Here is a 58093-nt window from a genome sequence, read left to right as displayed (position 1 = left end):
CTATGGGCGCGAGCTCCCAAAGGGCGCACGGCCGAGAGGACATTTTTTTTTTATATCTAAAAATAAAAGTAAATAGTTTATAAAAAAAACTCTGGCTAATAAATCATTCTGATTCTTAAGTTCATAGGAAAAAATAATTGTTAGAGAATTTAAACTATTTTTCAGAATTATGCATCAATTTCATTACAACATTGGTAACGAACATTGGTTATACGGGTAGGATGTAGGGTTGACGAGTGCCCGAGCGGTACCACAGAAAACATACTTCTGTGACGGTACGCATCGTATTGCTACTGCACTGCCACTATGCTGGCTCGGCGCTACTGATCGGAGTGATTAGGGGCGCATGCATGCTAGACACTGTTACCACCCTCACCTCACAAAAAAATTGACTAATCTTTTGATTAGTTAACATCAATCTGCAGTATCAAGTTAAAATATGTAATACGATGTGTTGAATATTTAAAAAAAAACCATGAATGTATCTTTAAAATCAACGAAAAAATATTAATCTCAGTTTGCAATAGGTTTTAGGAAAAATCAATACCCTCCAAAGCACCATTAATGCTGTCATCTTATCCTCAGACCTAAGGATCGATATGGTTGGCCGGAGTATTGCTCTGTTTTGCTTTGGAAATATAACCTAGATGCAGTACGACCATGGATTAAATATAACTTAAGTCGACTTCTCATAACATTGTTAATTCAAAATTTTTCCATGTGTAGTTCATGTTGGTGACACTGGACGTTAGTTTTGACGTAATTTTGTTTCTATTATTTTAGGGTTAGTTCTATGATGTGTGTTGATGACAAATCTACTAAAGGAGTACGTATGTTTAATCTATGGTGTCACGTACTGTATGGAGTTCATGTTTTTGGGCCTGAAATAATTGAAATCAATGGCCATGTTTTTTTTGCAGGAATGCTAGGTGGGTTCAGTTGTTTTGTTTCAGTTCCACCCCCACGGCCACAAACATGAGCAATAATTATTTAAAAAAGCATAAAATTGCTAAAAGTGTTTAAGACGGTATTTTGTTAAGGCGAAACAAGTCAATTCTAAAAAAAAAAACTTGTAATGATTCCAACGAGGAGTGGTATTCAAGCAATTAACTTAGGCCTATGGGCATGATATTGATATAGTTTTTAATAAAGGTTTGAAGGAAAGTAACTGTGACCAGACTAGGGGGCAGAAAATTATTTGGGCCTAGGGGCGCAAAAATGCTAAATCCGGACCTGACTCCCAGTGGTGTGCGCCAGAACCGAAAACCTATGGTATCTGCAGCACAGCTGACGGTCTTTATTTAATTCTTTTTTGTCTATAGTTGTATCCAATTGTTGAACTCATTAAGCCCTTCAGGTTTGTCACCTCATAGGCTATAAACTCATGCTAAAAAATAACTCTTTTATCATGTTGATCAGAAATATAAATGTTATACAGTAAGCAGGGTTTTGGTAATAACGTAGATTGATTGTAGCTCACTTGGACAACCAAACTACTAGGTGGCGTTCGCAGAGGCATCCACAAAATTGAGCGGAGTCATCAAGGGTTCATATTATATTGATTTTTTCATACCGCAGTAAAAAAAGTCGTTTTTAATGCATGCGTTGCGGGTCTAAAGTAGCATTTTTACTCTTTAGGGAGGAAAAATCGTTTTTACCCTCTATGGAGTAAAAATCAGCTGTTGCCAACTCAGTTTTAAATTTATATTGTAAACGATTGCATGTATCGAAATATGTATCGATTCGTGCTTCGTTATCATTTTAACCTACAGTCAACAGTCTCTTCCCATAGCATTTTAGTATTGCAGATACATTAATCCATTCCCACACTCCTCACTGCTCACCTTTACTACTTCCTACACCAACCCCTACGTGGACCTGTTTCCCTCTCTTCCCATAGCATTTTAGGATTGCAGATACATTAATGTAATTGCCAAAGACACTTCCCGTTCCCCCACTCTGCACTGCCAGCCTTTGCTACTTCCTTCACCACTTCCTACGTCATGGGGCCTGTTTCCTTCCCTTCTCATAGCATTTTAGGATTGAAGATACATTAATCTAAATGCCACAGACGGTTCTCACACTATGCTCATACTTTACTACTTCCTAAGCCGCTTCCTACATCGTGGACCTGTTTTCATCACTTTCCATAGCATTTTAGTATTTTAGATACGTTAAACTAATTGCCACAAACATTGCCCGCACTCCGCACTGCTAGCCTTTACTACTTCTTTCACCATTTTCTATGTCGTGGGCATGCTTCCATCCCTTCTCATAGCATCTCAGCATTGCAGACATTAATCTAACTCCTAATCTAACTCCTCCGGTTGTGGCTGACCTTGCTGCCCCCTCCCGTTCAAACATCATTTAAATCGAACATAATATACGACGCAGCGATTCGCATCTACAATAATGAGAGGTAAAAATACCATCGGCATTGTTCTGATAAAGGGAGGGGGCAGCAAGGTCAGCCACAACCCAAGTCATGACAAAACGTTTGCCCGTGCCGCGTCGTGTGGGAACTGGTTCCAGTTTTTTTATGTTAAATATATTCGTATCGTATCCGTCAATGTCTTGTAACTTTTATTTATTTAAATGTCAGTGTTTTGTGTGTTTATAAAACTCGACGACCTCGCAAGAGTGACAAGAAGCCTGATGATGAAGTTATAACCTCGAAACCGGTAGCTCATACTACAAATTAGGATCACAGACAGAAACAGGTAATCTTATACCATTTTAATTATTCATTTAGTCAGATAAGATCAAACTGGACCAAGACTGGAAATAAAAATTTTAAGGAAGGTGAGGTATAAGTAACGGTACAGTATTATTGTTTAAGAAGAAGTACAGATAGGCCATAAAACGCAGAAAAACACATAAAATACTTCTGTGAGTTTTAATGTCCTACTTTGTCCAACTTTGTTTGAGCCTTCCCTTGAATAAAATAAACTTGGTACATCTCGTAAACAGGTCAAATAAAATCAAACCATAATTAGTTACAGATAGTTTACTTAACAAATAATTTTCAGGAAAGAATATATATCTACAAATAAATGCTGAAAGAATGTTTACGAAGACGTTTTTTTATGTTAAATATATTCGTATCGTATCCGTCAATGTCTTGTAACTTTTATTTATTTAAATGTCAGTGTTTTGTGTGTTTATAAAACTCGACGACCTCGCAAGAGTGACAAGAAGCCTGATGATGAGGTTATAACCTCGAAACCGGTAGCTCATACTACAAATTAGGATCACAGACAGAAACAGGTAATCTTATACCATTTTAATTATTCATTTAGTCAGATAAGATCAAACTGGACCAAGACTGGAAATAAAAATTTTAAGGAAGGTGAGGTATAAGTAACGGTACAGTATTATTGTTTAAGAAGAAGTACAGATAGGCCATAAAACGCAGAAAAACACATAAAATACTTCTGTGAGTTTTAATGTCCTACTTTGTCCAACTTTGTTTGAGCCTTCCCTTGAATAAAATAAACTTGGTACATCTCGTAAACAGGTCAAATAAAATCAAACCATAATTAGTTACAGATAGTTTACTTAACAAATAATTTTCAGGAAAGAATATATATCTACAAATAAATGCTGAAAGAATGTTTACGAAGACGTGCGAGGCTTCAACTCATCATAACAGGACCGTAGAAATATGTAGTTCTTCTTTGTAGGGTTGTAAAACTCATGTCCCTGTGTCAGAAAAGTCAAATTAGTAACAAGTTAGATGGTACGCATCAAGCAAAACCTCTCATATAATGCCCATGACGGGACCGGGCTATGGTTGGAACGGCCAAAAGGTCGAATATCGGGAGGAGCATAACCTGCAGTCTTCACGACTTTGGTAATCGTCTCCCGCAACTGCGGCAACACCCGTGAGCAAAGCTTGCAGTCTCCGCAACTTTGGTAATCGTCTCCCGCGACGGCGGCAAAACCCGTTATTACAGTGGTGATCGTCTGCCACACTACGGCAACATCCACGATCGGCCTTTGGGTTAAGTGATCTCGTTTTATGTTATCAACCCAGACAGGAAACAAGTAGACGGTCGGAAACTAGGTCGGATATCCCGAGGAGTTGGTTATTCCAAGGGCAGATATGAGTGGTTCTACTGTAGTTAGGTTTGTACTTTTTAAATTTTTTTTTTTATTAAAAGAGTTGAAAAGGTTTGGACAAAATGAGGTAGGCCTATCTAAAGCCTGCATTTATCAACATATCAATATCAATAAACCAAGACGGTGGTTTAATGATATATATTTATGGAACGCTATTTAGAATGTAATTTTTATTTAAAATGGTTTACGATACTTGAATATAGTAATCCTTTGTTGGCTGTTACTATATGCAGGTATCGTAAACCATTTGGAGTATAATACAGTAATCTAGAGGCTAAACAACTCTTTGGACATCATCTTTAATGCTACAATTATTTTACAAATTAAAAATTTAAAAATTACATTTTCAAACTGTAAAGCACACTTAAGAAGGAAGTGGTCCACTTTTCCCCTTCTTAATCTGTTTCCTTTTATATCCTTATTACAGAGAATAAGACAGGAATAGGAATATACTATAGTCGTAAGAAAAAAAACACGACACGGAGCAAACAAATTGCACTAAATAAATAGCTGTAATCGCGTTTCATTTTCGGTGTTTAGCATTATCAACTTGTAGTTTTAGTACAGCGAACATAAAATTACTTTATACTTCGGTATTTTTATTAAATTTCTAGTTGTACAATTATTTTACCAACCACAACCGGAAATGGCTTGTATGGTTTTCCTGATCACTCAAAATCAATGTTTTCTTTCAATAGATGAATAGATTGCCAATTGACATTGTACAATAAGTATTAATTTACACTAAGTATAAACAATAAGTATTGAGCGCCATCACTAAAAATTACATAAGTCTTCCATCTTCTCAAGTTTAAGCAAGCAACAGACTGCACAACTAACTCAAGCTACCTATTCAGTTAACAATTACTAACCTTAGCCCAGTCGTAGCTAACTGCATATGCGAATATCTGCCCATTGTGATTAAAAGCGCATTTGGTAATGGCTTGTTCCATTGTTTCCGACGGCTTCAGCTTAGTTCTGGCATCTTTGTCCCAGAAGCTGAAGGTTCCATCAGAGCCTACAGTGGCCAGTGTCCCGTGTACAGGGTGGAACGCAATATCATTCACCTGTAAAACATAAACAAACTTACAGTCTCAAGTATAAATAATGAAAATTGTCAACACATAGAGAAAAAAAAAACTATAAGGATGACTTGAAACAGGTCTGTTTTTATATAGTTGATTTAGGTTATTAATTTTAAATAGGTAACAAATTGTGACACAAGTGGTTTACTATTGATTCCCAAAATACAAATAAAGTAAGCCTAATGGAATAATAATTTTAAAAAAACATTTCCAGTTTTTATTTAGTACTGTAAGCTATTTTAACACTTCAAGACCTTTGCCCTTTTTTAAATTACTCAGTAAAATATTTGTTTATTGTTGTGTCCTTTTAGGTCATTTTTAAGTAGGCTACCTTAAAACGGAATGGGCACACGGGAGGGACTAAGGCTAAAGGTGTAGTGACGTCATATCTCTGTCTTCTCATGAGGCGACACGATTACCGTAACGAAACGATAATTTTTCAGCGGCATTCGTGACCTAGTTGGTAGCGTTTCGGATTTGTGTACAGGAGGTCCCGGGTTCGAATCCCACTGGCAGCACTAATTTTTTGTCAACAAATTTTTCATATCAGCAAGTTTGGTTGGTTAGGTTAGGTTATGACAGTTTAATTTTATAATACTAAATTTAAAAATTAATTTTATAATTAATTAAAAATTATAAGTAATTATTAATTAGATTTTTATCTTATATAGTTTTTATATTGTCAGCAAGTCTGGTTGGTTAGGTTATGTTATGACGGTTTAATTTTAAAAATTAAAAATTAATTTTATAATTTTAAAACAATATTTTATAAATAAAAAGTTAATTTTATAACTAAAAATAAAAAATAAATAATTTAAAATGTTTCAACATAGCAGTTCTAGCGGCGAACGCTGACACTACAAGATATGATAGCCTTAGTCCCTCCCGTGTGCCCCACCGCCTTAAAACCTGTCCTTTTAGTATTTATTTAACAAAAATAAAACAAACAAAAAATTTGTGTCCTCCTTCTCTATACTAATGTACAAAGAAGCAAAACAGGTGTTGTTTGAATTCCTTATTACCTTCACCACCTGAGCCGTCAACTTCACCACCCACATCGTTTATTTAAGGTGGTGCCTCCCACCAGCTAAGCCACACATTAGTAAGCTTAATATGGATTGTACATATGTACGTGATTTGAACCTGCACATGTATCTCAATGCTACACCTTTCAGTCATCAGTGCAACACTTTTGCCAACTGAGGTACCATGCCACAGTGCTATAAATACACTAGCCCTCGTAGGTGAGATTCAACAAACTTATGTCCCTATACTCGAGCTTAGGTTTTAAAAGTGTTAAATACATGTTTAACGAATAAAAGTTTGAAATGGTACTACACAATCACATACAATATCGAATATCATGTGTTTTAAGTTCTTCAAAGTTTGATTAGCTACAGTTCTTTAGGTTTGCAATAAATGTGTTTATCCTAAGAGGAGCGAGATACACAAGTTTGATTAATACAGTAGAACCCCTCATATCCGGCCACCACGGGACCAAGTCCCTGACCGGATAACGATTTGGCCAGATTTACCAACCTACAATGAAAATGACAATTCATATCTAATAATAATAGGTAATCAATATGCATTCAAAAGTAGGTATAATTTAATTCTGTTCTGGGATAATTTTTAGAAAAATAAACATGTTTGTAAAAAGGAAAAAAAAATATTTGTAGGTTAAAGTCATTAAGTAATGAATGTACAAATATTACGATTCCAGGTAACAAAACCTATTAAATGGAGGTAAAAATGACAATAAATTGTACTTAAAGATCATTAGGACTTAAATGGTACATGCATTTTTACTCAACATTCTTAACCATTTCGTGAAATACAAAAATTAATGTACTCATACTGTACTGTACTGTACTAACCCCACTTTGGAAATAATCAACCAACTGATAAGAGGTTAGGCCTCCTAGCTCAACTGAGTATAGTGACTCAGAAAAAAAAATGTATAAACAAACAGATAAATAATGAGAACAATTTATTTTATGACTTTATCAGCCACAAAGACTAGTGCTTGCATCTAAACATCTGTAAGCTGTGAGAAAAAAATTTTGGTATTGGCTTCCTGGAAGGGGCCGGATAAACAGAGGACCGGTAAAACCAAGGCCGGATATGAGGGGTTCTACTGTAATGAAACTAAAAGGTATAAAACTCAAATTTTGAGTAAAATCTGACTTACAGCGTAGATATCCTGGTAGCCACTTTGGGCGCCATTGGACCGGTGACACTTGAATGTGAAGTTGTCCTTAGGATTTGTTGGACTGACATATTGTATGGCCACCCTCCCCTCAACACTGCCCAATGCATAGCCTAAAAACAACCCACTCTTTAGGTTAGGCTTTATATAACAAAATAACAGTAATACAATTTTTACAGTAGTAAAGTTTTAGGCATAACCAACTTGCACACATACTTGACTAAACTTAAATCATAAACAACCTAAGTACATGGTTAGTTATAATAACACACTACCTTAAGTTTCCTCAAGATACCTCCAAGCTCTGATTAAATCATTTACCCGCATCTACTAGACCTAACATTATGCTAGGTGGGTAGGTCCACCATCTGGATATAGTTTTATCACTTTCCATTTCATTATTTGAGACAAGCAGGATTTGAACAGGCCTCCAGGATATAAGTATCGCTATTACACTGTTCAATGGAAAGATTTTTAATAGATATCAGCATGTTTATACCAAAACAAATAAGTATGACTTTCAAACTTAAGTTCACTTAGTTAGGTAAAGAATATAGGCCTAAGTCTTAAAATCTTTTGCAAAGAGGCAAATAGGAATATGTTTAAGTAATCAAAAATCACCTACCTGTAGGAGATTTCTTCTTATCTTTGAAGATAGCGACACATCGATGCTGATATTTGAGTGGAGAGTCAACGCGTTTGTACTCGCGAGGGGTTCCATCCAGCTGGTACACAATCAGTCCTCGACCAGCTGTCCCGACCACAGCCATAGGGAAGTCCTAAACACACAGAATAATAACAACAAAACAGTACACAACACAATATGATAACAAGAGGATCCGTTCGCAAACTGTGCGTTTCAGTAGGGTTCAAAAAGTAAAATACCATTTTACCTCTCAATGATTATGTTCATTTCAGACAGTTATTACGACAATAAAACTACTAATTTGTAATCATTTAAATTTCCCGATTGTAGATCTTTACTATAAAGCGTGTTTTACCTACCTCAATCAGGTTACAAAGACACCTAAATATTAAAAATTGGCTTTTTAAATAGCTTTAAAAGGGTTGTTACAGGGAATCCCCAAAGTAAATACTTTAATACTTTTTTATGAAATGGCGACCATACATAGTAGGTATTTTAAGCCAAGTATGAATGGAGATAGTGTAGGATGAGTGGCGCGATCTTGTAGTCTTGTTAGTTTAACTATCTTATTAGTTAAAGATAGATGTATAGGAACACATGTAGAAATTCCCAGTTAAAAAAAAAAAAACAAGTAGTTTTTGTTAATAGTACAGTATGAATAATTTAACTAAACTTAGTTAAGGAGTTTGAAAATAGCAATTACAGTACAAGTTCAGTAAATCACTGATATTTTTTTTCAAAGTTCACAGTTTCGGTAGCTTATTTTGCTATAATGTGCAAAGTCAAGAAATTGTCTTCTGGCCTATACAGATTTCCATTAGCGTCTGCAGGCTTACAGTGATATTTTTCCTGCCAGATATAATAATTTTTTTGCATAAAAACTTTCTGAGTATAGAAACATTAAAAGGACGCGTTGCAGAAAGTCAACAGTCCCGGAAGGTCAAATAATTTATACCTGTGCCGCTAGGTCAAAAACCACAATGTTTGCAGTGTCTGTAGATCAAAAATCTCAGTAAGTCAAATAGTACAGTCCGAGCTAAAAACGTGGTCTATGTTAAAGCAATTGACTTATTGGGAATTTGACCTAATGCAACAGCAGTTTTAATATAACGAAATAAGATAAAATATAAGTTCAGTTTCGCTGAGTCAACAGTGCCGGAAGGTCAAAAGTATAATCTGTTAAAAACAACGATAGTCCTCTCGACACATGACTTCAATAATTTCGTGTTTTGGTGTACTTAAAGTTGTGCTAAAATTTTGAAAATTGGCAGAGAGCTTCTTGGTTAGTCCTACTCGATGACTATTGTGTTGGAACTTTAAACTATTTACCGATCTAATTAATAAAAATTGATATGTATGGTGAAATAGTTTTAAATCGTGATTTCTAACATGAAAAAGTTAGCATGCGAGATTTTTGTTTGTTTTTGGGTTAGAGAGGTTTCGTCTGTGGCAAAGTTGTAGCCAAAAGTGTGATGCGTAAAATATATTTTTTTGAATTTTTTACAATTAGTGGTTCAATAGATAACTTGGGTTGAAGAGGACGGCAAATTTAGCATTTCGCAACGCATGGAAAGAACTACATCGTACGATGCGACTGCTGAGTGGACTTTTAATTTACAGTTCTAAGAACAAGAAAAAGATGAATATACAGATCACCAATACATTCATATTATTTACTAGCTGTGTACCCGTTCTACGCACGGGGATCTTATAATATTCAGTTGAAACCTTCTTATATAACGAACAGCAGTTGGTTTGCATATTTTAAGATATGCTGGCCAAACTATTATACATAGCTTCATTTTATGTTGTTTTTTGTTGTTCCGGATCGGTATGACAATCAATAAAAGGTTAAATTACCTCTGTGTCTGCCGGTCGATCCTATAACGGTAGGCTTACTTTTATTTTTACTATCTGATCTCGTTTGCATGGCTCAATCACGTCCTGGTTGAAGTTCGTTCGCTACGCTCACTCACCTGTATGTTGGAGCTCGTTCGCTGCGCTCACTTTCCTTCAGGTTAGCTCGTTCGCTACGCTCACTTGCCTTCAGGTTAGCTCGTTCGCTACGCTCACTCGCCTCCAGGTTGCAAATTAGCTGTTGTCATAAATGTAAAAGAAATAATAGTGCTAGTGCTGCACCCTGTTGGTAATCCTTGTAACTTTAATGCTATTGAACATCACAGAACAGAACCAACTTGTTTAATTGAAACAGCTGTTAAGATTCAATAATTTCATTTCTCATAAGGTTAACATGGGCTTCCAGAAATTCCACGTCAAAAATCGACAAAAACTTGATTTTCAAGGGTTTACTGTTAAATATCTAACTGTCTCATATTCGATGAAATACGTCTAAAACCATCTCATATATGTATAGTATTTGGAAAATAAGTTTCAGGCGGGACAGTGCTATAGTTATTGAGGAGTAGTTGTAATAAAGTGCGTATTTTAGCGTTACCAAGAGAATGACAGATAGACAGACAGACAGACAGACAGACAGACAGACAGAAATTGAGATAAGGTTTGATTCGGTTTCTCTGACCTATGAAATGTAAAAATAACCAAAAAGTTCATTATTCTAAGCAATGTACAGACAAAACTCTAATTTTATTTATATAGATAAAACATCTTTCTGTATTACCAGCTTACATTTTTCACTTATAAGAATACATCATAAACAGGATGTTAAAAATAAGCGGGGAGATACTTTACCTAGTAATTCCTTGGGTCAAAATAAACAGAAAATCAAGGATAACATTTTTTCCGAAATCGTTTCGTTAACCAGATATCCACCATTTTGTATTTTTTACATACACATATTTATCTTTGCACTTTTCCAACCGATGTTTATGAAACTTGGTATGTATGTTAAGGTAGGAGAGACCCATGTTATACAAAAAGATTCATCTCGATTCACCCTAAAATTTCAAAATTTAACACTTAACTACAATACAATAATTTTACTACACCACAATATTTACGTATCACCATAAATCTTTAACAAAATAAAACGTTAACATTTTTAAAATCCAAAGTAAATCAATATAATCTTTCTTTTTTGAAAAATATATTTGAAAAAAAAAGGCGATGGTAAAATAACGACAGGCGAGTTTCGATCTGGGTGTTTCAGGTTTGAATCTATGAGGATTTAACATTAATTAGGTAACATTAATGTTTAATCCTCCTAGGTTTGAACTGATTGAGAGGAATACATGAAACCGAAGGGGGGAGGTAGCAACAAGTGCACTAGTATTTACTAGTGTCCAATTACAATTTGATGGATTTAACCAAAACCTTTTCTATTTCACTTATTTTCAGCTGTTAAATTTCAAACGATAAGTTTTAGCGACATCATTAACGTTATTATCATCATCATCGTTTTGAGTTTGGGTTTGCGGCAATGTATTTTTATGAATAAAACCTTTAATTTGATACCAAACTTGACCTCTGCTGCTATTAATTGACTGTATGCACTATTAATTAACAGCTGTGTCTAAGGATTATGTCGGCCTTAGTCACAAACAGGACAACAAGATCGCTCCACTCATCCCACACTCATCTCCATTCATACTTGGCTTAAAATGCATACATTTGTATGGTCGCCATTTCAAAGCAACATGGCTACATTATCAATGACAAACGTGGAAAACCTTATACGAGTGTGAGTAAGTCCGAAAACAGAGTAAGTTTATATATCATCAGAGTTTTTTTATATCATTGGGTATACAGAGCGATCCCGAGAGAGGTTTCAACTAGCTTCCAGGACAAAGATAGGGGACAGATTTTCCTACGGACATTAGAGACATTAGGCCCCCACCCCGCACACACCACACCTCTACCCTGTAGTTTGGGTAATTTTCAGAAAAGCCAATTTTCTACATCTCGCTCTCTCTCCGACGTGTATACTCAATGCTTATATCGAACGAATGTACATCATGAGAATTTCCATTAGTTGTTCCGTTTAGTTGTGTGCCCATTAGTATAATAGTTTAGTTGACTCTTTTAAAGTCAGCGGAAATTGTGACTGTTATTACCCTTGAAATAATGTTTGTGTAGTACTTTGCAATCCTACCAATGCTTATAGAATCATACGATTACAATTTTCTGGTTAGAATATGTCGCATAGAGTGGTAGAGTGGTGTATCTTTTTGGTTTGCTTGTAAAACAGGATCAACACAGATTTTCCATCGACTTAAACAATACGATACTCTCAAATTGTTCATTGCTATAACAAACTATCACACAGTTTGATGAATATTTGTGTGTAAACCACATACAGTACACCTGTATTCTATCTATTTTTCCTTTTATTTTTCCAAGACTTTATAAAAAATCACGCATTACGTGATCAGTGAAGAAATGCTGTATCCCATGTGTTTTATAGGTAAAGAAGTAAAGAAGAACACTGCTTCAGGTCAGAGCATTCAGTTATCATCAGCAATTGTAATTCCTGAATCAGTAACTGAATCAATAGTCAATTATGTTAGGGTTTGTTGATTATTTATAATGCACTTTACATGCTCCATTTGATAGTTTATAATAATTTACTCGGAATCTATAAGACACCTTTGGCTTGTATTAAATATTGGGTTTGGGCCGTTTAGTATTTTGAATACAATAGGGGTACTCGTCAAACAGTTAAATATTATTATTTCTATGAATTTAATGGGTAACTTTAAAGATTAGGTGGAATTTCTAACAATACTTCACCGTAATCAGCAGCAAACATACGTAAGGAATTCCAGTTATTACAACAGACGCTCTGACAGCCCGTCAACATAAAACCTGCAGACGGGTCAACGAATATGCTGAAAAAAAAATAACGAGATAAGTGAGTGTAAAGTGACTATTTATATCCGGTCGTCATACGCCACGAGACATTCCGTCAGTGAATGGGAGGCCCACACAAGGGTGATGATCGATAACGCGCTGCATTTGGAATGGAATAATTTGCACAGGTCCTCGAAAAGTACTAAATTCTCGAGTCCCGAAAACGTCAAGTGCCCAGAATGTCTTATACACATACGGAAATTCAAGTCCTCAAAATATTGCAATAGTGTATTTTCGTATAAATTCTTGAGACCCGAAAAAGTCAAGTCCCCAAAATGTCTTATACACTTACATATATATGAATTTGAACGGATGGTGTTTTTGGCCTCTAGGGACTCAAAACGAAAAATTACATCGGTCCCGGGTCCAGGTGTTGCCATGAGTACTACGGTAATAGCTTATTCCCTATATGCGAAATTCGCTAAAAACCTAATAATTCTATAGAATAACTAGCTGACCCGGCGAACTTCGTATCGCCTAAGTTATAGGTTTCCCCTAAGACAGACCGATGGAAAGAAAGTACCGTTACGTTTAATTTTCAAGATGATCTCGTTCGCATTGCTCAATCACGTCCTGGTTGAAGTTCGTTCGCTACGCTCACTCACCTTTGGGTTGGAGCTCGTTCGCTACGCTCACTCACCTTTAGGTTGGAGCTCGTTCGCTGCGCTCACTTGCCTTCAGGTTAGCTCGTTCGCTACGCTCACTCGCCTCCAGGTTGAAGTTCGTTCGCTACGCTCACTCACCTTTTGGTTGCAAATTAGCTGTTGTCATAAATGTAAAAGAAATAATAGTGCTGCACCCTGTTGGTAATCCTTGTAACTTTAATGCTATTGAACATCATAGAACAGAACCAACTTGTTTAATTGAAACAGCTGTTAAGATTCATTAATTCCATTTCTCATAAGGTTAACATGGGAAACTCCAGAGCCACTGGGGCGGAGCCCTTTTAAGAATTTCGAAACGGGAAATAGTTTACGTCCGATTCGCATACCTACAGAATTTACACACCAAATTTCATAACGATCGGTGAAGTCGTTCCGGAGGAGTTTGCAGACAAACACTGTGACACGAGAATTTTATATATTAGAAGACTAGCTGTACCCGCTGGCTTTGCCCCGTTTAACTAATTAATTTTCAAGATGAGCTCGTTCGCATGGCTCAATCACGTCCTGGTTGAAGTTCGTTCGCTACGCTCACTCACCTTTAGGTTGGAGCTCGTTCGCTGAGCTCCAACCTAAACACTTGCACTTGCCTTGGGATTAACTCGCCTCCAGGTTGAAGTTCGTTCGAAACGCTCACTCAGCTTTTGGTTGCAAATTAGCTGTTGTCATAAATTGTTTAATTGACACCAGCTGTTAAGATTCATTAATTCCTTTTAAATATGAAAAATCATAAGGTTAACATGGGAAACTCCAGAGCCACTGGGGCGAAGCTCGAATGCCCTATCATAATAAAAATTACTCAGTTATCCTATTTAATGCCCAATGAATCGGTGTATCGAATTTCAGCCTCCTAGGTAAATGGGAAGTGGGAGAATTAGTGATGATGAGTGAGTGAGAGTGAGTGTGTAAGTGAGGGCTTTGCCTTTTATAAGTATACATAGCACATTCAACCAGCTGTTAGTTAAAACAAATTATATTGGACTAAAACAAATCGATGATTACAAAGAATACTTTAAAAAATAATTTGAACATCCTACTACTGTATTTTACTATGCATATTTAATTAATCTGCCATCCTCGTACCGAAGAGTTAAACGTATCAATGGTCAGCATTACACATAGTATAAATAAGCCAACCATAAGTATGTATTTGAATTTTCTTCTAAATGCTGAACTTGTGTCACAAATGCTGAATGTTACAGCTGTTATGTTAAGCAAATTATATTGTACTAAAAGCTAGCTAGAAGCATTGACTTATTGGAGAAGGTTAGCATCGGCTGCTAGACTTTTTAAAAACTAAAACTTAATTTATAAAAAACTGGGACACTAATTTTAAATTATGGCTTTGAAATTCCCTAGTTCTCAAAATTGTTTTTCTTTCAACACAAAACTAATGAAAATCCATCGTCTGGTTGATTCAAAATCGTGCAAAAAACCCATTTACGTTTTAATAATATATATGATAGTTTGGACAGGTTTCAACCCTTCCGAGGCGTAATACATTTACACAGTATATATGTAGACTACATTGTAACTCATAAAATAGTTCTACAATTAAATGGATCTCCTTTTACAAACGTATATAGCCTAATAACCAGAAATTTTCAGATCGTCCTTGCGGGTATTTTATGTCACAAATTTTGACGAAAGGCTATACCTATTTACAGTGTTGACCAAACAGTAGATGGCAAGAAGTGTTAATAGATAAGCTATGTACCAAATATGATAATTTTAGCTCTATTCTAATTATGACAAAACACGAAGTAACTAAAAGCGAGTTTTGTTGGTGTAGTAAGCGTTGCAGGAGGTCCACTTTACACTGAATCGACGTTCACTTTTATTGCTTTTGATCTTCCGGCACTGTTGACTCAGCGAAACTGAACTTGTATTTTACCGTATTTCGTTATATTAAAACTGCTGTTGCATTAGGTCAAATTCCCAATAAGTCAATTGCTTTAACATAGACCATGTTTTTAGCTCGGACTGTATTATTTGACTTACTGGGACTTTTGATCTACAGACACTGCAAACATTGTAGTTGTTGACCTAGCAGCACAGGTATAAATTATTTGATCTTCCGGGACTGTTGACTTTCAGCAACATTCCCCATTAAAAACAACTCCAATCTTTACTAAGTCAAATCTTAAAGAAAAGCTCCAATAACTGACCAAGAACCCACAATGCTATAGAGATAGCCTACTAAATGGAATGCAGATGGATGGCTTTGGAGGTTTGTTGAACACATGATTTGATTATATCAGACTCACAACACATGACAATAAAGCAGGTAATTTTAATATCACTCACCACATCTGCACAGTAGCATCGTTCCGGCAGTTGAATAGTAAGCATTGGATTTGGACTGCGGGTGTCCCAAAACTGCAATAAAATAGATCAATAGTGTCAGGAGCAAATTTGTAGATAGCCTAGGCCTACCTACATTAATAATTATTCGAATTTAACATGATATCCTACTTAAGAAATTTCATAACTATACCTCATAAATAGCGTTTCTTATCTTTGAATAAAGTTGAATCTGGTACTTCAGACTGACTGCAGGGGCGGCTCCAGGAATATATTTTTGGGTAGGCCTGACAAAGATTAAGAAAGAGTTTGATTGGGAGACGAGAGGTTTGAAGGCTTTCCCCGCAAAAAGGAAGGAATTTAAATGCAAAATAATTAGTTTGAATGCTTTCCCTTTATTTACATACAATAAAATTTCTTTACTTATTTATAATTTTGAAAAAACTACCAAAATTTTGTGTACCTAGGCCCGGGCCTACCTGGCCTGCCCTCTGGAGCCGCCTCTGCGACTGAAGTAATGAAAAGGGTAAACAACTGAATAAAAATAATTTTATATTTTAAACTGCATATAGTAACTAACAGCACTCACGGTAAGGTTTCAGTTTAGCCTTAATTAGATAGATACTAGGGATGGACGAGATTGGATTTTTAGTTCGAGACGAGACGAGACGAGATTTTTTATTTCTCATAAAATTTCGAGACGAGATCGAGACGGGATTTCCCTTCTCATACACAACGGGAAATGCACGTTCAAAATTTTTACCTGATTTTGTAACATTGTTAGATGACTATTTAAATACAAAAATAATGATAATAGGCAAGAATATTTACAATCTTTTATTAAAAAACATCAGCATAACATTTTTTTATTAATCACGCCTAACTTATTAAAAATGCCTACGATTAGGAAACATAGTGATATCAGTTAGGATAGAGTTCAACTTATCCCAAAATAAAATAAATCATAAAATAAAAGCAATATTAATTTTTATAAAATAGTTACTTGTTTTGACTTTTTATAGTAATAAAACATTCCTTACACTGCTTACACTTAACAAAACTTCTCAAATGTTATTAAAGTAATATTATTCAAATAAAAAGTAATATTTACATTTAAAGAATTAATTAAATAAGAACGCCTTCGCAAAGGAAACGCAACTACAACACGCTCCTGTATTGCGGGTATTGCATTGACTTTCTGCAGGCGTTTTTAATATATTTTTTTTTTTTTTTTATTCTCGTCTCGATAAAAATCTCGGCCAAAAAGAAATCTCGTCTCGTGTAACGAGATTTAAAATTTCCCGAAAATTTCCCGAAATTTCGAGACTTGACCATCCCTAAATAAGATTATTCTATGTAAAGAAATCATCAGATATACCTATCTAGAACACACAAAAATTCTTGAAAACAGCCAAAATAACATTTTAAATGTCTAATTCACTTTGTTTTGTACCTTGAGTGTTTTGTCCCAGGAGCCAGTCATGATGCAAGAGTAGTTCTGTCCCTTGACAAAGTGGCATGTCTTGACAGGCGCGTCATGTTGAGCCACTTGCACTGTCTGGTTACTGGCCAGGTCCCAACACTTGACCATCTTGTCACAAGAAGCCATGAACACTTTGGTACCATCCTAAAATGAGATGTGGAAAATGCAGATTTTGTTGGTGTTATTGTAAATGTCTAATATTTACATTTATTCAGCGAAGCTCTTATACGTAGACTTTTATGCATTTTGTAATATGAAAACTTCTCCTAGACGGCTGAAGCGATCGTTTTCAAATTTTGCAGTGCTAACATCTATATGGTGTTGAAAAATCTCTCAGGAATCCGCCCCACGGGGTCTCAAAGTTCAATGTAATCCTTATGGAAGCAGTATTTGACACATAAACAAAGGCATAAGATCAGCTGTTGACTTTTGAATACAGTAGATGAAGAAATAGCTGATAGCATTATTCCACAGATTTTAGAACAGAAATGGTATGGATCATAAATATAATCAAATGACTTGAATCCTATACTAATAGCCTTAACATCTGATTTAGACGTTTATTGATAGTTCCGTTTTGAATAATAAAACAATCATGTTTCCTTTCGGTCCATCCAACTAAATTAACAGTTGAAGTTGTGTTTGAAAATTTCTAAGCTTACTTGGGAAAAGCTTATATAGGCCTAATCTTTTTAGTATCCCGCATATTAGCAATGAATTGGTTTGTTAATTAGTATATGAATCTTGTACAGGGTCTTAAATGAACAGAATCACAATGTTTTAGTGCGAACAAAGTTGACGTGTTACAGGGTAATACATACAGCTTTTAAATAATAGTGTCTTAGTTGATATTCTGTTTTTTTTTTTTTATGCGATAGCCTTCCTTAAGAAAAAACTGAATTTTTAAAAATAAGTCTTAAATTAAAATAATACAAGAGGTTCTACCCACAAAACTCATCAAGGGTGAAACTTCTTTCCATTCTCTTTCCTTGTTTGGTGCTGCTTTTCTTTCATTTTGATTTAAGTTTTCTTAACTATAGCAGCACGTATCTTCTCTTTCACCCCTGTCCCCTACCACCAGCCGCACCGCCCGGATGATGGAGGTGAGGAGGGAGGATGGCTGGAGGAGGGTGAAGAACATGGCAGCCGAGGAAGCGAACCTCCAGAAGGAGGCGGCCCCCTGGTCAGCCGATCCAACACCCAACCTGCAACCAACCCCACACCTACACCTACCACCACCGGACGAATACGACTCATGGTTTCACTATTGATGAAGATTAGGTTGGAGATAAAGTATTTGACAAGCTTGTAATGTAATTCTTTGGGAAGTGATTTGGGTTACTATGGAAACTTTCAATGATGGTTTTAATTTTATTAGGTTTATATTATTCAAATCATTTTAGGTTAATTTTTTCCAGCATCCAGTATAAAGTTTTACAATAATTGGATTTATAATGGGATGAATGGAAAGTTTAACTTAAAAAAAAATTAACTCTGATTTGAACTGAGTGAGTGAATTTAAAAATCAGTTGTGTGGTTATAGATGATTATAGATCTGAATCAATCAAGCAAATAATCTTTTTTACAATACTTATAACATTTTTTATATTTAAAACACACTTAACACATTCGCTGCTGAAAACCTTTAAACAGGCGCTCGCCAATTGCGGCGAGGCCCGGGCGGAGCCCCAACGCGCTAACTGAATCAGCGATCGCTATTGGTATTGAAATATCTCAGTAAGACGAATCACAAAAGAGCAGTGGTGATTGTTCTGCGTTACTCCGAAAGTGGACGTAGTTCACTGAAACACCCAAAGGTAGCAGCACTGCCTGGATCAATAACCAGAGTCTTTGTAATACGGCTCGAATTGAGATATCCCCGAAAACGGGACAAAAGCATTGCCAGACGGGATTTTACAGGCAATTTTTTTACCAACCTACACCAGAATAAAGCTCGCATTATAAGCTACAGGCTGGTAAAGATTACAACGTTCCCCGGACAATGGCTGAACCACACTGATCCGGCAAACAATGCAATGCGCGCTCCCCCACCCGTGGACCCCCCTCCAGTGGACAGCTCCTCAGCTGAGACGCGCGGGGTCCACCGGTGGACCCGCCGCATCGAATGTGTTAACAGGCTAAATAGTAGAAATTCATTACATGTACATTCCTGAATTTACAATGTAGTGAAGTGTTTTTTTCAAAATATTTCTTGTAAGCAACTACTGTAACACAACAGTGTCAATCTTCTAAATAGAATTACTTGGTTTAGGCAATGCATAATATGCAGTGTTCGAGAATTCAATTTTTTAACATTGAAGAACTGATTTCTCGTAAACTGGTGTTATATAACCATGTTGTAAACCCTTCTCTCGTATTTGGATTGAAATACGCACCTAGGTGGCGTACCGATTTCAAATATTTGATACGGTAATTGAAGATTAGTAATTCATTGATAAGTTGCATTCTATGAACGTTGAGTTTAGATAATACATACTGTACTGTTCAAACTGAAACTCTCATACAAATCTTTAACCATAAATTGGTCACTAAAATACGAGTATTTAAGTTAAAGCTCAAAGTCGTATTAACATTTTGATAAATAGCCCACATGCAACTAAACCAGAATTGAATAACTCCCACTTCAGCCATCTCATTATCATACAAACATGTGTACCTATATAAATTATCTGAGCGGGCTCAATACTCGCGCAGTGTTAATAAAATAACACTTTATAAATAATAAAATGATTACTAATTATAACTAATAAAATAATTATATAATTGTAAAAAACATGTTAAATTGTTTTACTGAGTATTAAGATAGTTGGCTGGTTAGTTATGTTTTGGTAGTAATGAATGTCTCAGATTGTAGAGAATGCCTTATATTTTGTGTTTTCACTAATATTATCACCATCACATGAAATCCTCTTATGGAGTTATCAGTAGCCAAAATAGTAGAATTAGAAACTGTTAGGGTTGATTTCTAGGTTATCCCATTCACTAGCTGGAACTGTACCGCCCTGTTTGAGAAAAAGTTGATGACCAACCCAGAGGTTTACAACTTAAAATTTAGGCTGATGCAGGTCTCCAGAAAGGTCTGAAATGATATCTCTGTGTAGCCAATGTAATTACCCCAATATTTATCACTACACAAAAAATGTTGTCTTCACTTAAATTGAAGGTAAAAATAGTTAAATGAAGCTCGATGGACAAGGTCAATAACAATGTAATACGAACCCTGATGACTCCGCTCAATTTTGTAGATGCCTCTGCGAACGCTAACTAGTAGGCTATCAATACACTGATTATAACCCTCCCTGCAGTCTGAATGATGTGTCTAAACAATATTAAAGTTATCACTTGCATGAAGAAACAAACCTTGCCAAAAAAAGGTTTACCGTACAGCAACAGTAAAGATGGTACTGTATATTTCGACCACAACCAACTCCAAAATCCCTTAAAAACGTTTTTAAAAAAAAACCTCATCACTACAACAACAGCTGTCCTATTCTATTGATTCAGTATCCCCTATTGTAGTTGGTTCATATGAATATATAGGTTTTTTTCTTTGAGTAATAAAGACATAACATCACACCCACTTCTTTATTACACTTGCCGTGCCAGTCATTTCAACTTTCCAATCCATCACAACACAATAAGGTAGATTCACCGTACTCACATCACTCCAACAGACGTCCAATATAGGACCCGCCATAGTCTGCATTGACTTAGGGATTGTCTTGCCGGACTGTTCCACTTCCCAACACCTCACCTGGTAAAAAGATTGACAGTGCATTAGAATAGGAAGTAGATTAACCAAATGTGAACCAAGGTTACTTTAATAGTGCCTGAAATGTATTTATTTTATACGGCACACATCATTTTTACAAATATCATCATACTAATCCAAGATTGCCTACATCTACAGTAATACTGACTTAATGCCCTAAACTTGCTGAAAAAAATTAATTGTAAACATTTCTAAAGCTGCTTTGATATAAGACTACTACAGTACGGTACACTCTCGATTATTGGAGAGTCCACCACAACATATTGTAAGAAGTATTATTTCTAACTAGCTGTTACCCACGGGCTCCACCCCGTTTTACTACATTAGTATTAATAAAACTATTGATTGGTTATAGTACAGGTAAAACTCACCTAAGAAAACATAAAAATTAGTCCATTCATGAAACTTGCAGGAAACGTAGTAATTACCATTAGGTATTGGAATCTGAAGAGTCCCTAGTGATTGTGGGGGTGGAAGTACCATTTTATGGGGTTTTAAGTTTATGGGGGTAGTGGTTTTGAGAAAATTTTTATTTATGGGATCCAAGCAAGTGGGGTGTCGTTTTATATGTTTCTTAGGATGTAGAATCGAAAAAAAATATAATAAAAGTAATAAAACCAACAGTTTATTAGAAAAAGACTAATTTATTAATGAAAAACTAAATATGACAAATTAATTAAGGTAAAATTAAGGTAAGGATGCTGGGTCGCTATGAATTGGTTACTATACAAAAATGCCTGAACCGATTTCAATGAAATTTGGCATACAAGTGCTTGAATACTATATCTAATCCCAGTTTGTCAAAGGTCAAGTTTGATTAGGTCATTTCAAAATGGCGGCCGTTAATAATTAAAACAATTAAAAATTGTTTAATGGTTTGTTTTTTCAACTCTCTCCTGAAATCTGCAGCGGTCTTTCATTTTCCTTGCAATCACAGGTTGTGATGCCGTCTCTGCATTTCATGGATTAGGCAAAATACCCACACCGTAGCAAACCTGCAGATTAAGTGAGTTCCCATTTGCCTGATTTGATGTTCAATTAAATCTATTTCAATAACATTAAGTTTAATTAGTACCTAGGTTTGCTGCTACGGAGAGGATAATGAAGTGTGTTTTTTTAATCAAAATATTAATAGCTTAGGTCAAAATAAATAAATTTTTATCAAAATATATCCATAAACGAGCAAACTACAACAGTTTACTTATTCTCCATAAGAATAAAATGCGATTGATAAATTTACACTTTTTGAATTTTCTAGGTAGGTAACCAATAACCGTACACAAACACTTAAATAAACAAAATTATTTGTTTTTTAAGGTATTCAAAATCATCATGGTATCCAAAATGGTTAAGAGAGAAATTGGAAAGTGTTATAGAGGGTTAAACATGACAAACCCCAATTTTGACCCTATAAATCCCCCAAAAACCCCGTTCCCATGGTCTGATCATGCTGGATTGCGAACTCGTTAGAATCAATCCAATGATTTGTTGTACTTTTCTACATGACATAACATTAAACTTTAACAGCGCTAATGACTGTAGACGTGTACTTTAAAAAGAACGTTAGCACGATAACTCAAGCTAAAATGACCCAATGTTGACGAAATTTGGTAAAAACGTGTAAACCTACGTTTACTCGAACGAGTTCGCGAACCAGCATGATCGGACCATGAGAACGGGGTGTTCTGGAGGATTTATGGGGTAAAAATTGAGTTTCCTTATGTTTGCCCCTCTAAAGATAAAATTTTCGAATTCCTCCCTAAACTATTTTGAATAGGCCTACCATGAATAGTTATTTTGCTAGTTTATGGTTATATTTTGATAAAACTTGGCCAATTGATTTAACTTATTCATTTTTTAATTAAAAACACACTTTATTACCCTCCCAGTAGCAGCAAACCTAGTTAACACTTAAATTAATGTTATTGAAATAGATTTAATTGAACATCAAATCAGGCAAATGGGAACTCACTTAATCTGCAGGTTTGCTACGGTGGGGGTATTTTGCCTAATCCATGAAATGCAGAGACGGCATCACAACCTGTGATTGCAAGGAAAATGAAAGACCGCTGCAGATTTCTGGAGAGAGTTGAAAAAACAAAACGTTAAACATTTTTTAATTATTTTAATTATTAACGGCCGCCATTTTGAAATGACCCAATCAAACTCGACCATTGACAAACTGGGATTAGATATAGTATTCAAGCACTTGTATGCCAAATTTCATTAAAATCGGTTCAGGCATTTTGGTATAGTAACCAATTCATAGCGACCCAGCATCCTTACCTTAATTTTACCTTATTTAATTTGTCATATTTAGTTTTTCATTAATAAATTAGTCTTTTTCTAATAAACTGTTGGTTTTATTGCTTTTATAATGTTCTTTTTCGATTCTGCATCCTAAGAAACATATAAAACGACACCCCACTTGCTTGGATCCCATAAATAAAAATTTTCTCAAAACCACTACCCCCATAAACTTAAAACCCCATAAAATGGTACTTCCACCCCCACAATCACTAGGGACTCTTCAGATTCCAATACCTAATGGTAATTACTACGTTTCCTGCAAGTTTCATGAATGGACTAATTTTTATGTTTTCTACTGGTGTTTTAGTATAATTTTACCTGTACTATTAAGTTAAGATGAAATAAACAAAACAGAATACAAACAAATAATAACAGCTGAGGTATTTTTAACATTAGGTAAATGGAAAACTCCCTTTGGAAAGCAATTACGACCTTAGAGGGCATTTTATGAAATAATGGATAATTTTGCGCAAGGTTTCTCGTCATGACAAACATTTTAAGTACCTATATGGTTAATGGGGGTGTGACTTGTAGTTTTCTCAAAAGTTCATGGGTACTTTTGGCTTTATATATAGATAACAGATTAGACATTACCATTACAGGGAAGCAAAGCTTGTTTTCATTTTATAATGACTGAATTAATTTAAAAGCTATGATGGTAAAATGTGTATCAAACTCACATTGTTATCCCAACTACCAGCCACCAAAAAGTTCTGTGGAAGTGTGGCTGGACTGAAAGCCAAGGCAGAAATGGAATCATCAGGCGGAGAAGTAACTTCAAAATCTTTCATCGGATTGGCCGTTGAAGGCGTTGACAATCCTTGACTTGGAAACATTTTATTATGGCTCTGCAATGAAAAACTTTCATTTCAATGTTATGCTAAACATAAGCTAATATAGGTAATTAAAGTATGTTCACAGACTACAGAGATATAAACTGGGACGGGTGGCGTCGTCCTGTAATCCAGCTACTAGGAGGTTACGAATTGTGGATATTTATAGGAATGCACTGTGGATACGATAGGCCTACTCCCTGGTACCTATGGATTTACGTCCGCACGAGTGAGTAATACGACTATCCGCAGTGCTATCCTGAAGATTAGACCAATTCGTATATACCAAGGCAAAAATGTGGTTCGGATTCCACTATAAACTGTAGGTCCCTTAGTTGCCATTAGCTGTATGGGCTATTAATTAACAGCTGTGTCTAAGGAATAAGTCGACCTTAGTCACTAACAAGACTATAAGATCGCGCCACTCATCCTACACTCATCTCCATTCATACTTGGCTTAAAATACCTACTTTGTATGGTCGCCATTTCATTAAAAAGTATTAAAAGTATGGCCTACAAGGACTAAAAAGTATTAAAAGTATGGCCTACAAGGACTAAGTCCTTTTAAATATTTCTCATAAAACACAGATTGTAACCACATCTTAGTAAAAATAAAAATTAAAGTCAACACAAAGAATTTCACAACCTTGGGCTGCACATTACTTTAGGTCCTACACTCATTCGAATGAAAATATCGGTTATTCGATTGTTTCATTCGATATATCGTTTGGTTAGTTAGGTTAGGTTAACCTTACCTAACCAACCAAACGATATATCGAATGAAACAATCGATTAATCGATATATCGATCGATATTTTCATTCGAATGAGTGTAGGACCTAAAGTAACGGGCTGCACTTTACTTTACATCCTACACTCCTTCAAATTAAAATATCGGTTATTCGATTGTTTCATTCGATATATCGTTTGGTTAGTTAGGTTAAGTTAACCTTACCTTAACCAAACTATATACCTTATCGAATAATCAATATAACGATCGATATTTTCATTCCAATGAGTGTAGGACGTAAAGTAAAGTGCAGCCCAACCTTGAACAATTATCATATTTAGTTTGAATTGAACATAAAAAATCACCTCAATGCTCACATTGTGGAGGTATACCTAGACTATAGCCATCCCCTACTATAGATATCCCCTAGTAGGCCTAGAATAAGCTATTTAGTTTTAAAATGCTACATATTGAGCAATCATTACATTTACAGTAACTTGTGGTTTTCCTACATCTTGATTTTCTTTTCCGAGTTTGTTTGGCTCTTCTAACCGACCAATTTTCATGATTGAGGTCTCAAATTGAAAGTATGCAAGCACAGATTTCACATAAAGTATCGGCATATATTTATCTAGCCTACAGCCCCACTCTGCTTGTACGTAAACAAAATTTGCTCCCCATGTATTTCTTATGAGAGTTAAATTGTAGGTTTTTCTATTCCGACTTTGTTTTGGTCTTCTACGCAACCGATGTTCATGATTGAGGTCTCAAATTTTTAAGGTATGCGTAGCCTACACAGATTTCACATCAAGCATCGGCATATATTTATCTAGGACTGTATTACTCTACCAAAAAGCATAAATTTAATTTATTTTCAAATTCTTGCTTCAATTTAAGATGTAGGCTACTTACTTAGAGGACACATGCTGCTCCGCAACATTGAAATAAAAATATTATATCCGGCAAATAAACAGATTTATGATGTTTGGTTTAAGCCCCGATAACATTGATGTTTTAGCCCCGAATACATCGATGTTTTCTCACCGATGTTATCGGTACATTGATGCTCATCCCTAGCACAAAAAATGGCCAGATATTTCAGATTTAGTCCAAAGCGGTTGGTGTTGGTGGTAACTGAATTCATTTAGGCCTACTTAGGATGGTAAGTTTTAACTTAAGTTTACCTCAACTTTCAAGGAAATGTCATAACTTAGTTTATGTTATGTGCTCTGTTATTGTAAACATGACAAGTTATTTCCTACAAAAGCTTTGCCGAAATAGCCCATAACTAGAACTATGTGAATACCTAACTTACATGGCTTATCCCCTAGATCAATGCTAATATTTAGTATTTACTGGTAGCCTACTAATAAACAATCCTAATAATCAACAATTTGTCTTGTTTCTCGTTTCTCACGTAAGTCAACAAAAGTCAAAAACAAACAAAATAATACACTTCACACAGGAGGACCAGCAACAGCAGTCAGCTCAGCACTCAGCAGTGGCAACTCGCAACTGGCAACAGCAATAACAGCGGAACAGCAGGACAAAGACAAACTCCAGCCAGCCCAGCCCAGTCCAGTCAGAGTCAGTCAGTCCTGACTGGCACTAGTCCACCTGTTCCAGCTCCAGTGTTCCAGTTCCAGTAATGACTTTTGCCCACTCTTTTGCCGCTATAATTTTTTCCCACTGAGCTATAATTCTATAGCTCGGTGTTTTTCCCACACTCCAGTATTCCAACCAAACAAAACAAAATAGCGTATCCTAACATCCGGAGTCCGAATTCCAAAACCACTAACCAGACCATAACCACTATTGGCCACTGAGCTATAATTCTATCTAACTGGAGGTAGAACTGAATGTCAAAGATGCGTGTCGCCAGCCGCCATGTTTGCGTGGGGCGGGAGTTATAAGAAGCCATGTTATTGCTATTATAAGAAAACCCACTGCTATACCAACCTAGTTATAAGAAGCCATGTTATAGCTATGATAAGAAAACCCACTGCTGTACCAACCTAACAAAATCAGCGACACGCTTTTGACAGACTTCTACCATGGCAGTGCTACCTCCGGTTATAATTTTAGCTAGCTCAGTGCTATTGGCTTGGCAGTGTTGCCACCCTGGACCTGTGTATACGTACACATCAAACTAAGTATAACATGGTATAACAATGAAATAGAAATCCCTTTCTGCAGGCTCTCAAAAATAAAAAAAATCATACCCAACCATGAGATTCAAGATTTACAATTGCAATAGCCTAACCAAAACACTGAAGAACCTGGAAGAACCTAAATTTAGCATTGCCCTGAAGAGACATGGCTAAAAGATAGGCCATAGTATAGCCTGAAAGCGTTAAGTGTTGGTGCATCCACCACCATGAGATAAAATATTTTATAAAAAAAGTTTTATTAGTACATTTAGTATTAGTAATTGACACATCAGCTCATATTAAATGAGATCCTGCATGTGTTTATTTCAGCTCTATTGTTATTGTTTGACGTAGCCTATTGTCTTATGTACTGAATGGCCAAATAAATCATTTGAATCCTATCCGGGCAGCGAAGGTCTTGGTGACGAAGGAGGTAATTAAGGTAGGTGATTGTATGTGCTAAACAAAACGCCTTGGACCTGCCCTGCTTAAAAACGAGTCAAAATCAGAATTTACAACCAGAAGATTGCAGCAGGGATTGAGGGTGAGGGATAAAAATTATGGGAAGCATAGAGCGTAATTGGAGACACTGGTCCGCTCCGACCAAACTCTAAACTTCATAAAATTCAAACTCTAATGACTACCCGTCGCTTTTCAACAAGCTTTTCAATATGCCAAACACTACCAACAAGTGTTCGTGTTCTTGATTCAAAACAACGCTTCACCAATTCCACCTAGCACTAGCAGACCATTGTTTTCCTAGAGAGAATTGCTGGTTGACCAGCCTCTAAAGCTTTGTAAAATATTTACTGCCAATGCTGCAAAGTTGTAAGTATATGTAGATTGTATTAGGTGAGTCGGTGGCTCAGTCGGTAGCGTCATGGACTTCGGGCCCAAGGCAGCACCCGATGTCCTGGGTTTGGATCGTGGTCACTCACTGCCGCAAACATTCAACTAAACCCTAAATCCTGACTTGATCCTTCTAGGTGGAACCCCATTTGTGGAAGTGGTGGGGATGGAGGGAGGGCAACAGACAAATTGAATATAAAATAATACAAAAATAATTCATATGGAAGCAACCGTAACAAAAATACTACTGGCGTAGATATACATAAAAATAGAATGTACAAATAATAAACAATGGTAGTGAACCAACAATTTGTTAGCTTGTAACTTAGCCTGCCTAATGCAGAGATCAAATTTTTATGATAAACATAACCTATAAGAAAAGTGCACGTATATAAGTAAGAACATTTTAACAATCTTTTGAGTTTTGAATAGGCCTAGTTTCTGATTTTCACTTTAGATTATTCATGTTAAGGAAGGGACGAGAACGAGAAGCTCCGTTATTCAATAGGAAATAAATACTGGAGACAGACAAACAAATTAGGATTAGACTGTTTTTATTTTAGAGTTAAAGATTATTGTTCAACGAGAGTTGGATAGGCTGACAGAATCATGACACTAGGATATACAAATAAATCAATTCTTCTGCTACAGTTGTGTGGAATTGTATTAAGCGGCTTCTTGGTAAGTTAAAAAAATCATTTAAGAATACTCCATCAATAAAAATAAAAAAAACGCAGAGGATACGAGACCGGTGAGTCCGGACGTGGATTAGTCGTCCGGCAGTTACTGTCATAACCTAACCTAACCAATCAAACTTGCTGATAATGAATAAAACGAATGAAGATTAAATTCTGTTCATAAAATAAAATTATAAATTGCAAAAATTCTAACAAAAGATGTACAGTAAACAAGAAATGACATTCAAAGCAGAATCTATGGTCCGAACTGATTTAGTCTCAGTCCATGATTCTCAGTGTAAGTTAAGTAACTATTCGGTTGATATCTTCATTGAATCTTCTGACACAGTCATTTGATCGTTGTTTGCAGTAAAATGGTCATAGATTTGTAAGTCGTCAGCGTAGCCTACATGTGATGTTTACAGTTGGTCAAGGTCGAGTTTATGTCGTTGACGTACAGTACAAAGAGCAGTGGAGCCACTGGTATTAGAGACTGACACATCTGACATAGCCGTGGCAGCAACTTTAAGTCAAGATAATTGGCCAATTCCTTTTTCTCACAGACTCCAAACAAATCTAGGGCTGTTGAAAAAGAAGCCGTTGCCATTGATGAAGCCCTTAGAAAATAGAAACCATTTCTTATCGGAAGAGATTTCAGATTATGCACGTATAAGCAAGCTGTATCATTTGTTTTTGACAAGAGGCATACGTAAGCAAAATCAAATAGGTAGGCCTAACTTACCCCCGCCGCAGCAAACCTGCAGACTAAGCGAATTTCCATTTGCCTGATTGGGTTTATACTAAAATGTCGGTAATTATTGTGACGAACGTGACCATGGGAACCTATATAGATTTATATATCACCAGAAACTAGATTTTTTGCTGAAAATAACGGTGCAAAAATTTGCTTGCAGCATTTCTGAAATCGTCATTTCATTGTGTTTAACACACTATTTTAATTGCACAACAACTGCCTGTGTGTAATATAAATTATCAACTCAGTACACTATAACCTACACTTTACCTTCCTAATCTAACCTAACTTCAAAACACTTAATACAGTCACGAATCCGAATAAGCCCGACTTGCCTTCCACACATGCCTAAATAAAATCATTCTGAAATAAGTTATTCAGTGCCGTGTTGTTTCTTAGATGTTTGTAGCACATGTAGAAATAAATGACTTGATTGACTTATTTTTATTCTCTTCTCTTCAATTTCGTATTTTCATTTTCATTTGAGGTTCAGTATAGTTCTACAAGTAACAGTTAGTCCGTTCCGTAATTCTGTAATGCGGCCAGCAGTAGCAGACTTGAATAGAAGGTAGATAAGGAAATCAAAATGACAAATTATCTCAAGTTACCTTAGTTTATTCGTGGCCTCCGAGACATTTTTGCACTGTTATTTCCTGGTAAAAAGTGAGTCTTCTACTTTAATTACTTACCGTAAGATATCAAGTATCTGGAGAGAACATTTCATAGGCTTATAAATAGGTTAGGTCAAAAAGACAAAGTACCGGCAAGTTAAATAAAACTTAAAACAGCCGTAACTCCGTTAATATTTGAGAGCGTGGAAAAATGTTTGCACCATTATTTGCAAAAAGGTGTTCCGTTTGTAAAATGTTAATAGTTTAGTATGAAATGAATACATTTTCCAAATTTGATCAAAATATGATCATAAACAAGCAAACTACAACAGTTTGAAACTTATTCTCCATGAGAATAACATGGGAATTTTAAATTTACAGTTTTTTGGAATTTTTTCTGTAACCATTAGACACATAAAATTCAATATAGGCCTACTTAATTATTTTATTTTTAAGCTCTACAAAATGGTTTGGAAAGAAAGTGCTAAATTTTAAGTTTTTAGGGTCAAAAACGGGAATTACCAATTTTTGCCCCATAAAACCCCCCCATAAACCCCTGATCCCATAGTCCGATCATGCTGGTTCGCGAACTCGTTCGAATAAACGTAGCTTTACACCTTTGTACCAAATTTCATCAAAATCGGATGATTTTTGCTCAAGTTATCGCGTTGACGGACACATATATAGGCTATATATATGAATTTGAACGGATGGTGTTTTTGGTCTCTAGGGACCTCAAAACGAAAAAGTAAATGGGTCCGGGGTCCAGGTTTTACCATGAGTACTACGGTAATACTTTTACTTTAATACTTTTCATTGAAATGGCGACCATACATAGTAGGTATTTTAAGCCAAGTATGAATGGAGATGAGTGTAGAATGAGTGGCGCGATCTTGTAGTCTTGTTAGTGACTAAGGCCGACATTCCTTAGACACAGCTGTTAATTAATAGCCCAAACAGCTAATGGCAACTAAGGGACCTACAGATTATAGTGGAATCCGAACCGCATTTTTCCTTGGTATATACGAACTGGTCTAATTATCAGGATAGTACTGCGGATAGTCGTAGTACTCACTCGTGCGGACGTTAATCCACACGAGGGAGTATCGCATCCACAGTGTATGCCTATAAATATCCACAATTCGTGACCTCCTAGTAGCTGGATTACAGGATGACGCCAGCTTATTCCCTATAGGGGAAATTCGCTAAAACGACAAAGTTATGAGATGGCGACTAGAGCTAACACCTTATCAATATGAAATAGTGTACCGACCTGGTAGGGAGAATGTAAAAGCAGATACACTGACACTCTCTCGGACATGTGCAGTTCGCTGGGACAATGCTAAGTTGTTTGAACTGCACCTCTTTTTCCCCTTCGGGAGTCACTCGAATGTTTCATTAGATTAGTACTAAAAATCTAAACTACACTCTGGATTATGTAAATAAACGGTATCAGCATTATGACACATACTTTCTCCCATAAGTTTGTCAACTAGTGTACCTGTTGCTCGAATTCGTTTAGTGTAAAAAAAACATTATTTTTATTTCTTCTACTTTGTTGTGTTCTATGACTTTTTCTATGTTTCCATTGTTTGCAAATCGGTTATTTCAATGATTGCTCAAGAAATGTAGCACAGTGTTAATTTAGTTTTATTTTTAGCCTATATCAAATTGTCCAGGATTTCTCGCTCTCTTCCATTGTAATAATTACACCAACCCAAGTTTCGTCTACAAATGCAATATGCCAAAGAATATCACCTACGTACAATCTCCAATAAGTGGTAAAAAAGGCAGAAACCAACCCATACAATATAGATATAAGTGAACTCCATAAGAAATATTTTTAAAAGTTACTGTGATATTAGGATTTTCCACTGATTTGGTAATAAGAACATAATATTGCAAAACATGACACGATGCAGAAAAAAATCAATTTTAAAATCAGAAAAATCCATTGCAAATACTGTACCTACTTCATTTTGACAAATTCAATAAATCACAATTTAAATATTAACAGCTGTTGCATTAAAAAGTAGTGTAGAATTATGCATATGGTCGTAATGTAAACAAATCTGAAGAGGCAACTTTAAAGGCTTCTGGGGCAGAGCCCCAAGGGAATTTACCTCTTTCCTCTTTTGATGGCTCATCTACAGACAAAGACCTTTCTTTAGAGACGCCTACCAAGTTTCTACGCCCAGCCGTTCTGTCAAATTAGCTGTGAAAAAAACCCCGTTTTCCTCCATAAGAATGAAATGAAATGAAATTAAAAATGAAATGAAATGAAAATGCTTCTTTATTGAGGCGAACTTAGGACCACATGGTCCTTTCTTACAGTTAACCTCTAAAAAACTAATAATAACAACAAAAGAATAACAAAAAATACAATTAAGTTTGTAACATAGCTAGTAATATAATAGCATAAATCTATTCATTTTCCCTAACATCCAGTCTTACACACATACACCCTCTGCTGCATCTAGGCCTAACGCACGCCATCCCGCCAAGCCACGGCCATCCGGTCAAGGTAATATTCTTTCAGCGCCACCATCAGTCGGGATCGGTTTTCTTTAGATTTGATGGGCAGAGGTATGGAGTTCCATAGGCGGCAGGCTGTTACTAAAATGATTTGTTATAAACAGTTGTTCTATGATGAGGAATGCGAAGCGTGGACGAGCCAGAGCGGGTATCCCTTGCGCCTCTTCCATTCAAAAATTTAAAATTCTTTGCAAGATAATTTGGAATTCCAAGATTGATGACTGAATGAGTAATGGAAAGTATTCGTATTTTTCTGACGTCCTCTAATTTCAAAATTGATTCATTAATGTAATAGGGTGTGATATGGTCATCACGCCTAAGATTGAACAAGAATCGAACACAATAATTTTGTACACGTTGTAATTTTGTTGCCAAAGCCACAGTCATATCATTAACCACGGTGTTGCAGTAGTTGAGGTGTGGAAACACGAGTGATTTGACCAGTAAGAGTTTAATGTGAAAAGGTAGAAGTCGTTGCATCTTCTTCAGTGTGTGAACAGCGGCAAACACTCTTCTACAAGTGCTTACCACCGCGTCAGTCCAGTCCAATGTGTGCGGTTTAGAGTCAAACCAAGACTTTTTACTTTGTCCTGGTATTGCAAAGTGGTTCCGTTTACAGTGATTTTTGGTAAAATGTCTAAGTCCACTTTGTTGAGTAACCGTGAGTGACCTATGATGATTGGCTTTGTTTTGTCAGGATTGAGTCTAAGTCCGTTCTTTTCTGCCCATTGAACAATTATGTTGATGTCGTGATTCATCATGTTTATAGTTTCATTTGCATCGCTCACTTTAAAATGAGAATAGATTTGCAAGTCGTCAGCGTACAAATGAAACTTTGCGTGGTGTAGAACTGTACTGATGTCATTGATGTAAATGGTGAAAAGCAGAGGACCAAGAATTGAACCCTGGGGAACTCCGCAGGGAACATGTCTCCAGTCGGACGTCAAGTTGTCATGAGAAACACACTGCTTTCGGCTCTTAAGATATGATCTCATCCATTTTAATGAATTATCAGAGAAACCTAACAGTTTGAGTTTGGCTAGAAGAATGATATGGTTTACGGTATCGAAGGCTTTACTGAAGTCAAATAATGTTAAGATAGTACATTGGCTATGATCCATAGCAAATCGTATGTCATCAGTTACATGAAGCATTGCCGTTTCAGTACTGTAAGATTTACGAAAACCTGATTGAAAGCTATTGAGGATGTTGTTTTGTACCAAGAAGTCAGAAACTTGGGAGTGAATGACTCTTTCTAGTGCCTTAGAAAGAGCGGGAAGAATGCTAATTGGTCTGTAGTCTTGCGGAAGCGATGGGGATGAGATTTTATTCAAGGGACGGACAAGCGCAGACTTCCACTTTTCTGGGAAAATACCTGATCTTAGTGAAGTATTAAATATGAAAGTTAATGTTGGGAGGAGAGCAAACAAGATATGTTTAATTAAAGAAATTGGGATTCTGTCAGAACCAGTGGCTTCAGACATTAACCACCTTATAGCCTTCAAAACATCGATTTGCAATATTGGCTTGAAGTTAAATTGAGTGATGGAATTTGGCAAATGGCGTAACTCTGTTAAATGGTTCTGAACTATTGTACCGTTTGCCTGTGATGAAACTGTTAAAAAATAATCATTTAAATCGTTCAACGGAATTGATATGGGGACAATGTTAACTTGCTTCCCAAAGCCAAAACGTTTTAGATTACGCCAGCAAATAGCAGAGGATTGCTTTCCTTCAGAAAACAATCTATTAAAAAATTGGAGTCGAGCATTGCGTAAATGTTGTTTTACTTGATTTCTAAGCTGGCGATATTGGGCCATGAGCCCTTGATCCCTAGTTCTTTTGGCTCTGCGATGGACTGAGTCCCGCCGAGCCATTAAACCAATTATGTCATCATTAATCCAAGGAACGGGGCAACTTTTACTAACCCTACGGTTGACAATTGGAGCGTGTTTGTCATATAATTTTAAAATGGTTTCATTAAGTGAATCGACCATATCATCAACTGACTCCAGGGTATGTATGGAGTGCCAAGGCGATAAATTTACATCAGACAAAAAATTTGCTTCGTTAAAATTTCCAAAATCTAAGGTCATGTCGAGAAATGGCAGGGACTGGAAGCTGGCCATGGTGAACTGAAAATTCGGGATCACTTAGAATAATAAGGTCTAGTAATGTATCAGCTTCAGCAGTGTGATGGGTTGGGTCCAGTGGTAGTATCGCCAAGTTGCAAGAGTCAAACATGTTTGTCAATTGTCGGCAATCGTAACGTCCAGGTTTGAGTAAGTCACAGTTAAAGTCACCCATGATCAAGACACGACTGTAGCCTGGCATGAGGCGCAAGAGAGTATTTTCAAAGTCGGCCAAATGCCCCACTCCTGGAGGACGGTAACATGTCCCCAGGAGAAGAGCATCCGAACCAGACAAACGAATTTCCAAAAAAATAAATTCAGGATTAGCAGAGTACTCACTCGGGGACTCGTACAACTGCCTGGCTTGCAAACCGTCTTTCATATAAACGGCAACGCCACCACCTGTTTTTCCTAAACGATCGTTTCTGAAAACTGAACAACCAGGCAGTGCGATCAACCCAGGTGAAATACTCGGCTTCAACCAAGTCTCTGAAACTGTAATGATTTCAAAATTTTGAGTCCCAAATATTGCTCTGACTTCGTCAATATGTTTTGTGAGGGATTGAGCATTGATGTGAGCAGCTTTGAATTGTTTGGCAAAGGGAGCGAGGTTGTTGATAAGGATCTGGGCGTTATCAGTAGGGAGAGGAGTGGGCGGGGGAGGGGTGACTGTGGCGACGCTGTGCAGGTCCGCTATCCTGGACCTACAGCTCGGACCTGCGGCGAGGCGCCGACGACGCGCACCGGCGTAGCTGCAACAGACACATTCACACACACACACACATACTTGGGACGTAATACATCGTAATTAAAATAACTAAGCTAATAAAATAAGACAATATCTCTATCACTACTGAGGAATAAACACAATTAACATTCAGCTCCTTGCATAAGTTAAAATGTAAAAAATAATAAAATAACAACTTGACTTGATAAGACTTTTAAAACAGAAATTTAAGATATTTTACAAAACAAACAAATTTTTGTATTCGAACAATTCCATTAATTAACCAAAATGTTGAAAGAATAACATGGGATGGGAATTTAAAGGCCACTGGGGCAGAGCCCCAAGGGAATTCACCATGTTTCTCTTTTGATGGCTCATCTACAGACCAAGACCTTTCTTTAGACACCTCTACCGAGTTTCTACGCCCAGCCGTTCTCTCAAAATAGCTGTGACAAAGAAAAACAGTTTCAAATTAATATATAGATACAACCTTTATCATGGGTAAACGGTGAGAGTAAATATGATATTTTATAGTTAGTTAAAATCACAAAAGTTGCAGTAACTTTTCAACCAAAATTGTTATAATGGGGTGTTGTACTATTTTTTTTTAATTATAAGGACCATAACATACTAATTTTGATCAAAACCAGCTTTTCTCCAAAAATCTTATTTTTTTGTTATTTTATGTTCTTTTTTATGAGAAAATAACATAAGTTACAATAACTTTTGAACCCTAATTTTTACAGAAATGGGATTTATACCATTTTGTTCAAAATTTAAAGGGCTACAACATACTAAATCTTTATCAAAATCATTCGTGCCACTTACAAAATCCAAATTTTTCTTTTATTTAATGGGTTTTTATAGGAAAATCATTAAAATTCAAAATTTCAAAAAAATGAAAAAAAAAGCCTGGAGATACCATGGATTAAAACCTACACACCAAATTTCATCGAAATCGGACCACAGGTGTAGTCCCTAGCTACACACACACATACACAGACATCACATCGAAAACTACTTTTTTGGGTCCAGGGGGACCCACAACGGGTATATCCACTCAAAACTCAAACTCAAAATTTTTGATGAAAACAATACTTTCTCCATATACTATGGTATAGGGGGAGAAAGTAAAAGGATGACGTCAGCTGGTCAAACATGTGCAGAAGTGAAGCCAAGGTTTCTTTCACCAATTTCAAGAAAAATTGATAAAGGCAACCACTCTCTTCGAACGTCTAAATATTGATTTTAAGGGCTCTCTTCCATCAACGACCAGAAACCGTTACCTTTTAAACATGGTGGATGAGTATTCTGGTTTCGTATTTGCTTACCCCTTTAAGGACATTAGTCCAGCAAATATTATTAAATTTTTTTCAGATCTATTCTTTATGTTTGGAGCCCCGTCATTTGTACATTCAGATAAAGGTTCATCTTTTATGTCGCGTGAACTGACACATTTTCTTCACAAGTATGGAGTAGCTACAAGTGATACGACACCTTATAATCCTAGAGGGAAAAACTCTCAGATTAAACGCTTTAATGGAACAATATGGCGAACCACCCTATTAGCTTTGAAAACCCATAACCTACCAGTAGCTGCATGGAAAGAAGTATTACAGGAGGCTCTTCACTCAGTCAGATCTCTTTTATGTACTGTGACAAATTGCACACCACACGAAAGATTCTTTATACATAGCAGAAGAACTACCTCACTAGAGACTCCTCACCATCTGGGCTATCCACTCCTAAGCCTGTCCTGCTTAGAAAGTTTGTAAGATCGAATAAATATGATGACTTTGTGGAGCCAGTTCAACTTTTGGAATCTAATCCACAGTACGCTCTCGTCAGACGAAGAGATGGATCAGAATCTGAAGTATCCTTGAGACATCTTGCAACTGCTGGCCTACCTCCTGGTGATCTACCTCCTGAAGATAACACTGCTGAAAGAGAGAATTATGAAAATATGAATTCAGACATTGGCCAGAATGAAGATCAAAATGAATCTCAACAAACAATATCTCAGACCCCAACTTCAGAGACGGCTATGTGGGAACTACGTCCAAAGAGGAATGTCAAGCCTCCGTCATATCTAAAGATTTGCTATACCTACCATAAAAATTAGTGGGGGAGAATGTATAGCACCTCATTTTCCTCGTCAGGAACGGATGAGAACCTCTTTAGGGAAGGAGTGGGGGGGCGTGACGTCACTCTTCTTTTGAGGGAACATTCATTAGATTTTTATCTTTATATCTTTTTTATATTATCAGCGAGTTTGGTTGGGTTATGACAGTTTAATTATATAATTACAACTTTTTAAATTAATTTTAAAAAATTATAAAATAAGTTTAAAGTTTTCTTAAATCGACGTGAGGGGCTCTCCCACAATCGGGGATTGTGTGAGGGGATGTAGCGTTTTGTGTGAGGGGACTTCTTCACAGAAAAGGTTCTCATCAGTTTCTGACGAGGAAAATGAGACGCTAGTGGGGAGAATATGGAGATGTGAACATTATCACCTGATAATGTTTTTTATTTGATTTGTTTGTAAACATTGTATTAGTTTTTAACTAAAACATGGTTGTAATTTTGAATGAATAAAAGTCATACTTTTGGTTTATTAAGTCATTCTCATAACAGTTGGTACTAACTTATATTTGTACGTATGTTTTGCAGTGATAAACTTAGACAATGCTGGACCAATGGCCACGATACTTGGTACATACATGTAGAATTTCATGAAATAGGTTTATACAATTATACACCATCAATTTTGTGATAACTTTCAGGGCTTAGCCCTGGGACTGTCTTAAAGGTACCTATGTCAGGGTTTTTGAAAGACTATTTAAAAAGAACTAGCTGTTACCCACGGGCTCCACCCCGTTTACTACATAAGTATTAATAAAACTATTGATTGGTTAAGTTAAGCTGAAATAAACAAAGCAGAATATAGTAATGGTAATACAAACAAATAATAACAGCTGAGGTATTTTTAACATTAGGTAAATGGAAAGTTCCCTTTGGAAAGCAATTACGACCTTATAGGGCATATGAAATAATGGATAATTTTGCGCAAGGTTTCTCGTCATGACGAACCTTTTAAGTATATGGTTTATGGGGGTGTGACTTGTAGTTTTCTCAAAAGTTCATGGGTACTTTTGGCTTTATATATAGACTAGCTGTACCCGCGGGCTTTGCCCCGTTTAACTTCACAAGTATTCGCATGGCTCAATCACGTCCTGGTTGAAGTTCGTTCGCTACGCTCACTCACCTTTAGGTTGGAGCTCGTTCGCTGCGCTCACTTGCCTTCAGGTTAGCTCGTTTGCTACGCTAACTCGCCTCCAGGTTGAAGTTCGTTAGCTACGCTTACTCACCTTTTGTTTGCAAATTAGCTGTGTTGTCATAGATAAAAAAAAAATAATAGTTCTGCACCCTGTTGGTAATCCTTGTAACTTTAATGCTATTTAACATCATAGAACAGAACCAATTTGTTTAATTGATACCCCCGCCGCAGCAAACCTGCCGACTAAGCGAATTTCCATTTGTCTGAATTGATTTTCAGTTTTATTTTAATAACATTAGGTTTAACGAGTACCTAGGTTTGCTGCTACAAGGAAACTAATAAAGTGTGTTTTTGAGTAAAATATTGATAGCTTAGTACAAAATAAATAAATTTGCCAAGTTTGATCAAAATATATCCATAAACAAGCAAACTACAACATTTGACAAGATTCTCCATAAGAATAACATGGGAATTTTAAATTTACAATTTTTTTATAATTTTCTCCGTTACTAATAATTGAACAAAAATACTTTTATATACTAAATTATTTGTTTTTTTAAGCTCTTTAAAAAGGTCTAAAGAGAAATCGGGAAATTTGGTGTTTTGAGGGTCAAAAGTGAGAAAAACCAATTTTTACCCCATAAAACCCCCCGTAAAGCCCCGTTCCCATGGTCTGATCGTGCTGGTTCGCGAACTCATTCAAGTTTATCCCGCTTTACACCTTTAAACCAAATTTCATCAAAATCGGACAAAAATTACTCAAGTTATCGCGTTCACGGACGTATATATATATAAGTCTATATATATATATATATATATATATACATATATAAAAATTTGAACGAATGGTGTTTTTGGCCTCTGGGGACATCAAAATGAAAAAGTAAATCGGTCCCAGGTCTAGGTCTTACCGTGCCACCTACGGTAATAGCTACTTCCCTATAAGGAAATTCGCTAAAACAGCTGTTAAGATTCGTTAATTCCTTTTAAATATGAAAAATCATAAGGTTAACATGGGAAAGTCCAGAGCCACTGGGGCGGAGCCCGAAAGCCCGATCAGAATAAAAACTACTTAGTTTTCCTATTTAATGCCCAAAGAATCGGTATACCGAAATTCTGCCTCCTAGGTAAATGGGAAGTGGGAGAATTAGTGATGAGTGAGTGAGTGAGTCAGTCAGTGAGGGCTTTGCCTTTTATATATTTAGAAGATAGGCCTATCATTGACAGCTGTTTCAAATAGCCTAAACCAACAAGTTGGGTTCTATTATGTTCAATAGCATTAAAAGGTTTACCAACAGATGGCAACACTTTTATTTATTTTAGTTTTCCCTGTTGCAAAGCATGGGTACAGCAGCTAGACCGAATAAAACCTGTAACCTCATAAAACAATGAAAATTTCCTACTCTAACCCTTCAACATGATTTGGTATTTTGGAAATCTAACAGTTGAGAAGTGAGTTGGCAATCACTAGTTGAGTGACTTGTTAGGAAATGAAAGCGGCAACACCGGTCTATATATTGGATAGCGTCTTGCAATTCAGTGTGAGAGGGAAGGGTTTGATTCCCGGTATATCCAGAAGCATTTGAAGGATAAACCACTTCCTCTTAAACAGTTTTGTAATTTATTCAAATGCCACAACAAAGAATGTGGACACCAAAGAATTATAGGCCTACTGTACAATGCCTAGACATGTTATGCTACTAATAACATCCCATTTTTAGGTTCAGGAAGCAGTAGCATCATTTTCAGTAGATGACTGTTGGAATCTTGGCTTTAATAGAGCAAATTTGCTGTGTTCTTCATGTGACAGCCTAAAGAAGTTTGACCTCGATATAATTCAGTAAGTAATGTCTTGGTTTTGGTTGCAGTTTTATTGTGTGTTAGAATATTATAAATTTTTATTTCATGTAGGCTAACATTTAAATTAATTAATATGCCTAAAACTGATTAAAAAAATTTAAAGTTTATGAAGCTTGTTTACACAATCTTCTACAGTAGGCTAACTCAATTGTCACTCACTACTAGGTTTTAAACAGTATATTTTAGCTTCACTGGATGAATACTAAAAGTGTTTCATTAATGATTGAAATATTGAGCAATTTTATAAAAAAAAAACTTAAGTGCATGCCTATTGTAAAATGTTTAGTTAATTATTTAAAAAATCATTTAATCTTTTTAGAGATCACTGCAATGAGTGCTGTAACAAAGACGAGCCCACTCCGTCAATAAAGCGATATGCGAAAGCCCGGCTGGAAGTATGCACATGCAAATTCGGAGCATACCCACAAATTCAAGGTAGAAAATAGTTATTTGTGTAACTAGTGGGCGAAGTGGCACTTTGCTGCACACAAGAGAAATGTTTACGCACAAGCCGTATGCGAGAGTGGAAAGTTTTTCGAGTGCAGCAAAGGCAGTTTGCACTCGGGCTACACATTATATTTTTCCTACAGTTGTACTATAAATCATACAAATAATCAGTCATTCAATTCCTACACAACAACAATTCAACACTGTACAACGAGTTTTTAGGTTAGGTTAAATCCAATCATTTAACAAAATGGGGAAATTACGTATTGGAAAAAAGTTAAAAATAGTTTCACGTTATTCCTTGAGGTCGATTTAATGGAAAATAATTTTATTTCATCCTTGTACGTTAAGCCGTTTTGCGTAATCAATTTGAGACACCTTACGTGGGACACCCTGTAGGGTATATATATATATATATATATATATATACAGTGGAGTCCCGATAATCAGAACTTCGGTAATTCAAATGTCCGCTTAATCCGAAACAAAAAAATATTTTAATTTTAATTTTTTTAATTTAATAAAAATTAATATTTTTAAAACTTTTTTCAAACATTAAAAAAAAAATTTTTATTAAACTTTTAACACAGTCAGCTATAGGCCTACCTCGTCAAAGTATTCTGTAGTGGAGGGGCGAGATAGACTTTTTTTGTAGAGTATTTTAGTAAATATATTTCACCATTTCTGTTATTAACATTTTTCATTTTCGTCCCGGGTTCCAATCCCGCCATATCACAAATAGATTTTATCAGTGATAATGCTACAGCCACTAGGTCTAGCCTTAAGTAATGTGAAAAACAATCCCGGGCTCGTGCCTAACGTCCTAAGACAAAAAAAAAACGAGAAAAAAAAATTTAAAAAAACTTTTAATCCAAAATATTTGGTGGTAATTTCGGACTAACAGGACTCTACTGTATATATATATATAAATATATATATATACAAATGCATTATTTAAAAAAAGTAGCCCTAATCACTACAGTTTACATAATATATATATATACACACGTCCATGAACACGATTACTTAAGTAATTTTTGTCCGAAATTTGATGAAATTTGTTTTGAATCTGTAAGGTGGGATAAACTTGAATGAGTTCGCAAACCAGCATGATCGGACCATGGGAACGGGGTTTTACGAGGGATTTTATGGGCTAAAAATTGGTTTTTCTCATTTTTGACCCTTAGAACACATAATTTTCCAATTTCTCTCTAGACCTTTTTAAAGAGCTCAAAAAAACAAATAATTTAGTATATCAAAGTGTTTTTTTTTTTTACAATTAAGGGAGAACATTTAAACAATTGTAAATTTAAAATTCCCATGCTAGTCTTATGGAAAATATTGTAAAATGTTTTAGTTTGCTTGTTTATGGATATATTTTGATCAAACTTGGCTAATTTATTTATTTTATCCTACTAAGCAATTAATATTTTACTATAAAACACTTTATTAGTTCCCTTGTACCTACTGTGACAGCAAACCTAGGTACTCGTTTGTTAGTCGGCAGGTTTTGCTGCGTCGGGGGTATTCAGTCTTAGGATTAAAATAGACAACTTTTACACCACAATGCATGTATTAAAACAGCAGTGAGGAGATAGCTAGATATTGTTGTGCAGTTTAAGGATAGCTTATTTGTGTGAATATTTGTCTAATAGTTTAATAGTACATATTTTTGTCTATTTTAGCTTTTGTCAAAAGTGATCGGCCCGCCAAGTTCCCTAATCTGACCATTCGCTACGTCCGTGGGCTCGATCCCATCATCAAACTGATGGACAAAGGAGGAAACGTACAAGAAGTAAGGAAATTGTGTTAATGAAGGGAGCAAGTTCCTATGAAGCTTCCTAGTTAAGATATCTACTCTTATTATTATTTTATACTTCAATCCTCAATTCCATCCAATTTTAAACCATCCTTGTATTGTACAATTATTATAAATTAGGATACAACTTTTATATTTTCTTAAATCACAAGGCAATAACTGATGATGGAAAATTTTAATTGCAATTTATAACTATTTATAGACACTCAACACAAACACTTTGCACACCTTACACACAAACCCCCAAGAAAGAAAGAGAAATTTTTAATTTTCTTGTATGAATGCCAATAGCATGAGGAGTTTTGTTTTACTTTCTTTGTACCTGCATTGTTCCACTTTTGTTGACACTTCCAAACAAAAGACCACTTAGTGTAGTCCCTATTTAGGACAACTAGTGTCCCTGTTGCTCGAAATCGAGCAACTGCTAAGTATTACAGGCTTTATTTTAAAACGAATAACAGTCATATTTTTTATGACTATAAAAGATTCGACTCAAAGATTATGGAATACTCAAGATGTACATAACAGATCGATATAATCAACATTTCTTGTAAATATCTTATCATTTTTCAAAAGCTGATTTTGTTTTTTAGTGTTTATAACACACATTATTTCTATTTCTTCCCCTTGGTGGTATTCTATGACTTTCCTATGTTTCCATAGTTTGCAAATCGTCTCTTTCAATGATTACTAAGAAATGCAGCACAGTGTTAATTCAGTTTTCTTTTTAGTATATCAATTTATCCAGGCTCTCTCGTTTTTTCCCATTGTAATAATTACGCCGACCCAAATTCAAATAGTAACTATTTCATTTCAACCGAGTAAGTAAATGTTTGTGGCAAACTAACTGTTAAATTAGCAAACTTATTGAATGTTTACAATTAACATATGTTCTTCTTCTCACTTTTAATTTCTGACAACAGCTGGAGTTTCATAACAATATTTGTTTCCCATGTTAATCTTATGGAGAAATACGAAACTTTAAAGGCCCCCAGGGCCTCACCCTCTAATTATTTCCCTAAAAAGAAAGTTTCCTGCACAACTTCACGTTACGCTCTTTCCAATGACACCAAGAACATGTAAATCAGTTCAGTAGTTTCGGAGGAGTAATTGTCACAAAAAACCTGCTTGCGTATTAAATAAGTATAGATTTCTTTGTACTTAAATTAGTGGAAAGTAAATTCAATAGCACGAACAATGCTGATCAAGAAGTTATTTACTTAAATTAGTATAAGATCAATATACAACTAAACAGTTGGAAATAAAAATGTGTTCTTGAATTTGATGGGCTGTAAGTGAAATAAACTGGTTCCCCAACTTCATGAACAAATTAGAATGTACATGTAGAATGTCCACACAAATGTATCAATGAGCTGTAATTTATTAGTTACAATCGATACATACTTACTATACATCCGATTGTTTACAATTAAAGTTTACGAGTGAGCAAAATGTAGCTGATTTGATTCCCTAAGGAGAAAAAGAGATATTACAAACCCACAACGTATTTATTGAAAACAGTTGTTTTTGCTGCAGTATGACGAAATAGTATATTTCATCACTAGGGTGTAAAGTGGCTCTTTTCCACCCAAGCTCAAGGGGTCGAGGGTTGAAAAGACACTTTTTGCCTATGTGATAAACTGTATTTTTTGTTACATTGCAGCATCATTTAACAAACTAAGTTAGAAAATAGAAACTCATGTAAAGATAACCTCTCAAAACCACTTCCAACTTGTTTTCAATTTTGCTAATTCAATTAAGTAGCTGTTAAGTAAGCGATTCAATCAGTTTGTATTTTATGATTGTTTTAGTGTACATTATACTATCGATTTGTCAAACTATTGACAAGAATGCAACAATAAGCTTAAGCTGATTAAATCAGTCGATACGTGATTTCAATACATGCGATTGCTTATAATCAAAGTTTGCAACTAAGTTTATGACAGCTCCCTATGGAGTAAAATAGCTACTTTAGAACCACAATCGTCATGTATTAAAAACAGCTGTTTTTGGAGCAATATGGCAAAAAGTATATTTATATAGTGACTAGCAACAGAGCCCGCTGTGGTTAAATACAACGGTCTCTAGTAAAATAATGGTTATGAAATCCATACACCACTTTACTCACTAATATTAATGCCAATGGTACATATTAAGCACATAACATTAGAATCATACACTTAACATAAGGAACACACTTTCTTAAACACAAATGCAAATTGTTAACAACAACATTTAATCAATGAAATGAAAAATGAATTAAATAACAATATAACAATAAGCTGTTAAATTAGTAATACATGTTTCGTATGATTATGCTTACTGGTAAACCAATTACAGTAGAGTTCCGCAAACTCGGCGTAATGTTGACTGGAAGGGTGCCGAGTTTGTGAAATGCCGGGTTTTTGGGAACTGGGGTAAAAAATAAGGACAGTACAATTTTTAAGCTTTTTTAACCACCATTTTTATTTATATTTATATTACAAGTTAGGAAAAGAATTTATTTATATGTACATGTAAGGATAATAAAGATGTTTTGATTTGATTTGAGTATTAAGTCATCAGATATGGTACAACAAATCCTTGGTACGAGTTGCGAATGATTTGACTTGAGCTGGCTTGAGTTCATATTTAACTCGGACTCAAAAAATCACTAACTTTCTGAGCCAGGTGATGGCAGAGTTATCCAGACTGCCGGGTTATCGAGTGCCGAGTTTGCGGGACTCTACTGTATTGCCATCTATAAAAATTATTGGTTTTTCATTTCCGAGTCGGGTTAGCTCTTCTCCCGACCAGTTTTTATAATTTTGGCCTTAAACTAAAGGTATGGACGCACCACAGATTTGCCATCATGCATCGGCATTCATTTTGACATATATTTTGAGCTATGCACAAAATGCGTCCCTGTAAATTTCTTATAGGAGTTAAATTTGGTTTTTTTCAACTTCGTTTGGCTCTTCTACCCGCCCAAAATTCATAATTTTGGTCTTAAAATAAAGCTATGCAAGCACATATTTGTCATCAAGCATCATCATTAATTTATCTAACGTATTACTGAACAAAAAAATATAAATTTTCTTTTTTTTTCTTTTGTACTTCAATTAAAGATGTATTCCAGCAGTTACCCTATATTTTTTGTCTAAACCAGCTTTCATTTGAGCGATTGATTATTAAGATTCCAATCTTACTAATCCTTTTAAAGGCACACTGCTGAATCACGAATCAACAATAATTATAATTGTTTTAGTACTTATCTGCAGTTAATGATATTTAACTCTATTTTTATTTAAGTTATTTTATATGTCTTGGTCTTAAAATACTTCAAAGGCTTTCACTTGAGATATTGATAGTTTTAATCAGTTAAGTTAAAGATACTGTATCGCTCAATCAGAAAACATAAATTTGATTATATCAAGGATGTGGAGTTTAGTTTTAATTATATTTACTCATTTCTAATTATGTTATTCTATTTGTTTTGACCTAAGAACCATCAGTGAAATACCAGCTTCCATTTTAATTATTCATTTTTAAGATCGGACGTACCTAAAGCACACTGCTAAATCACGCAACCAAATTATTAAAAAAAATGAGTTATTTATCATCAATTTGTAGTCAAACTATCTTGCTTGCAACCTCAATAGTAACTGTCGACTTTACCGGGGTTCACCTATTTAATGTTAAAAAAATCAAACTTTCATAATTGTTTGCAAATCTTAGGCTTTTCAATGACCTATTAATTAATAAAATCGGTTCAGTAGAACTGTAGATTTATTTGTACAAAGTTTAACAACATCTTTAATCAGTATTTTCTCACCACTATAAATTGGGAGGTTCCTTACGTTTTTGTAAATAACTAAATAAAGGCAGCCTAAAGTTGGCTACAAATATAAACTTGGAAAAAAAGGTGTTTTAAATGTATTATTGTTTATTTTTATTTTTTCACCTCAAATATGTAATAAAATCAAACTTTCATAATTATTTGCAAATCTACTTGAATTAGGCTTTTCAAGTAAAAAAATCGGTCCGGTAGAAGTCTAGATTTAGTTGTACAAAGTTTAACTAATATATATCTAATTCAGTATTTTCTCACCTCTTTAAATTTGGAAATCACTTAGCTTATTGCCAATAAATTTAAATGGAGGGGAAATCGACCAAAGTGGATGTGATATTCTGAAAGAGAATGAAATTTACCACAAATTACTACTATGCATTTCTTGGAAATATTAAAAAAGGCAGCCAAAATTCGCACCCAAATAAAAAGTGTGAAAAACGCCGTTTTCAATGTATTTCTTATGGAAAACATGTTTTTTACCATAAATCATAACAAAACAAACTTTCATAATTATTTGCAAATCTACACAAATTAAGCTTTCCAACAGTCCATTAATTAATAAAATCGGTCCAGTAGAACTATAGATTTATTTGTACAAAGATTTTTAAAACTGAATGATATATAAGTAGATAATTTCAATTATTTTTCTATCTAATTTTTTTGTATTCATTCTGTTTCTCCTTTTAAATGTTTCTTAGGTATCGTATAAAATGGTAGTTGATAAATAATAGATTTGATCTTTAGATAATCTGTTTCTTTGTTTTTTCAGGTACTTGCAATAGAAAGATGGAATACCGATTCAATTGAAGAGTTTCTGAATACTCATTTAGAACCAGCAGAAAATGAGGATTACTTATTCACAAATCTAGTATGATCAAAATTTACTCACTATAGGTATTTGTAAGAAGTTCATGTGTGATCAAACATTAGCGTATTGAATTTAATTTTTTATCATTTAAATAAATCTTATACAAAGTGACTTGCTCATTGTTAATTGTTCATACGTATTAAGCTTAGCTCTGGTATAATGTTTTAACTATTAAAATAGCTGCCCATCAGTGGTATAGGGGTGGGAACGGCGTACTTGCTCTGCTTTTTCAAAAGAACCTACATCTTGATAGACAAAGTGTTTATGCTACAATATTGGTGGGCGTTCCTGCACTGGAAAATTAACGACTAAACCACTGCTACCTACAATAAACATTAATAGGAAAACACAAGAGACACTTAAGGCAATACTTTAGGGAAGTAAGATTATTAATTGAGCGGAGCGAGCGAAGCGAGCGAAGCTCTTTGGGATCAACTTCAATGCAAACAATATAACACCATCACTCAATAACTGCTGAACACATTTCAGCCAAACTTAACAAGACTACTTAGATTAATAATGAGATGGTTTGTAAACAAACAAATTTCAATTAGATAATGCTAATGCAATTTAAAACGAACTTAAAATTTCAAATTTTTAACATTAGGCTTATGGGACTAAAGTAGCTATGACAGTTTTTTTGTTTACAAGCAAAATGTAAACAAGAGAATCATTAGGTATTTCTGAACTTTCTATACTTTTCTTTTAAACGTTTTTAAACCATTCCTATGATTTAAATATACAAGAAAATGCCGTTAAAACTTTTTTTTAAGGCGCGGAATTCACTGAAAATCGAGAAAATATACGGAACTACTTTCTCAATGAGCGGAGCATAAACAAGGAGCGGAGGGATACGGACCGGTGACTACTTTCTTGGGAACCTATTTGTGTTGCCAGCTGATTAGAAACAGCCAATGTTAGAAATCAGGATTTAATAAGCGATATATCGAACCGCATCGAAATCGGTATTTAATCCGATAATACCTCATAGGTTATATTATGTTGAATTACATCGACGGTACAGTAAGTTATTACGCTTATTGATAAAACGCAGATTGAACACTGATCTAATTTAGGCATGTGGGGAGGTAGGTTGGGGTTTATGAGTATTCGTGACTACATTAAGTGTTTTGAAGTAAGGTTAGATTAGGAAGGTAAAGTGTAGGTTATAGGTAGGTGATCGGGTTGTTTATTTGTGTTGCACCATATAATTTTTATCTTTTGGAATGGATTAGTTGGTTAAGGTTAAACGGGGAAACGATTTCAAAAATGCTTGCATATGGTCTTAACTTAACAAACCATCTACAGTATTCTAGCTTTGACTTTATATAAAGTCAATGATTCTAGCAAATTATTACATACTGACCAAAAGAAAAGAGAACATTTGGATTTGGACCTTTGACCATAGCAAAACTAACATATAATTCATGGAATGTGAAAAGTTGTATATCATTATATACTATTCTGTAATATTAATAATTGTTCGGCAAATCCTCATTTTAATGGCTCGGCTGAAAATGGAATCTGCATTTTGTGAAACAGTAATTTGGTAACAATTCAGTCATTTCAAATGTTGATAACAGTAGCCTATCCTATATAAATACTGTTATTTGATTGCCAAGCCACGGACTATACATACGTCCAGTTACAACCGTAATAAGTAAACCTGGGCTTATAGAACACTTTTAACCACGGTATGGATAATTGTCTAGGCCTGTCCAGAAGTAGGCTACTAATTTTTTAATTATATTATCTATTCTACATTGTATATTTAAGGCATGTCTTCCCTACTTATTATATTATTCTGTTTTCACTTAAATCAGCTGAATGCGATGTTTACTTATTACTTATGTTTATGCCTACATTTCAGCCATCTTATTTTATTGTTCAATAAGTCTTTTTGCAGTTTTTACGTTTTTACACATTGAAATAAATGATTGATAATTCAGTTCATTTTAGTCTTTTAAAGGCGTTTTACATTTGAGTCTTACATTAAAATAGCCCTACATTTTTCGTAGGCCTATGTTTTATCTTTGATTATCAATACAACTAGACATTCCATCCCCATGTTGAATTTGTAGCCAGCATTTTCATCAAAATCGACTGTATTCAATGGCCAATGGTATTATTAAGGCCAGTATTAAAATGCCGTCGCTAAATCGTCATAATAATGGCAGAAGAAGACCTACATTCCAGTTACATTACAATCATATCCTCCATCAAGAATACTATGGTATTAACAATCATAAATTATTTCCAGCAAAGAAAGCTGAGTTTAACGTTTAATCCTCCTAGAGTTTAACCGATGTTTATGCTGCACAGTTGAATTTAAATGTCACATTTCCTCTCCTGTTGTTATACAATACTCGTTTTTAATAGGTACTGTTTTTTATACTTAAATACTTTAACCAATTGTAAGGGTGAAAAATTAATGTAATATTTTCCTGGTCAAAACTACCATAATGCACTTCTCGAAGAGGTAAATGTGAATTATTATAATTTTAATCTTTAAAACCAGCATTAGTAAATAAATCTATTGACCTTTTTACATTTAGTTACTTATACAAATATCAAATCACCTTTATTCCGCTCAACTGGCTTTCATCTCTCTGAAAGCAACCCTAGTATTCTATTTACCTGTACACTACCACAAACTTTAAAGTAACGGGACAGTTTTTGTTCTGAGATTATACTCAATTATAGGATCTACAGTAGTTATAGCTTATAAATGTTCTCCTATCAAAAAAACTTATGTTTGTCCAGAGCTCCCAGTTTGTATTCCAACAAATCTTAAAGCTATCATTTCATCTATGCCAGTTGAGAAATTGTCTTTGGTTTGCTGGCTTACATTTGGTTTTCATTGATAATTTATTGATAATTCATGACTTTGTGTTTTAGTTTGCATTTCAGTGATATAGTAGTGAGCAGAAATAGTAAATCCTCACTAATACAAACTTCATTATTATGGTCTTTATTAAATCTGGATTGGTATAATAATAATTACTACTCTCATTGGAGGTTAACCTAATGGGTATTAAAACCCAAAATTATAGTTGGATCACTACAAAATACCATTTACAACATGTCAAACTATTAAACACAATGTTTCTTGTTTCAATCCAATGTATGTTCAATATACAATACTTTTGTAGGTTCAATTTCCAACCTACAAAACTACTACACAGATAATCTTACTCTCTACACTCACCTCTCATTCACATTTAGCTTAAAATAACACCTAGATGTGTATCACTGTTTCAAAATAATGATAATAAAACACCCAAGTTATAAATTGAAACTACGATAAATTATTTTTGATAATGAACTAGCATCTTCTCAAAGATGAATACCACAGTGCTTAGTAACAATCCTGATAGTAGGATAGAAAACACAAATGCAAGGTCCTGTATAGAGAATATTTTTGCCTGAGTTGCAATCAAACTTTCGTTGTCCAGGGGCAAGTACGTGTCTCGGAGAAGGTTGTCCATCTCACCGCTAAACCATTTACTGATCAAGCCTACCTGAAAACATATACATTTTTATTTGCCTAAAGCATTTTATGGGCAGTTTATTCTATAATTCTAACGTTACCAGTAATATGAAATAAGTATGTTTTCCATATCTGCCAACAAAGGCTTATCAACTGCCAGGTATCAGTATATCAGCATTTTTTTGTATACTAATACTAATGTCTATGAATCGGTGGTATCAAGAATCGGCCGAACCTTAACTTGTGCGCATGGCCAGAACTGTTTGGGTCTAGGCGAGGGGGTTGGTAGGGATAATTTGTGAAAACATTATTTGTGCACTGTTAATAACTGGCACCCGTTATGTTTTAGTGCGGCTAGTAGCGACCCTCCGTGAGCACAGAAGGTTTGGCTGATCTGTACCTACTAAGTAGTTATATAGTTATAACTTACTAGTTTTGTTAAAGTTGGTGAAACAAAAAGAAATATATGTACGCGAAATCAACACACTCAAACATTTCTAGACATAAATAAACTTTAAAATTGTCTCAAGGTTAAGGTTTAGATCATCCATAAGTAAAACAAATCTATATGGGAGTTTGTTTAACCCTTCGTCAGTGTCACCATGGAATTTTTCCTCTGGGTGCATTTGTTTTATAGAAAAAAATGTGATATCGCCAGCCAGGAACTTTGGGAGTAACAGTACCTTACGTGCATCTTTCTAGGAACCTATTGAACGTTATTTTGATCTCAAACCTCCCTCGCAAAACCCCTATTAATCAGTTGAAGCCCGGAGAGTCTCGAAGCACGGAGCCCAGCTCCATGAGTCACCGATGGTGTTGTTGTTTTTATTTGCTATATATATCTATCTATACTATTATAAAATTGGGGTGGTGTCTGTCTGTCTGTCTATCTGTCTGTGCGACTGCCACAACTAAAATACTAAACCAATACAGCCCAAATTAAGAACAAAGATAAAGATGGTCCACATATCTAGGAATGTCATAGGACTATTCACTTCCCTGAGTTCCTCTCAGGCTACGCCCCTTGGATGTCCAAAGTTTTGAGGTGAGGTTTTCAAAAGTAAATATTAATTGGTCTCCATGGAAGCATGAGAAAATTCACAATCTCTGTTTACCTTAAAGAACTGTTAAATGCTTATTTCACAATTTCAGACAGCTGATCCAAACAAATTAGGCTAAATCATTATTTTAGCTACGACCGTTTTTTAAAGTAGACGTCTCAGTTCAGTTCTTAGAATTTAAACGTTTCGCATAATAGCATTGTTTACTTTCATAACAGCATAGTTTTTGAGATAACAACACGGGTAATGGACCAATGAGGTTCAAGGATTGGGAGAGAAGAAGTAAAATTGTAATGATTCGAACTTCAACTAATTCATCCCCCCATTTTTCAGGGTTAAAAATGGAAAACCCAATTTTTACCCCATAAACCCCTGTTACCATAGTCCGATCATGCTGGTTCGCAAACTCGTTGGAATAAATTTAGGTACCGGTATACACGTTTATACCATATTTCATCAAAATCAGATAATTTTTGCTTGAGTTATTGTGCTAAAGCACACATATATACGTATATGAATTTGAAGGGATGATGTTTTTGGCCTCTGGGAACCTCAAAACAAAAAAGTAATTCGGTCCTAGGTCCAGGTCTTATAGAAAAAACTCCATATGTCTTACAACTAGGACTTTGAAAGTCGTAGTTGTTGTGTACCACTCAAATGGACCTAGTTCCTACTTGTAGAATTTGGATTTAAAATCGGATTTTTGTCCAAAGAATGATCGTGTTTTAAAATTAAAGACACTGACGAAGGTTTAATATTAAATACTACATCCTCTGGGAATGTTATAACTAATAATGAATCTATATATGAAACTATATGAAAACATGATATACACCTACCAAAAATAAAGGTAGCTCTAACATGTGTGGGTAAAAAATTAATGTTTGCGCTAAAGTAAATTATAAAAGTTTAGGAGTGATTACTGTATTCTTATAGTTACTGTACCTCTTGAAACCTCAGCAGAAAAGTGTTGATCCTCACAAGAAAAGGGGAATCTTCTGGTACTACATAAGCAAGAAAATTAGACATGATGCATTCTGGGACAGTATGCAGAAACTCCGTCAAGTTGCCTTTGTAATTTAAATAGTTCTTGTATGCCACTAGTTTCATGATAGGAAACCTCCCCACTCTAATGAAATTTGTTGCCTTTTTGTTCAGTCTTCTCTTCCTTAGCGTATTGAGTAGTTGTGTGATTTCTGGGTCTGAAATTAATGACTCGGCACGTTGGGATTGGAGAGCTAGGTTAGACTGGAGTATGTCTTCCATTGTGTCTATGTAGCTGTTACGTATGGGTTTACTGAGAACTGTAACAAGCATTCCTTGAAACGAATTGTTCAGGATGAGTGCTGTAACCAATGCACTTCCGACTAACAATTTTTGCGATGTAAGATTTATATGAAGGTTTGATGCGCCTAGTATGATAAGAGCAAATGTTTGGATACATAATTCTTGAGTGTTGTGCAAATTACACCTTCCGATTTTTTGCATGCAGAAGTAAAGTACAGTTATTACAAGGTACATGAGTGCGATCGAAACCCACACTCCTAAAGAGAAGATATGGCTTATAACAGTAAAATGGGACTTTAACGTCGGCATTCCGACGATGAAACAAACTTTATCCATGTATATGTAGCGGGTCAAACGCATACCTGGAATCTTGTAATCCTGAACAAAGTGTCCGTTAAATGCTATATCTGCATTGCCGATGACAATGTCTCTTGCTGATCCAGTTACATTTTCTCCAGCTTGAGTGAAGGTCATTCCGTCAGAGGGTCGGGCCATGACTGTTGTAAAGTTCATTCTATCCCTCAGTGTCACCAAGGATAGATAATCCGCTCCTCCAATGTACGTCCCATTTTTTCTCATTGCAGTTGGCACTCTTGGAAAAAATACGACACGCATTTTAGCTTTATGTAAGTTGTCAGTACCATGAAGAATATTGTATCGGATATCAAATAAGTCTGAGATTTCACTGATGTTACTTCTGTTAAGAGAGTAAAATGGTTTAAATATGTACAAAACATAATCTTTCACACCGCAAATCAGGACATATTTGTAAATGTAATTAAACTGCCATAAATTTGCCATTTCTTTTTTAACATATGTTGTACATTGGAGAACAAATATGACATACGTAGCATCCTGACTCCACAAGGATTGTACTGTTATAAGTTGATGAAACAATTCTGCAGATTCCACAACCAAGATTACAGCCTCTGAAGCTTTGAAAGTTGTAGTTGTTGTGTGCCACTCAACTGGACCTAGTTCCTGCTTGTAGACCCAATTTGGATTTAAAATCGTATTTTCAAATGTCAAAATAGAAACATACCAATAAGATTTTACAAACGTCATCTTACAAATTTCAACAAATTTAATGTCATTCAAAGTTGAATTATCTTTATGTATTTCAGTAACTGTGACACTTTGGTTGGAGGTTTTATTTTCAAAGCAACTATTTTCCTCCAAAGCAGGGGTGTCACCTAGTGGCATGTAACTATCTAAACTTAATTTTGACTCAACAAATGAATTGTAACAGAATAATGTAACACAGCAAAGTAAAATAAACATCTCAGTAACTCTAGGTACTTCTTATCTCATAGTAAAGTTAATGACATTTTTTAATACTAATTTGGAAAAAGTAATGTAATTTACACTTTGTAGTCATTACTTTGCGTGCCACTAGCAACAGTCATAACTAGCAAATGACAAGCATCACCTACCCCAGTTGTTTGTTCACCATTGACCATTTATCTTTGTGGATGATGCAGTATTTGATTCTCATCAAACCAACCATTAATTTCTTCCACTTACAATTTGATGACAATATTCTTGTTTCAGATTTAATGATTTATTGTTTTAGCACTTCACTCTTGATAAAAGCTCTTTTCTTAAAATATATATACTGTAGGGTAGTGGTTTTGACAAAAGTCGAGCCGTTTTTTCTGCTTGAAATATTAAAGTTGCATTATTTGTCAAAGAAGATTGTAAATTCACAAAAATTTCCTTTAGGCCTATTACGTTAGAACTCAAGCTATTTAAGTGCTAATCCTTCGTTATGTCAGAGAGCCATCTTTATTAACCATGATTTCTTTGCAAAATGCAAATGTTCGTTTAGCATGGGAAGAACGGTATACAGGGTGAATAAAAAGTCAAGACCCCCCCCCCCCAATCTTATATTTTTATATTTAAATATACAGAGATATCCTTTTGGTTGTCGTCCAAACTTAGCAGGTACATAGTTTCATTTCATTTTGAAAATTGTGTCCCCCAAAAATAGGGGATTTGGGGGGTAACTCAACATTTTAAAATGAAAACTCCCTTAAGTGACACCTCATTTTAACGTATTTACAAAAACTTAAAGAATAGTGAAAACCAGAGTTCGCTATCTCTCCTCTACCCAAAATTGTAGTCCGTCAAAAGTTTAATTATGTCTACTCTTACATTAATTTCCTTGCGTAAAAAGTAATTTTCCCTCCCCTCTAATTTTTTTAAAGTAAATATTACAGAGTTTTCCTTTGGGGGTCATGCAGCCTCTGCAGGAAGATTCATTTTATGATTTTTTTTAAATTTTGAGTTTCCCCCAAAAGGATATCTCTGTATATTTACTTAGAAAAATATAAGATAGGGGGGTCTTGAATTTTTATTCACCCTCTACACAGTACTATACAAAGGATGAACAATCTAGACTCAACTTAAATAAATACAACTCAACTTAAACTCAACCATAGACTAACCAACACAAGTAGACTTCTCATCCCATTGTAAATTTTGAAGCACGTTTTTCGTGTCTAGTTCATCTACGTGACACATGGGCGCTAGTGTCGACGAAACTTTGTTTCTATTATTTTAGGGTTAATTTCTTGATTTGTGCTTTACTGTTTGGTTATATAACTAGGGGACAAGTTATTGTTTTTGATTAGATCATATTATTTGGTTAAACGAGGTTTTAAATGGCTGTAATAACGGGAAACAAATTGTAAACAAAACACAACCTCTACATAAACCGTACAGAACTAACAATAAAATTGTCTTCAGCTGTTCCATAAGGATGAGAAATCTACTAACGGAGTATGTTTTATCTATGACTCAACTCAACTTAAAACAACAGGAACTGATTTGATCATGCTATATTAGGGAAGTGTTTACTTCCCAATACATTGAAAAAAAACCAAAGTAACAACTAATTTTAAAACATGCATTGTGGGCCTAAAGTAGTTATTTTCATCCATAGAGTAAAAGGGAGGCAGGGTTGAGTCAAGGATATTAGCTGCAAAATGTTCTCACATGTAGGAATTTTTATTAAAATTAAAATTTTCCTCTTGATTTAATTTAAAATGTACCGCAGTTAGGATTAATACACACGCAAGTAGCCTAGTTTAATTTTTTTGTGTCCAGTTTAGTGTTACACCTTTATCAATATTTAGACAAATTTCAGTTTCATTCTACTAATATGAATTTGAATTGTTTATTGTGTGGGCAGAGTATACCTTGTTCATATTTACTCATTTGCCTGGATCTGTTCATAATTTAAGACTTAAAAGTAATATTTTTTAGTAATATATTTTTGTCTAATATATTTTAGTTTTAGCATAGATTAAACATACTGAGTATGTTTAATCTATGGTTTTAGTCTGTATCCTACAACTGTATTGTAAAGAAGTCATAATATACCAAAATAATTCAATAACAAAGCTACACAGATCATATCACACTATTCTACACTAATCCTTCACTCATACAGTATTCATATTTGGTTTAAAATATGCACCTAGGTGGCGTCCCCATCTCAACTTATTGAATTGAATAACTCATTAACAACAATAATAATAGTAGAATAATAGGCCTATAGAATTAATTTTAAGAGCCGAATCATGAATATAAACAATATGAAATACTTCCCTATGTGAATTAGTTTAAAGATAATCTTCCATGACAAAAATACACAGTTAATTACAGGGTAGGGGGTATATGAGAAAAGATTCTTTTTGAAAATAACATACTCTATATCCAATCTAGGTGTGACTGTGAGTAAAAACTGCCCTACTGGAGTACTGACTGCTAAACAAATATAATGGATATTGCTGTGTATATTATTCATACCAGCCGCATACACCTACTGCTTTTGGATACTTTTTATTTGCAGAATTACTGTTTGTTTCACCAATATGCAGGCGTTATAACCGGCAAGTAGATTTGTCAGACTCACACTTAATTTTTTTTTAAGCCTTAGATTTTTCTCAAGTTTTTTTTAAGACAATGGTATAATCCTTGACTTTAAACTGATGACTAATTGGAATTCATATTGAAACTTCTACTGGTACCAACATATTTTTGTTTATTTTAGAGTTTGCATCACATCTCTGGTAAATTGTTTGTTTTGTTGATTTACATTAGAAGATTGTTCTGACTCCAGGCTGCTGCATAAAAATGATGTATTTTTAGATTTAATTCACCAGGAGATGTAATGAAATATTTACCAATTCAATACCAAAATATTTCAAAATATACAATATAACATGTGGCATAGCTAGCCATTTTTTAGAAAGTAACTTAAAATTTGTGATAAAAATATCATTACAAATACAAAGTAAAAAAATACCCCCGCCGCAGCAAACCTGCAGACTAAGCGAATTTCCATTTGACTGATTGGATTTACACTGAAATGTCTACTTAAAAATATAACATTTATTCCCGATTTAAATAGAATTAGTTTAAAAAGTACTTAGGTTTGCTGCATCAGGGAGGGTAAGACTGTTTTTTTTTAAATGTTAATAGTTAGTAAGAAATAAAAACATTTTCCAAATTTGATCAAAATATGTTCATAAACAAGCAATACAACAGTTTACTTATTCTCCATAAGAATAACATGGGAATTTTAAATTTACATTTTTTTTAAATTTTCTCCGTAACTATTAGGCGCATAATAACGCTTCAATATACTAAATTATTTGTTTTTTTAAGCTCTACAAAATGGTTTAGAAAGAAATTGCAAAATTTTATG

At 35.0% G+C, this 58093-nt stretch overlaps 2 protein-coding genes across 2 annotated transcripts; one reads left to right on the top strand and one right to left on the bottom strand.

The window, feature by feature from the left end:
• Positions 1-3539: 3539 nt before the first annotated feature.
• Positions 3540-26516, bottom strand: LOC128995209 (protein Rae1-like). The gene is made up of 9 exons (XM_054420149.1): positions 26319-26516; positions 24122-24289; positions 21021-21113; positions 17309-17482; positions 15859-15930; positions 8042-8195; positions 7399-7529; positions 4995-5189; positions 3540-3702 (listed from the first exon to the last, which is right to left on the bottom strand). The coding sequence occupies exons 2-9, from the start codon at positions 24275-24277 to the stop codon at positions 3616-3618; spliced, it is 1062 nt and encodes a 353-aa protein (XP_054276124.1). The 5' UTR covers positions 24278-24289; positions 26319-26516; the 3' UTR covers positions 3540-3615.
• Positions 26517-28414: 1898 nt separating this feature from the next.
• Positions 28415-47659, top strand: LOC128995027 (selenoprotein F-like). Its single transcript, XM_054419896.1, has 5 exons — positions 28415-28683; positions 40437-40555; positions 40895-41010; positions 42708-42817; positions 47443-47659. Exons 1-5 carry the CDS (start codon positions 28612-28614, stop codon positions 47545-47547), a joined length of 522 nt encoding a protein of 173 aa, XP_054275871.1. The 5' UTR covers positions 28415-28611; the 3' UTR covers positions 47548-47659.
• Positions 47660-58093: the final 10434 nt, after the last annotated feature.

The sequence above is a fragment of the Macrosteles quadrilineatus genome, unplaced genomic scaffold, assembly GCF_028750875.1.
Source record: "Macrosteles quadrilineatus isolate MER2022 unplaced genomic scaffold, UCM_ALF_1.0 Scaffold_5__1_contigs__length_97177068, whole genome shotgun sequence".
NCBI classification, from domain to species: Eukaryota; Metazoa; Arthropoda; class Insecta; order Hemiptera; family Cicadellidae; genus Macrosteles; species Macrosteles quadrilineatus.
Note: the sequence above shows the minus strand (reverse complement) of the source record. Positions and strands in the feature narration are given on the sequence as shown.

Coding starts and splice junctions, on each gene's coding strand:
- LOC128995209 (XM_054420149.1), bottom strand. CDS start 24,277: ATGTTTCCAAGTCAAGGATTGTCAACGCCTTCAACGGCCAATCCGATG. Junction 8,196..15,858: donor GATGCTACTGTGCAGATGTG/GTGAGTGATATT, acceptor CTGTGTGTTTAG/GACTTCCCTATGGCTGTGGT. Junction 7,530..8,041: donor TAAGAAGAAATCTCCTACAG/GTAGGTGATTTT, acceptor GGTTGTTTTTAG/GCTATGCATTGGGCAGTGTT.
- LOC128995027 (XM_054419896.1), top strand. CDS start 28,612: ATGACACTAGGATATACAAATAAATCAATTCTTCTGCTACAGTTGTGT. Junction 40,556..40,894: donor TTTGACCTCGATATAATTCA/GTAAGTAATGTC, acceptor TAATCTTTTTAG/AGATCACTGCAATGAGTGCT. Junction 41,011..42,707: donor AGCATACCCACAAATTCAAG/GTAGAAAATAGT, acceptor TGTCTATTTTAG/CTTTTGTCAAAAGTGATCGG.